At 32.4% G+C, this 72089-nt stretch overlaps 4 protein-coding genes across 6 annotated transcripts; 1 reads left to right on the top strand and 3 right to left on the bottom strand.

Moving 5' to 3' along the window:
• Positions 1–12715: 12715 nt before the first annotated feature.
• On the bottom strand, positions 12716–16830 carry LOC133817014 (probable disease resistance protein At5g63020). Of its 3 annotated transcripts, none has more exons than XM_062249394.1 (3): positions 13867–16830; positions 13716–13775; positions 12716–13618 (listed from the first exon to the last, which is right to left on the bottom strand). In XM_062249394.1, exon 1 carries the CDS (start codon positions 16645–16647, stop codon positions 13912–13914), a length of 2736 nt encoding a protein of 911 aa, XP_062105378.1. In that variant the 5' UTR covers positions 16648–16830; the 3' UTR covers positions 12716–13618; positions 13716–13775; positions 13867–13911. The 3 variants fall into 3 exon arrangements, with proteins under 3 accessions (XP_062105378.1, XP_062105377.1, XP_062105376.1); XM_062249393.1 differs by having other exon boundaries at positions 13909–16830; XM_062249392.1 differs by having other exon boundaries at positions 13716–16830.
• A 5340-nt stretch (positions 16831–22170) lies between these two features.
• Positions 22171–25791, bottom strand: LOC133817015 (disease resistance protein RPS5-like). The gene is made up of 2 exons (XM_062249395.1): positions 22789–25791; positions 22171–22654 (listed from the first exon to the last, which is right to left on the bottom strand). Exon 1 carries the CDS (start codon positions 25514–25516, stop codon positions 22796–22798), a length of 2721 nt encoding a protein of 906 aa, XP_062105379.1. The 5' UTR covers positions 25517–25791; the 3' UTR covers positions 22171–22654; positions 22789–22795.
• Positions 25792–48646: 22855 nt separating this feature from the next.
• On the top strand, positions 48647–51312 carry LOC133817013 (IAA-amino acid hydrolase ILR1-like 4). Its single transcript, XM_062249391.1, has 5 exons — positions 48647–49080; positions 49734–49859; positions 49968–50282; positions 50460–50582; positions 50741–51312. Exons 1-5 carry the CDS (start codon positions 48736–48738, stop codon positions 51146–51148), a joined length of 1317 nt encoding a protein of 438 aa, XP_062105375.1. The 5' UTR covers positions 48647–48735; the 3' UTR covers positions 51149–51312.
• A 4061-nt stretch (positions 51313–55373) lies between these two features.
• LOC133817016 (disease resistance protein RPS5-like) lies at positions 55374–57478 on the bottom strand. The gene has a single exon (XM_062249396.1). It carries the CDS (start codon positions 57204–57206, stop codon positions 55437–55439), a length of 1770 nt encoding a protein of 589 aa, XP_062105380.1. The 5' UTR covers positions 57207–57478; the 3' UTR covers positions 55374–55436.
• Between the last annotated feature and the right edge of the window lie 14611 nt (positions 57479–72089).

Genomic DNA, 72089 nt, shown 5'->3' with positions numbered 1-72089 from the left:
GTTTCCTTTATCTACTGTTTTACCAAATTCACCAAGTTGTCAAGAGAACAATTTGGTGGAATCAATATTCCAGTCATTGTGTACCTTTCATACTCGTTTTTTTCATTCCACTTGCCTCAAAATTGAACCAAATAAGTAGTATTTTCCATACCTGTAATATTTTGTAAATTTTTAAGTAGTTAATTGGGTGTAACTGGTGAAGGAGTCTGCAATTACATACGTCACTGAAAAACTTAATTGGAAAAAATGACAATTTTTCAAGGTAACTGGTTACTTTGTTGTTACTGAATGTTTTGACAATTAGAATTCAGACCAATATCAAATGTTTTTTTATCGCAAAGACAAAGTTGAATCTAAAATAAGCATAGTTCTTGTTTTTTGTATATTTTTGGTCAATCAATGTAACCATATTAGTAGGTTTAATTATTTTTTTCAAATTTCAAGTTAATTATTATTTTTTTTTTTTAAAATAGACATCATGAACTTCATGATTATCATTATAATCTGTAAAATAGCTATGTGAAAAATATGAAATCAATGGTTTTATATTATGTAGAAGAATTAGGAATTTAATAGATTTTAAGTTGAAGAAAATGAGATTAAAATAGTATTTGACAGAGCAAGATTTTACAATGTTTTCTTGGATGCTTTGGACGATGGAGAATGACGTTGCCGGAGATGGACGTCGCTGGAGAAGCAGATCCAACTTTAGAAAGGCGATTGTTTCAGGTGGCTGGAGGTTCGGGTTTGTGGCTGGAGTTGATTTTGATTGGATCTTGAGGATCTCTTCAAGGAGTTGCCGGAGGTGAATTGTGTTGCCAGAGATGGGTGTTCTTGCTGAAAAAAAAAAATTATGTTGGGAATGTTTTTGATCGAGTCAAAATTTCAGCATTGTAGTATTTGCAACTTTAATTACAATACTACCATCCTTAATGGCTAGTTTGTTTGTTTATTTATTTTTTTAATATGGGAGAACTTTTCCCATATTCTGATATTTTTTAGTTAAATTTTTCCATATAAAGTAAGTAAAGTTTAATTAACATATTTTTGCACATTGATAGCTAAAAAGCCATATTTATGAAAAATCCCCATATATATATATGTGTGTATCATTATGTGATTATGTAACTTATATTATAATATGACTTGATATGTATGTTTAGGTGTATTAAATATGCATGTGGACACAGTTCTGATTAAAATGGCAATTTTCGTAATTTGGCATGTTACGGGTATATTTGATATATGTGTGAGATTACATCATTATGTGGATATATTTGGATTATTCGGCACGAGACGATCCTAGTGAGCAAACTAGTGGTTTAGTCATAACGGGGTCAAATACCGAGCTCGGGTTGAGCCTATGGGTAATTTGGTACATTATCGGGATCGGGTAATGGATAAATTATTTGGTAATTATTTGAAGATATTGGAAGTAATGAGAATTATAAGGCGTTGATTGTGATTAACGGGGTATGTGGCAAATGACAAAATTGCCCTTGAATGGTTTTGAGTGAGTGATTTGGCATAAGGGCAATTAGGTTTTTTGGTGCCAAAAGTAGTGACTTAGTCACTCTTTCCCTTGGATGAAGGAAACCTCAAAACAAGGTTTATCAAACAAAGCAGCTTTCTCTTTCTCTCTCTTGATTATTCTCTTCCTTTCTCTCTAAGATTGGTGTTTGATTTTTGAGAAAGAACTAAATGAATTCAAGGCTTGGGAATTGAAAGCTTGAGGTCTAGGACTGATTTTCCGCAGATAGGGATTAGATTCATAGCTAAGGTAAGTTATAAACTCTCTTTTCGTTTGAATTATGTTTTGGTTTTTGGTTGTTCTTGAGCTTCAAAGCTCAAGTATGGATTTTTGTGTTCTGATGGGTTATAGATCAAGTTAAGGGAGGGTTTTGATGATGTTGGTGTATTGATGATGTTTTGAGGTTAAATTGTACGTTTGGATGGTGTTTAGATGAGGTTTTGGTGACTTAAACTCGAGGGAAAACCAGAGAAATTCTGGGCTGTGGGGATGGCGCCCTAGCGTTGTCCTTGGCGCCCCAGCGCTAGGAAGAGGAAGTCAAATGGTGGCTCTCTGACTTGGGTAGCACCCCAGCGCTATCCTTGGCGCCCCAACGCTATACCTATTTCAGCAAAGCCCATTTTTAGGGCTTGGGAGGACTTTGGGGGCTTAGGGGATGGTTCCACCACCCCGTTGGGTGGGATTGGAAGTCCTAAGAGCTCGAGAGTGATTCAAGAGTTTTTTTTTTTAAGGATTGAATCTTATGAGATTATTATTTATGGTTATGACTAGGTTACCACCAGGGATCGGGACATGATCGTGCTCAATGGTCGTTCATATTTAACTTGTGCTCGGACCAAAGGTAAGAAAATGCTCCCAGTATGTGATACGTGTGATTATGGCTTGGCCCGAATTATTGAATAGGAATATGAATAGGGCATGAACGTCTTAGAATGTTCATGATTATGATTATGCTTGTGATTCCCGCTCCAAGGCTGGTTATATAGAGGATAGGGCAACGGGCCTCGGGGTGACTGATTAGTCCCATATCCTAGGGCTGGGCCCCAGTCTTGACTTATGAGTCCAGAACGACATTATCACGTTGAGTGTTGGTTGAAAAGCATTGACTTATGAGTCCAGGACGACATTAGCACGCTGAGTGCTGGTTGAAAAGCATTGACTTATGAGTCAAGGACGGCCATAGCGTCGAGCGCTGGTCGAAAAGCATTGACTTATAAGTCAATGGCGCGCTGAGAGCTGGTCGATATGGTTTTGCCTAATCAAGAGCGTGACATACGCTTGACCGACCTATTGGCCGTGGAATACTAGGGCGTCAGGTACGCTGGGCCAGCTCCAAGGCTGGTTATACAAAGGATAGGGCAAAGGGCCTCGGGTTGACTCATTAGTCCCATATCCTAGGGCGCTGAGCCCCAATATGATTTATTAATCATGTATTAGGGCCCTGTGCCACAGTATGATTTATTAATCATGTATTTTGGGCATTAGGCCCTGGTATGCTTTATTGATCATGTATCTTGGGCTACTGGCCCCATATGATGTTGTAGTCATTTATATGAATGGTATGCATACATGAGTAGGGTTATTACTACTATACATGCTTATTATGATTTAGTAACATGTTATTAACTACTTATGAACATGTTTAAGTTTTATTGCTGAGCCTCGGCTCACGGGTGCTATATGGTTGAGGTAAGGGGAAAAGAAAGCTGGACCATCCTTGAGTTTGAGAACTTAGGTGACGATATGTACATATGCGGCTGCTCAACCACCACTGCAGAGGTTTTAATGAGGAACTAGAGTCAAACCCTATTTTGCCGCGTAGGTCGGTTGATTGTAACTTTTTCCATTGTAAATAACATTTTTAAATGTATTTTGGGATCCTATGTATAAAGTAAACGTTTTAGTAAAGAATTTTTACCTTTGACCAAATTTTCTAACCCTAAACCTTTAGTCACGTTTAGTTATACACAGTTATGGCCAAATGTCTCGTTTAGTGAGTTTAACACTATTTAAAATACACAGTGTAATGGTTCCTGAGTAGTAGGGCGTTACACTTGTGTTTACAATAATACTCACTTGGTACCTTGTATTTTGAAGTCGTACATATTTGATATCTTGTATTTTAAAATCGTACATATTTGGTTCCCTAAACTCAAATTTAATTAATAAAATTTTACCAATTTAATCAAACTACTCTCAATTATATGAGTTCTAAATTCATATTTAATTACTTAATTAAATATAACTCGTGGCAGTTTAGTCATATTGACAAAAAAATATTTATCAAATCTAAGTTAAGAGTACCAAGTGCGATTTTAAAATACAAATTATCATATGAGCATTATTGGAAAAAGAGACTACTAAAGCGATATTTTGCAAAAATACAAAATACAAAATACAAAGGTGTTGTTTGGTAATACTTAAAAAAAAAGTTTTTATTTAATTAATTAAAAATTTGAAAATTAAATATAAAATGTGTTTGGTAACTTTATTTTTATTTATTATTTTTTAAAATTTTAATTAAAATTTATTAAATTTTGAAAATAGAATTTTTTCACTTTCAAAATTTTTTTAAAAAATTTTCAATTTTTTTTTCTTTTTCTTCTCTTCTTCAAATTAACACCTTATATTGTTAAACAAAAAATAAAAATAAAAATTATCAAACGTGTTTATTATTTTTTATTTTTAAAAATAAAAAACAAAAATAATTACCAAATATATTTTTATTTTTTAAAAATAAAGAAACAAAAATAAAATTATATTTCTATTTTTGACAAATTTTTTACCCATCGGGTCCAAAATGGGTGAATTCCCAAATTTATATAACTCTTTCTATTTTGTACACGTTTTAACTATGATTTACTATATTAGGAGATTGCAAGAAAGTCAAGTTGGAGAGATTTGGTTAGATTTTTGTGATGTTTAGGAGGCTGAGGCATAGTAAAGTAGCCGACCAAGGTTACTTGTACAAGTAGTTTAGAATCTTTTTATCTTTGTTTGTAATTATGATGAGATAGAGAATAAATGAGAAGTCTGATCATTATCTGGATCTGGGGTTTGTAGACTCATGCACGACAATCTCCCCAAGTAGGTAACTAGTTAGATAGACTTAATTAGTTGTAGTAAATTAATGGAGCAAAAAAAAAGAAATATTGGAAACCTCAGCCATATATATTATATAGCGTAGATTGCTGACTTTTTATTTCTTTTGTGTACGTACTTGGCTTTGCTGCCTATATAGTCTTTGACCATTACTCCTTTTCCCACTCGATCAATCTCATGAATTTTAAAAATATCACATGAACAAATAAACTCTTCTTAATTGTTTATCTCTTTTCTGTTGTTTGAGTTTTGTTGTTGATTATTGCCTTGTGAGTAATCATATGTGCACGTAAAATCAGAAATAATGAGTTGTACAACAAATGAACAACTTTTAAAGTTGTTCATTAGAGACCCATCTTTTATTACATTTCCAGAAGATTAATAGATTATCATATTTTTATTTATTTTGTCTTAATTAATATTTTTGGGGTAATCGAATGGCATAAAAGCCTATTAACAAATTGGGTAGTGCACCCCTTCTCTCGTTTTTTAGCCGGTAAATATTTTCAGCGAATTTTTTTTTATAGTTGTGTATATTGTAACTATTTATAGCATTTTGTAAATTTTTAAAAAATTCGAAATAATTTATAGTGCCGAAATAATTTTCAGATAAGCTACTTTCCACGCGCATAAAAAAAACAGTCACGCGTTCAACAAACTATTTTAACCTTATTTTTGGCAGTGTAATATTCATAATTTCCTAAAAATTTGCAGAATATTCTAAATAACTACAATTTACACGACCATAAAAAAATTTGTGCCGAAAATACTTCCCAAGCCAAAAACTAAAGAAGGCTGCACCAGTGTGTCCCTTTTTTGTAGGGTGCATTCAAGATTTTCCATAACAAATTTACCACAAGATTTAATTATAAAGTCTCGAAACACTGGAAATAGAGCATGCATGACTGCAGAAGCAAGGCAAACTATATCTATAATTAAAACTTGTTTCATTTTACTAATGGTTTAGTCCTTTAATTTTGAATTATTTGTGTTTTCATTTTTGTTGATCAAATAATTAATTATGAGAATGTTTGTAACCTAATAGTATAATACCTAAAAGATTTACAATCAAATTCAAATATAACTATATTTGCATGCCATGGCGTAGACTAATAAAAAAATAGGAAAGTTTATACATAGCATTGTAAATTTAAAAAAAATTAAAAATATGAAATTTTACAAAAATTATAAAAATACGGATAACAATTTGTAACAATTTTGTAATCGTCTGTTGCAATTTTCTATTTAGTCTCACTACTACAAAGACACAATTTTAGGACTCCCCTAAATGCGAGTCCTAAAAACAACTCCTGGATTTTTTACCTAAAAACTATGTATGTCCTAAAAGTTTGAATTTTGTTTTAACAAACATCTCCTGGACTTTTTAGGACTCGCTATGTGTGTCCTAAAAGTTAAATTTTTTTTTTTAACAAACACCTCCTGGACTTTTTAGGACACTCATTGCGAGTCCCTTAAGAATTTTTTAGAACACGCAGTGCAAGCCTTAAAAACTTATGTGTGTCCTAAAAGTTTGAATTTTAAAAAAAATCACAAATTCCCTTCAATCCCTCAAATCACTCAATAGTATAAAAAAACACAAAAATAACTCAAATCACACACTCTCTCTCCTCGGTTCTCTCTCTCTCCGAAGCTCCCTCTTTCTCTCTCTCTAACTCGTCTCTGCCATGGCCAAACGGCCGCCTTGCCGTCACCGACGAATGCCACGCGCCGCCCCCTGAAACCTCTAACCCTCGGAGCTCAACCCCTCACGCGCCACCTAAGACCCTCAAAGTGCTCGTCGAAGTTTATGCGATTTTGAGTTTTCCCAAACTTTCCGACCACTTTCCTGCCACCACCACCACCATATTCCTTGCATCTTGGGCTTCAAAACCCACTAAAAAATTAGACCCAATGGCCACTGTAGAGTGGTGGCACCACCACTTACTCTGGCCATTCTTTTAGGGCTCGCAATGTGAGTTCTAAAAAATCTCAGTTTTTAAGCCTCTCATATAGAGGACTTGCGCCCCGCGAGTCCTTAAAACATTTTTAGGGCTCACTAAAGTCTTTTTTGTAGTGGTGTATGTAAATATTGTTTACAAAATATATGTATTGTTACAAATTTATAAACTTTATTTAAAAAAAAATTCCGTATTTACAATTATGCTTCCTATATTTTAGTAATGTTTTTTTACATATTCTGTATTTTTAGTCTTTTTTTTTTAAATCTTAGGTGAATGAGTGAATTTCCCATGTGACTTGAATTCTATTATACCTATGGTGATAGCTCTACACAATAATGAGTGAAGAACAAAGGGCAATTTTTACTTATATACAACAAAAGTAAAAAAAATATTGTAATAACATCACTTAAACTATTTTAAAAAATATATACAATCTGTATCATTTTAATAAATAAAATTATGAAAATACAATCCCTTAACTTCAGCCACTTTCCTTATATGTTTTAGTTTCAAAATTTGTAACTTCCCATAAATAAAATACATACACATAAACGTAATATTTCATCTAAATGAACATATCTATCAATTAATATATAATATACAAATAAAATCAAACAATTAATATATGATTTACCCAAATATGGGAAATAAATAATCATAAAATATTAGCCGGCACCATTTTCAATTTTTTTGAATATATATCTTCAACAAATCTGCATTTGTTCACAATGTGATGAGCAACATTAAGAAAAAATGTTGGTTGAAAGAAAAATAAATATGTGTATAATTTGATATAGGAATTATGGGTATTGATCTAAAGTACACTTCTTAGAAGAATGATGCAATATCCACTTTTGAAGCTGCCATTTTGAGACACAATTTTTTTCGGCAAGGTAAGCTTTTCACATGATTTATATCTCACTTTTGTTTTAAATTATATATAAATATGTTTGATTTAACATTGTAATGTGCCTAACATATGTTTAAGTACTTTTATATTAGTGATGGACCCAAAACGGGTATGTTTTAAATATTTATACTCGCAAGCGCACGAATCGTATATGGAATATAATGTTCGTGTAAGCACGATATCGAACCCAAATAAGTTGTCTAAAATCGAAAAGAAAACTATTTTAAACCAAAATTAATAAATTCTAACCTAGTTCCAAAGATTGATGAGAATTTGTAACAATAAAAATAGAATAAAAGATAATAATAAAGAAATTAAAGACAATATATATAATATAAATTAATAATAGAAATGAAGATGGTAAAATAAGATTATTAAGGATTAGAATCCACAAAATATAAGTTCAATAATATTTATAAGTACATTGATTCCCAAGTTTTAGTGATAGTTAAAATAAATCAAACTATCATTTTCTAAATAGATTTATAATTTTAAGCACAAATTATTTCTAAAAAGATAGGATTTTTCGTCACTTTTCAAAATTATAATTTCAAAGCATTTAGTGTAAATCAATCTAATGAAATAACAAATAAATCAATGAACATTATTTATAAGGCAAAACATAATATTTTTGTTCTAAGCATGGATGTGTACAATTTAATGACACATCTTACACAAAGAATATTATGGTTTTGCACTAATAAAGAACAAAGTGTAAATATGTGCTAACAATCCAAAATACATGATATTTAAGATGAAAGAAGATATTTGAAGAAGAAAATTCCATGAACTTTGTTACATAAAATGGGAAATCAACATACAAAATAAATACTATCTAGTTACAAATTGTTTCATCATCACCTTAATAATCTTAAAAAGATTAGAAACACATAACTAGAATAGCAAATACAAACTAAAAATTACAAACATAAATAGGAAAATTTGGAGGATGAACCCCCAAATTTTTCCTCTAAAAATACATAGAAAATAATCAAAAAGAAGAAGAAGATGAAGAGAATAGAGAGGTTTTGAAATGTGTAGAGTTTTTGGTATGGTAACCTCTCTCCCAAAGTGGACACCCCAAATCCCTTATTTATAGCCAAAATGAGTAAATTAAAATAATCAATTTAAATTAATTAAATTGATTAAATTAATTAACTTAATAATAATATGGAAAATATGGGTAAATTATAAGGTGTAATAATGATGTTTTTGGGTAAAATGTGTAGAAAGTGGGGTAAAAAGTGGTATTTTGAGACAAATGGACAATTTGGTTTGTTGGGCTCAAAAATGGGAAAAAGAGGTTGCTTTGTGGCAGGGAAGCAGGCTGGGAGTTCGGCTGGGCGTGTGGTGCCATGCGGGCCAAAGGTGGCTAGCTGCTGCAATTTGGCAGAGGAGAAGGCAGGCCCACGGTTGGGCTTGCAGGTGTCTTCGGCCCAAATGGGCTGGTGGAAGCATTCGACTGGAGATAGCTTGAGGCAGCTGGTGGTGGTCTTGTGGAGTGCTAGGCTGCTGACAGCTGGCGATCTTGTGAGGCAGGGGACTAGGTGTTGAAGCAGGGTGGCTGCACGGGAAAGAAGTGCAGGAGGCGTTGGGCCCAAATGAGTTGAGGCAGCATTTGGCTGGGCCAAGGAGGCTTGGGCACTTGGAAAAATGCCACTTCCCTTGCTTTTCCTTACTTTTTTCAGCTTTCTATTCTTTTTTCTAAGCACAAAAATACACCAAATTCCCTAACAAAATAAACATAAAATAAATCATAATAAAATATTTTCATTATAAAATAAATCAACTTAATTCTTTGAAAATATTAATTATAACTTAATTTATATTTAACATTTAAGCTTAATAATACCACATTTTTTTTATCTCAAATTAAACAACAATAATTCAAATAATTAACTATAACATTTTACAACAAAATAACTATAAAAACACACAAAATTATATAAAGTCAAAATAAGACTAATAAATTCAAAATTACTTAAAAACTTAATAAATTATTTAAAAACTCAAGAATTAGGCAACAATTAGCACATAAAAAGTGGTGAAATAACTCTATTTTGTAGAGTTATCAATTAGAATCGACTATGTTTAAAACTGAAAAATTTGAATAATAATGGGTACAATCAACATATTTAGATATAATTATCAATTTAATTCGTTCTAAAAAATAAACTGATATATTTATTTTGTAAGATGTTCACATGAACAAATAATTATGTTATGTTGCATTGTTAGGAATAATTAGATGAACTTAAATAACGATATAAACAAAACACAAAAGAAAATAAATTATGATGTATAAAGAAAATAAACAATGCTATTATAAATCTAAACATAAAATTATAAAACATAAAAGGACTCTTTGAACAAATAATTAACAAAAACATTTACTTTTATAAAATTATAACCTAATAGTGTTATGTTTTTTTTTTTTTTATTTAGAGATATTTAAAAAAAAAAAGAATATGTGAAATTAAAACACATCTGTGTAAATTAAAACATTTTGTTTATTTTCAATGTCATGAGGAAAACAAATAAAAACGGTTAGTAAATCAAGGGTTATTATCTAACATATAGGTTACTGTTTATTTTTTGAAAACATGATACATAAATATGACAACAATGTATATAAATCTTATAAAGAAAAAAAATAAACAATTCTTTTGTAAATCTTAACACAAAATTATTTTATATAAAAGAAATCTTTGAACAAAAAAAAAATTATACAACTATAAACTGCTATTGTTATGTATTCTATTTTATTTATTTATTTAAATAAAGAAAACAAAGAAAAACAAAAACTAGTTGTTCAAAAACTAAAAAAAAACAAACCTAATAAAAAATTTGAAGAAAAGTTTATGGTGTTTAATTTAAAAAATAAATAAAAGCTATAAAAAAAACAAACCTTTATCAATGGGGATTCAGGGATTTGGTCGAAATCAGACATCGAGTCTTGAACAAGCTCCGCCTCATCAACAATTTTCATCTTCTTGTTAGTTCTATGTTTAACAGAGGGGGACGATCTAGTTTTCTTCTTCTTATGAGAAGCATGCATCTTCACACTTGGCGGTGAATCTCTTTCATTGTCGGACTCGACGTTTTTAGACTCATCATCCATCTGTTCTTCCTTCTCTGGCGACTCAATGGAGAGAGTATCACCGGCGCTCCTCGTTGAGACCATCAGATTGGATGATGAAAAATAAAAATGGGTTTGGGTGTATGGGTTTACGGTTGGGAATGAAAAGAGGAGGAGGTTTGGGGTTTTGATTTTGAAATGAGAAAAGAGCTTTGTTTGGGAAAATGTAAATGGCAGTTGTTTTATGTGATGTGTTCATAAAACTTTTTGAATAAAAACAAAAAGAGAAAAAAAATTTAAAAGGTAAGTTCTAAATGGATAACCTAATATCATGCAAATCAATGAATTAGATAATATTAGAATAAGAATTAATAGAGACAATTATTGTAATTAAATTGAGAAATGGGTTAAGATTTGTATATATAAATGAAAATATGTTGATTGGTATTAATATAGTAATTAAAAAAATATATTGTAATGAATTGTGTAAAAATTCCAAGAACAAATATCATAATTGATTGGATTTATGAGTCTTATTTTTTATGGGCCTCAGCCCATATGACTTGTTAAAGAGCATTTTATGGGCTTCACTTTTTTGGATTTAGTTTTTTGTTCCAACTTGTTTTGTGTTGTAGATTTCCAACATATATAAAGCAGTATTATGCCTTAGAAATTTTTCTACTTCCAGTTGTTGAGTAACACTCCATCCTAATTCTCACTACTCACTTATCTTTATCAACACAATTGTATTTTCTTATAGAGATGGATAAGATATTTACAGAGTAAATTTACATATCTCATTATTCTTTGGAACAGTTACACTCACCTCTCAACTTACCTGCAAAGAACAACCTCTCGTAGTCCTAAGCACAATGAGATACCTTCTATGGAAAAAAAAATAAAGAAAAAAAAAGTTTATATTTTTTTGCACAGTGTATTTTGTTTCATTATTTGTATGAATCCTGTGTTTTGATAAAAAGTACTGATATGTGCACCCAAAATATATACCAAAACATTACACATAGTGATATGACAATTTAGTATAGCCAATCACATTTATTAAAACTGAGACCCACTATTTTAAAAAGCAATGACATGTCACTGTGTGTAATGTTTGAGTGCATATTTTGGGTGCACATATCATTACTCTTTGATTACTTTTTGGACCTTATGTTTTGTAAAATGGTTCAAGTAGAACCCTAAAGTCAATTTTGATCAAAGTTTTATCAACTTAAATCATAAATAATTCACAAAACTAACAATTCAGAACAAAAATAAAATTATTCTGCTTAAAAGTTGTGTTGTTATATTCAATTTTTTATTCATCAAAATTAAGTTTAAGAGTCTATTTGAACAATTTTACAAAATATAGGGTCCAAAAATAATTTTTTTAAAACACAAAGTCCAAATAAGTAATCGGAAAAAATACAAGATCAAAAAATGTATATTAAAAAAAATAAAGACAAAAATATATTAATGGAATCCATTTGAGTATTATGTTAAATAGAAGATATCCTACTCAATTTCCTAATCAATAATTGCTTCAAATTGCATCTTCTAGTCATTAATTTCTTAGCTCTCCATGTATTGTACATAATTAATAATTTAGATACACAAAATTTGCATGTGGCATATATAATTTATAAGGACACATTTTTTTTTAGGTGAAATTGTATTATATATAATTATGATTAATTAGAATAAATATCACATTGATAAGTATAATTTTATGTGTGTAGCACAATTTTAGATTGGAATGATATTACATATTAGTCCAATTTTTTGTCACAATGATCAATATAATTGTTTTATTTGTTTTTTGTTAATCAACAACCATTTGGTTTTTTTTTTTAAAAAAAAAACATTGAGCATAGCAAGTAAAATCATCCATTTGATCTTATTCTTAAAGCTAACTCTTAACAGAAAAAATGTCTTAACTAGTCTAAAGATATGTCAATTGTCAACTATTTCTAAGTATTATCAGTTTTATATTTGGCCTCAATTTTTTTCTCCCCAGACTATTTACTTTGGAACAATTCCATTTTAAAAGATAGAAAATAAAAAATATATAAATAAATAAAAATTAATAAAACATCCTACAAAATATCTTAGATCCAATTTATAAGATCAAATAAGTAACCTTGTCGGTTAAGTGTTATCATCAAGGCTTGTTGAACTGAAAAGAAGCTTAACATGATATAAGTGCATCAAAACTGACAAATAAGAAAGCCAGTAGTAAGGTAGAAGAATGAAGTTGGGCTATTGTTTCATATACAATCATTAAATTAAGATGATAAAATATTATTTTGGTTCTTATGTTTTTTTCTGTCTCCGTCCCATTTAATATTCGGGTTAGAAAATGACCACCATTCCCCTTTTAGGCAAGGAATTAGAGGTGGGAACGTGCGGGGCTCCATTCCCGTAAGAATAATTTATCAATAAAATAGAAACATTAATTTAATATGCAGATTTAAACAAAAAAACAAAACAAAAAGTGGAACAATGGGGAGTAGTTGAATTCATTTAGAGAGATACATAATATATTACTACCGAATTTTGATCAAATGACAATGGCAACATATAATAACTGCTTTATTATTTTGTATTTTTTGTAGCACTCCTAACTGCTTTATTGTTTGCATTGGGACAATTCCATTTCAAAAGATAGAAAATAAAAATATATATTAATAAATAAAACCAACTACAAAATCTGTTAGATGCAATTTGTAAAATCAAACAAGAAACCTTGTAAGTGAAGGGATATCAAGACTTGTTGAACTGAAAAGGAGCTAACATGATCATGATAATGATACAAGTGCATGAGTCCTCACAAATAGAAAAACAAGAAATAAGGAAGAAGAATGAAGCTGGTTATTGTTTCACATACAATTGTAAATTAAAATTAATGGAGACAATGAAGAACATGGATAACAGGAATAGCTGAGATTCAAATTCAAATAACCAAAATGACAAAGAGAATAAGGTTGAGCCAGCACATACAACCCAGCTTTGACAACGTAGGCAATTCAAGGAACCTGGTCAAGATTACAACTTGTCAAATTTAAACAATGATATTTCACAACAGATTTCAAAGTACAGATTAGACCAAATACAAATGATGAGTGGGTATACCTTTATTATGTGGAGATGCCTTAAACGACAAAACGTTCAATTGGCTGAATAGATTGAAATCTTGAGCAGCAAAATCACAGATTAAATCAGAAAATGCAGTCTTAATAATAAAAAATAATATATTATATATATATGGAAGGAAGATTATTACTCAAAATGTAAGTTGGCAATATCTCATCTGTAGTTCACCAACCTATTACATTTGCATCATTACATTTGCATCAAAACAGGGGAGAAAGGCATCTCGAGTGGTCTCATCCTCCCATTCTAACTCATTCCACCAAGATTCATATCCTATAATCTTCAAATCGGGTCGCATTTTAGTCACAGTAGAACCCACTGGAAGCTTCTTCAGCTCTTCACAATTACGTACATAGAATTCCTTTAGACAAGGAAAGGGCAGAGGTTTTGGGTAGATATTCTTTAATTTCCGTAAGTATACCAATGTTAGAGATTCAAGTTTAAGAAAAGGTTGTAAACATTTCACCTCCTCTGGAGCATCTCCTAGTTTCTCCAATCTTATTATTTCTTCCACTGCAGAGCAGATGCAGACAGTAAGACGCTGCAGATTTGGAGCAAAAGCTAGCCCAGTCAATTCCTTCAAATTATGACAGTAATAAACACGGACTTCACAAAGGCTTAGGAACAAGTCGTTAGTTGAGCATTGAGGAGGACTTGGTACATGGGAAGAACATTCCTCTCTTCTTTTCCATTCCCAATTTAACTCTTCTAACCTTGAACATTTTCTGAGAACAAGTTTCTCTAACCGTTCCATCCTCGAAAGAGTGGATAGATTAAGAAACTGCAAGGTGCTTTCAAAATGGAGTAATAGACTTTGAGTGGAGTTCAGTAGCATTTGGGAGGTCAACAATCTATCAAGGGCAGTGACATATTTTATGGAGACACCCAATGTCATTATGTGTTTCAAACTCTCTAATTCTTGTACTAGTAATTCATTACCCCCACATTCAACTCTATCCTCCACCATCTCTTCAGAACTTGTTCCACACCAAAACATGTGTAACACTTGTAGCCATGAAAAACTTGATATCACTCCTTCTGGAATTACATTAAGATCATCTAAAGAATCTAAGTTCAAGTATTTCATCATTTTCAAGTTCTTCAACTCTCCTGGCAACTCTTTTATGCTTGTAGATGCTAGATTGAGGTATTGCAATGAGACTAATTTTGATATCTCCTTTGGCAAACGAGTCAATGATTCATTTTCTGACAAATCCAAAACTGTTAATTTAGGTATAAACTTAAAAAAACTGCCCCTAACTTGACGCAATTTGTTTTCCTGAAGAAATAAAGTTGAGAGGTTAGGACATGACGGACTTCCTGAGAGACTCTCAATGCGGTTTTTCATCAAAGAGATCCTTTCAACCTCAGTCCATCTTTCAATCATTGGTTCTTTCAACTCAACATTTGTTTTCACCAAAAAAGTGTGATCTGCCTTTTCACACCCACAAGCTATCCATAAAGCCATGTCCCGGATCACATCATGCATCTTTACACGTGTTTCATTGACCTCTTCTAATAAGCACGCATAAAGAAGAGAGCCAATGATGGTATATCCTTGGCCTTGCAAACTCTCAAAATCAGAACATTCATCTAGAAGCCCCTCACACATCCATTTATATATCAAATCATCTCTAACGATTCCCCAATCTTCTGGAAACAATGCACAATACAGAAAACAAGATCTAACTTTCTCACTAGATAAATTGTCGTAACTGAACTTTAAAAGAGGAAATACCTTATCTCCCATGCCAGAAAAACTCGAGGCTGAGTTCTTTAAGATCTGAATTGCATAATTCCACTCTTGAGGTGTTCTCTTGCAAGCCATGGCTCGACCTATAGTTGTTAGTGCCAGAGGTAAACCACCACACTCTTTCGCAACTTGTTTGGCTAAATGAAGAATATCTGGGTGGACACTGAGGGCCTCTTTGCCAACTTTTTCCTGAAATAACTTCCATGATTCTTCCCATGACAAGCACTTCACTTCAACTTGTTTATCAACTGACATGCTACTACAAACTTCCATAGAACGAGTTGTGAATACGAGCTTGGAACCATTTTGTCTGTTAGGCGAAGGAATCCCAACTTCAACAAGATCAATTCTCTCCCATATGTCATCCAACAACAAAATAAATTTCTTCTTCTTCAAGACATTGAAAATGTCTTTAGATTTTTGTTGACATGTTTTTTTCTTCCATGTATCTTCCCCGCAAGAAAGCCTAATTTCTTCTCTAATACTATTTTGTATCTTCTCAATAGTATGATCTTTAGATACCACTACCCATATAACATGATACTCATTTTGAGAATTGAGGAAATTGTTGTTGATCTTTCTCAAAAGGGTGGTTTTGCCCACTCCTCCCATTCCATACAACCCCATAATTCTCACATCTTCTTCGTTGAGTTTTGTCCACACAAGATCAAAAATTGGTTCCATTCCCACTGTCGGCTCATCTGGCACTTCAACCACAAGAGCTATTGGTCCCCTTTCAGCCACCACCTCAAATACCCCTTCGCCTTTCAGATCAGTCACTTCAGCGAGCTTCCTCAACACCCTTTTCCCATATTTATAGCTGGACTTATAGTTCTTTGAGCAGCAACCCCAAAGGCATAGTCTGTTTCTTTCTTCAGATTCTGTTTGCAGCAGTTCTTGAACTTCATTGTCCAATGCTTCAGCCCTTGAAATCCACCTCTGGACTGTTTCCAGGCACGTCAACTGGTCCTCCTCCTCAGCAATCCTGACTCTTCTCACTAAGCCAATCTTCACATCTGTTAACTCCTCTGAAGCTTTCTTTAGAGCCTTAAGATTTTCTTTAAGATTATGCACGTAAGTGGCTTGTGCAACAGTGGATTGATAGCAATTGGAAAATATGGCATCAAACGGAAGAGAAATTGAGATGCAATTACCCATTGCTCGTTGGAAGATTGGATGAGTTTTGAAACTGAGAAAGAAAGTGATATGATTATGGAGAATAAGGAAGCAAAATGTAGAGAGTGTAAGATAATTTTTGTGTGAAGAGCTGAGAAGGAGGTTTGATGGGATGGTCGACCGTTTACGTAATAAAGTTTTCTCAAAAGAAAAAAAAAATTCAAAATATCAAAAAAAAAAGTTACATAATAATAAAGTGGTGGAAAGATAAGATTTTATATGGTAGGAAAGAAAGTCACAGAGGATCCTATTGGTTTTAGGAACTATTTATATTTTTTAATTTTTAGAAAAGTGTTATTGTTATTTTCTCATAAAATCAAATTAAAATATTAATTTAATATGAAAATTTCAAAAGAAAACAAATGAGTGGGCTTTAAGTCGCTTCGTGCCTCTCGTACTAGCGTTTTCACATGATAAATGAAAATTCAATATATTGCTACGAATGATACATAGTTATCCAAATTTCCCCTTCACTTTAATTACTAAGGGAAAATTCTTGTTGGAATCTATTTAATTAATTTAAATTTGAAATATAAAACATTAATTTAAATCCAGAATATAAATTAATAATCTAAAATTTTTTTTTTACCTAAATTAATAAAACTTAAACTAAAATATATCATAAATGAAAAACAAAAATAAAATTAAAACAAAATTTTGGTTTTAAGCTTATATTCTATTTTTAAACTAGTAAAACTATTTAGTTATTAGAATAAAACTTATTAGTTCAAAGCTTCTATTAATAAATAAAAATGTAAAAAAGAAAGTATTTTGGTCTTATTTGATTTTTTTTTTACCAAAATTAAACTTATGGTACTTTTTTTTTTCCATTTTGCAAAATAAATTTTTTTTTATTGAATTTTTGAAAATTCAAGGTTCATTGTTGTATTTTAACTAAAACTGAGGAGACGAAAATGAAATAAATCCTAAAAAGCAAAAAAAAAAACAAAAATAAGGCCAAATTTAATACTACTTTATTGCTCGACTTCAGATCTTTGATTTTTATTACTATATCTACAAAAAAAAATTATAGATTAGACAAAGGCCTCTTGTTTTCATCCTTAAGCTTATAGGAAAGAAGATAATTAATCTAGATGAAAATTAATTATCTATACCTGCATGTAATGCAATGACTTTTTTTTTTTTATATAAAAAAAATAATTATTATTTCCAATATTTATGTAAAAGCAAATTTAATAATGATGACGAAGAATTGAATCCAGTGACTTCGTTTTAACAGCTTCTATTGCAGATAAAGATTGCTCATTATTAGAGAACCACACTTTTGATTGCATTTTTAGAAGATTATCCTCTTTTATTATTTTGAAGGTAATAAGACGGCATAAAAAGCTAATATTAAATTCTTAATCAACACAATTATCCTTCTTTGTTTTTTTCTGTCACCACTCACTTATATTAAATTCTCAATCAACACAAAATTGTATTTTGTCTTATAGAGATGGATAAGAAAATTACAAATTTAAAGCAAGTTGCATATCTCCTTACTCAGAAGTACTTACCTGCAAAGACAAATCTCTCCTAGTCCCAAGTACATTGAGAAACCGTCTACAGAAAAAAATAAAAAAGGTGAAAATATATTAATGGAATCCATTTGAGTAATTATTTGTAATCAATTAATTGATTCAAATTTCCCAACAATTTTTTTTTTTGAAATGGAAGTTCTTCACTAAACACAAAAGAGATTACATAAAATAGGTATGTCTGCTAATAAATTAGGGGTTTATGCTTTTTTTTAGACTCTGTATTTTGACTCATTACCTGTTTTGACCATGTGTTTTGACAAATTATTTTTTGAACCATATATTTTATAAAATAGTTCAAATAGACTCCTAAATTTGATTTTGATAAAAAAATTTAAAACTAAAATCACAAATAATTTATCAAACTAACAACTCAAAATAAAAATACAGTCATTCTGTCTAAAAACTGTGTTGTTATATTCAATTTTTTGTTCATCAAAATCAAGTTTAATGACATATTTGAATTATTTTACAAAATACAGGTTTCAAAAAATAATTTGTCAAAATATAGAATCCAAATAAATAATAAAGCAAAAAACAGAATAAATTAATAATGTTGGCCACACAATTAGAGAGAAGTATCCCCATTCCAAATGGAAGAGGCTTTGTTAGATAAAGTCATATGTGCTAATCAATGAGCTACACCTTTAGAACTCCTAGGAGAGAAGAAAAAGCACAAAATTCGATCAAGAGATAAGAGGATATATAATATAAATATATATATATTTATATGGGCCTCTTATCAAAATGACTTTTTTTTTTTTTTTAAAATTAATTTACACTTTAGTTTAATTTTAATAATTCTTTATAAAATTGTCTCTCATAATTTAGACAGTTAGTCGAAAAATTCAAACTACCAGTTGAAAAATTTAGACAACGAATTGAATTTTAGACGAAACTCATTTTGTAAAAAATTATCAAAAGTAGGCCAAAGTACAAAATCACTTAAAAAAAAAAGTCATTTTCACCAATTTCTGTGTATATATATTTATATCAATTTTATGATTTTCGATCATGATGACTTTGTAGTGTAATATCAATTTTTGTGTATGAGATAATATTAATAATAATTTGAAAATATATGATGCTAATAAGTACTCTAAATTAATATAATAAAATTTGAAATCTTTATATAAAATAAGAGCTTCTATTAGGGAAATTTGGGTATTTATGCATAGTGTAAGTTCATATATAAATTTTTTTCATAATTTACCAATATTCTAAAATAATGCTACTATTTGCTTGGTTTCTGAAAATACCATTTTCAATTTTTTAACATTCATCTCTCGTCTCTCTCGGATCACCCTTTGATTCTTTGAAGAGTCATGACAGCCACAACAAAATCATCATCACCACCAAATTTATTTGAAAAAACGTCCGCAATTTTGGCATTCTTTTCCCTTTTTTTCTTCTATATTTCTTCTTCTCTCTTAAAGTATTCATGGAGACTAAAATAAAATGTCTTCATGATATAAAACTTAAATCCACTAAAAGTCTTCTTTTCTGTCAAACTTAACAGTTTTTATTTTTGTTTTTTAACCTTTTCTTATTATTATTTTTTGGTTATCGGATGACATTAGTCCGATTTTTTTGCACACTTAAAGTTGTTTAAACCACTTTGATTGAGTAATAGGAGATCCCAGCATCTAAGGGAAGGTTCTAGACATCCTAGGTTTATCATTGATTATTTTATTCATCTAAAATATTTAAATCCTTAATAAACATACATATGATAAATGCATATTCTTAATTATTCTATCTAAACCTTAGAGATTTTTTCATAAATATGGCTTTTTAGCCATTAATATGCAAAATTATGGTAATTAAACTTTTTTTCGTTTGTATAGATAAATTTAATTTTAAAAAATCAGATTATGGAAAAAAAAATGGCATAATAATGATTTTTTTACAAAATATGGGGATAAAATCCCATAAAAGGGAATACAAGTTTTAAAAAGCCATAAAATAATACTTTGAAAAAAAAGCCATATTTTTTAAAACTTTATTAAAAAACTCATATAAAATGTAATTTTCACTATAATAAATAATATTTCTAGGACCAGTTTCAATAATTAAACCTTAAGATAAAATTAATATTTCTAAACTATAGGCTAAACTTATAAAATCCATAACTATCTCTATAAGTTTCTAAAAAATTCCCGGCTTGAACCAAATTCTACGAAAACTAAAATACGACAACATAAGATACTATTATCTAACTAAGTAAAATTCTGAGGTGCTACAATTTATCTATAATTAATACTTGAGAAAGCATTTTAGATCATTAATTCTAAAAGTTCATTAACTTATGGCATATTAATAGATAATTACGACAGTGTTAGTACCTAGTACTTTATAGATTTATAATCAAATTCAAATATAACTATATTTGCACGCCATAAAGTAGACCCATAAAAAATATGGTACCTTAACTCAATTATACCTATGATAACAACTCTATATATGCAAAAAGAGAATAACAAAGATCCTAATTAGTTGGATTTAGAGGTCTCATTTTTTATGAAGCCCGTAAGAGACTTTTTCCTATCATCTCTACTCGTAGGGTCACATATGAAATCAATAATTATAGAACCTTTACTAAAAATAATTTATTTTGATATATATATATATATAAATGATATTTTTCTACGATTAATAATTATAGAACCTTTACTAAAAAATAATTATAAAACCAGGGCAAGTGGTTTGTGTCATTTTGCATTATTTTGGTTGCGTTTGGTAAAATTTTTATTTTTATTAACGAGGAAGACGAGAGATAGATAAATGACAAAGTGTTTTAAATTTTTTTTGAAAATAATAAAATTTTGTTTTTAAAATTTACTTAATTTTATTTTTAAATTAAAAAAAATAAAAAACAAAAGTCACTTACCGAACATATTTCTTTATTATATTTTTAGATTTTTAATTAAAAAAAAACTAATTTTTTAAAGTGTTAACCAGCATACCTTTGTGAGCCTTGTTCACCCGTTTGGTAAAATTTTTGTTTTTGAATTTTTTAAACACAAAAATGGAAATATTATTTTATTTTTGTTTTTTGTTTTTAAAAACAAAAGATAATAAATGCGTTTGATAATTTTGTTTTTGTTTTTGTTTAATAATATGAGGTGTTGATTTGAAGAAGATAAAAAAAAATGAAAAATTGAAAACTATTTAAAAAAAAATTTGAAAGTGAAAAAATTTTATTTTTAAAATTTAATAAATTTTAAAAAAATAATAAATAAAAATAAAGTTACCAAACATATTTTATGTTTAATTATTAAATTTTTAATTAAATAAATAAAAATCTATTTATTTAAGTGTTACCAAACAACACCTTTGATGTTGAATGCAGTGTGTTTGGGTCTTGTGTTGGAGATTTACAGTTGATTCAAATTATGCCTAAGTAATTCTTCTACTTCCAGTCGTAGAGTAACACTTTTTATCCTAGTTCTCACTACTCACTTATTAATCAACACAAAATTAATTATATTTTGTCTTATAGAGATACATAAGATACTTTTTATAGATAGAAAAAAAATGAAGAAAAAAAAACGAAGGTGAAAATGTATTAATGGAATCCATTTGAGTATTATGTTAAATAGAAGATACCCTATTCAATTTCGTAATCAATTAATTGATTCAAATTGCATATTCTAGTCATTATTTTCTCAGCTCACCATTACATAAGTAACAATTGAGATACACAAAATTTACATGTTGCATATATAATTTGCAATCACACATATTTGTTTTAGGTGAAACTGTATTATATAAATAATAGATTAGAAAGAAAAGCATCACATTGGTAAGTATAATTTTAAATATGTTTAAATTTTCTACAAATAAACTGAAAGATTGGAATGACATTAGTCCAATTTTTTGTCACAATGATCACTATAATTGTTTTATCTGTTTTTTTGTTAATCACAACCACTTGAAATTTTAAAAAAGAAAACATTGAGGATAGCAAGTAAAATCATTCATTTTATCTTATTTTTAAAGATAACACAATCATGTAAACAGAAAAGTCCTCACAAATAGAAAAACAAGAAATAAGGAAACTGGTTATTGTTTCACATACCGTTGATAAATTAAAATTAATGGAGACAATGAAGAACATGGATAACAGAAATAGCTGAAATTAATTCAAATTCAAATGGCCAAAATGACAAAGGGAATAAGGTTGGGCCAGCACATACAACCCAGCTTTGACAACATGGACGAAGGCGGTCAAGATTACAACATGTCAAATTTAAACATTGATAATTCACAAGAGATTTCAAAATACAGATTAGACCAAATACAAATGATGAGTGAGTATACCTTTATTATGTGGAGATGCCTCAAACTACAAAACGTTCAATTGGCTGAATAAATTGAACGTTATGTTTCAATACAAATTTAAGTTATGTTTCCCAGCCAGCCCAAAAACAATTGAAGCATAAGAACTGCGACGTTGCAATACAAATTATGTACAACATTAAATCAGAAAATGCAGACTTAATAATAAAAAATAATATTATATATTATATATATATGGAAGGAAGATTATTACTCAAAATGTAAGTTGGCAATATCTCACCTGTAGTTCACCGAATAAAACAAGGGAGAAAGGCATCTCGAGTGGTCTCATCCTCCCATTCTAACTTATTCCGCCAAGATTTCCTTCCCCTAATCTTCAAATCGGGTCGCATTTTAGTCACAGTAGAACCCACTGGAAGTTTCTTCAGCTCTTCACAACGATCTACTTCAATGTCCTTTAGACAAGGAAAGCACAGAGGTTTTGGGTAGATATTCTTTAATTTCGGTAACCTCAACAATGTTAGATGTTCAAGTTTAAGAAAAGGCTGTAAACATTTCACCTCCTCTGGAGCATCTCCTAGTTTCTCCAATCTTATTATTTCTTCCAATGCAGGGCATTTATTGACTTTAAGAAGCTGCAGGTTTGGAGCAAAAGCTAGCCCAGTCAATTCCTTCAAATTAGGACAAGAATGAACACGGACTTCACGAAGGCTTAGGAACAAGTCGTTAGTTGAGCATTGAGGAGGACTTGGTACATGGGAAGAACATTCCTCTCTTCTTTTCCATTCCCAATCTATCTTTAACTCTTCTAACCTTGAACATTTTAAAAGGAAAAGTTTCTCTAACCGTTCCATCCTCAAAAGAGTAGATAGATTAAGAAACTGCCAGGTGCTTTCAAAATGGAGAAATAGACGTTGAGTGGAGTTCAGTAGCATATGGGAGGTCAACAATCTATCAAGGGCAGTGACATATTTTATGGAGACACCCAATGTCATTATGTGTTTCAAATTCTCTAATTCTTGTACTAGTAATTCACTACCACATTCAACTCTATCCTCCACCATCTCTCCAGACCTTGTTCCACACCAAAACATTTGTAACACTTGAAGACGAGAAAAGCTTGATATCACTCCTTCCGGAATTACATTAAGATTACGTAAATAATCTAAGTTCAAGTATTTCAACATTTTCAAGTTCTTCAACTCTCTTGGGAACTCTTTTATGCTTGTAGATGCTAGATTGAGGTATTGCAATGAGACTAATTTTGATATCTCCATTGGCAAACAAGTCAATGATCCATTATCTGACAAATCCAAAACTGTTAATTTAGGTATGAACTCAAAAAAGCTGCCACTAACTTGAAGCAATTGGTTTCTTTGAAGAAATAATGTTGAGAGGTTAGGACATGACACACTTTCTGAGAGACTCTTAATGCGGTTTTTCATCAAAGAGACTCTTTCAACCTTATTCCATCTTTCAATCATTGGTTCTTTCAACTCAACATTCGTTTTCACAAAAAAAGTGTGATCTGCCTTTTCACACCCACAAGCTATCCATAAAGCCATGTCCCGGATCACATCATGCATCTTTACACGTGTTTCACCGACCTCTTCTAATAAGCATGCATAAAGAAGAGAGCCAATGATGGTATATCCTTGGCCTTGCAAACTCTCAAAATCAGAACACTCATCAAGAAACCCCTCACACATCCATTTATATATCAAATCGTCTCTATTGATTTCCCAATCTTCTGGAAACAATGAGCAATACAGAAAACAAGATCTAACTTTCTCACTAGATAAATTGTCGTAACTGAACTTTAAAAGAGGAAATACCTCATCTCCCAATCCTGTAAAACTTGAGGCTGCGTTCTTTAAGATCTGAATTGCATATCTCCACTCTTGAGGTGTTCTCTTGCAAGCCATGGCACGACCTATAGTTGTTAGTGCAAGAGGTAAACCGCCACACTCTTTCGCAACTTGTTTGGCTAAATGAAGAATATCTGGGTGGACACTAAGGGCCTCGTTGCCAACTTTTTCCTCAAATAACTTCCATGATTCTTCCCATGGCAAGCACTTCACTTCAACTTGCTTATCAACTTCCATGCGACTACAAACATCCTTGGAACGAGTGGTGAATACAACCTTGGAACCATTTTGTGTGTTACGCAAAGGAACCCCAACGTCAACAAGATTAATTCTCTCCCATATGTCATCCAACAACAAAATAAATTTCCTTCTGTTCAAGACATTGCAAATGTCTTGAGATTTTTGTTGACTTGTTTTGTTCTTCCACGTGTCTTCCCCAAAAGAAGGCCTAATTTTTTCTCCAATACTATTTTGTATCTTTTCAATAGTATGATCTTTAGATACCACTACCCATATAACATGATACTCATTTTGAGAATTGAGGAAATTGTTGTTGATCTTTCTCAAAAGGGTGGTTTTGCCCACTCCTCCCATTCCATACAACCCCATAATTCTCACATCTTCTTCGTTGAGTTTTGTCCACACACGATCAAAAATTGGTTCCATTCCCACCGTCGGCTCATCTAGAACTTCAACCACAAGAGCTATTGGTCCCCTTTCAGCCACCACCTCAAATATTCCTTTGCCTTTCAGATCAGTCACTTCAGCGAGCTTCCTCAACACCCTTTTCCCATATTTATAGCTGGACTTGTAGTTCTTTGAGCAGCAACCCCAAAGGCATAGTCTGTTTCTTTCTTCAGATTCTGTTTGCAGCAGTTCTTGAACTTCATTTTCCAATGCTCCAACCCTTGAAATCCACCTCTGGACTGTTTCCAGGCACGCCAACTGGTCCTCCTCCTCAGCAATCTTGACTCTTCTCACTAAGCCATTCTTCACATCAGTTAACTCCTCTGAAGCTTTCTCTAGAGCCTTAAGATTTTCTTTAAGATTATGCACGTAAGTGGCTTGTGCAACAGTGAATTGATAGCAATTGGAAAATATGGCATCAAATTGAAGAGAAATTGAGATGCAATTACCCATTGCTCGTTGGAAGATTGGATGAGTTTTGAAACTGAGAAAGAAAGTGATATGATTATGGAGAGAATAAGGAAGCAAAATGTAGAGGGTGTAAGATAATTTTGGTGTGAAGAGCTGATCAGAAGGAGGTTTGATGCGATGGTCGACTGTTTACGTAATAAAATTTTCTCAAAAGAAAAAAAAATTCAAAATATAAAAAAAAAAGTTACATAATAATAACGTGGTCGAAAGATAAGAGTATATATATGCTAGGAAAGAAAGTCGCAAAAGATCTTATTATTCCCGTGCCTCTTGTACTAGTGTTTTCATAGAAAAGAATAGAATGAAAATTCACCATTGATATGCCTTAATCAACTTTATATATTGGTAAACAGCCATATACGAATAATACATAGTTATCCAAATTTCCTTTTCACTTTAATCACTATGGGAAAATTCGCAGCGCCTGCCTCGGGAATAATTTTTGGTGTATTTTTTTATATATTGTAATTGTCTAAAGTTTCTGGTAAATTTTGAGAAAATCTAAATAATTTATAGTACTGAAAATGTTTAAACAAATTAGTTATCCACGCGCTTTAAAAAATTAATCCGCTTGCAACAATTTGTTTGAATCTTGTTTTCGCCACTGTAAATTATTTGAATTTTTTTTAAAAATTAGCAGAAAACTCTAAATAACTAGAATATACACAATCATAAAATACACATTAAAATCACTACTTTGTATTTCTAATACACATGCATGTACTCCCATCAATTATTGTTGGATCAAGTTATTCTTTCCAATTATATTTTATGAACACACTCATAATGGTGGTGTTTGGTAACACTTAAAAAAATAATTTTTTATTTAATTAATTAAAAATTTGACAATTAAATAAAAAATATGTTTGGTAACTCTATTTTTATTTATTATTTTTTAAAATTTTAATTAAAATTAATTAAATTTTGAAAATAAAATTTTTTCACTTTCAAAATTTTTTTAAACAGTTTTTTATTTTTCCTTTCTTTTTTTCTTCTCTTCTTCAAAACAACTTCTCATATTGTTAAACAAAAAATCAAAATCAAAATTATCAAAAACGTTTATTATTTTTTGTTTTTAAAAACAAAAAACAAAAATAATTACCAAACATATTTTTATTTTTTAAAAATAAAGAAATAAAAATAAAATAACATTTCCATTTTTGTGTTTAAAAAATTCAAAAACAAAAATTTTACCAAACAAGCCCAATGTGTTTACATTCTAAATATTTTTAAATAGTGATCTAAATCACTCCATCTCCTTAAACAAAAAAAGCACATAAACCAATATATATTAGTTAATTTCTTATCTCTTTTGGATTCATATAATCAATTATTCTCAAGTGAATAGTCATTCTTTCTCAAGCTCAGGGCACTCACAACAATATCTATGAGAAAGAGATTATGTTTGAATAATATACAAAAAATGTACCAATACTTATAACCAGGAAAAATAAAATTTTGTTACGTAATTTTTAAATTTTTAATTTTGTTTGTGTTATGTAATTTTATTATAACTTTAAATGGGGTGGGTTCAAGGGTGGGGACAAATGGGAAAGCATAAAATAAGTGAGAACAATTCTATAGAAAAAGGAAAGCAAAGGACATTTTGAAATGATCCCACATAAAAAGAGGGGTTTATTCTAATTTGGTCTCTTCAATTTTAACTAAATACAATAATGGACTCCAAGTTTCTAGAAATTAAAAAAGGATCCTTGGTTTTACAAAATGGTAAAAAAAAAGTCATCTGAATTCAATTTTAGTCCATTTTTTCCAAATAAGACCAAAATATCATTTTTATGATTTCTTGCATTTTAACTTATTAATAGAGCATTAATTTAAATTTTAAATATAAAAAATTAATTTAAATCTAGAATATAAATTAATAATCTAATTTTTTTTTAATTTAATTTAAGAATATAAAAAAATTGAAATAATTTTACATAAATTAATAAAAGTTAAACTAAAATATATCATAAATGAAAAACAAAAATAAAATTAAAACAAAATTTTGGTTTTAAGCTTATATTCTATTTTTAAATTAGTAAAATTATTTAGATATTAAAATAAAACTTATTAGTTCAAAACTTCTATTAATAAATTAAAATGAAAAAAAGGAACTATTTTGGTCTTATTTGATCATTTTACCCAAATTAAACTTATGGTACTTTTTTTTCCATTTTGCAAAACAAAAAATCTTTTATTGAATTTTTGGAAACTCAAGGTTCGTTGTTGTATTTTAACTAAAGCTGAGGAGACCAAAATGGAATAAATCGTAAAAAGGAAAAAAAAAAAAGGCAAAATTTAATACTACTTTATTGCTTGACTTCGGATCTTTGATTTTTATTACTATATCTACAAACTTTTTTTTTAGAGATTAGTTAAAGGCCTCTTGTTTTCATCCTAAAATCTTAATGAAAACTGATTAACAAAATTTCTAAATGTTTATCGAATTTTTTAGAAACTAGAAATATAATGAGAAATAAGAGCTAGAAAGAAATGATCAAAGATAAACAAACAGAATATTTATATGGTTGGGGCATTAATGAGCTGTAATCCACAAGTCTCTTGTATTAGATTTTAGAGAGCTTTTGACAATGGAGATTTCTGCAAGTTTGAGCAGAGTAATTGCTTACAAGAGAAAATTTGGGATCCCCGCTACAGTACACAACTGGTCTTCAGGCCCAATAGGGATGTAATGATGGTTTGCTTGCTAATGGAGACATAATACACTAAATGTTGATTAATAAAACATAGTAATCAGGGCCCATTAGGCCGACTTGGGCATGGCCAAGCCTTACAGCTGCCAATAGTACGTAAGTTCAGACTGGTCCGCGTGAGCTTCTAAGGGGATCTTGGGGAGAAGATCTATCCGAGTAGTGGCAGTACTGTTTCCTAGGAGCATCGTACATTCCGTGTGTAACCTCTTCTGCAGGTTAGTTGAGGAGACCAACTTCCGTGTTTCTTGGAGACATGCCAGCGTCAGGGAAGATCAAACTTCCATATCCGGACGTCTGGTCTGAGTTCCTTTTCTAATGTCCTAATTCATTTACCGGAGTCCTGGTTCGCTCATCAAGATGGGTTCATTCTTGACAAGGTCTATTTCCAGATTAGTGAACCTGCCACCTCTATTGGCATCCCGAAGGATATGGGTTGGTTAGAATTGGGAAGATGAGTTGGGCTTGCGTCTTGGTCCCAGTTCACTTGTTATGGTCGCGCCCATCGAACGTTGCTGGGCTTTCTGACGATTGAGCTATTAGGACTTCTTCTTCCCTGTTCATCGGATTCAGGATGGGCCCGAATCTCTTTAAGGGAGCCCATGGACCCATTGCGTCATGCCTAGTGTCCCAGGGGGAAAAACATGGGTAACACTAATAAATGAAAATTATTTTGAAATTTGATCAACCAATCACATGTTTTATAAAACAATTAACACACGATGCAATCAATCATATTTTAATAAACATGTTTTCACATATTAAATTAAGATTTTTAATTCATAATCACACTTTTCAAAAATACAATTTTATACTCGCGAACCAATCATGTCCTAAATAAGTTTAACTCATTTGCCATTTTTTTTCTTTGGGTGGAGGGCAAGTAATTTGTTTTTTTTATTAATCTTATTTGTTTTACTGATTAATTTTAAAATCTATTAAATTATATACATATATAATGCTAGTAATTAAAAATAATAAAACTAGTTTAAATGGTTTTAAATTTATAAATATTCAATTTTACAAATAAAAAAAATTAATCAAACATATTTTTTGTTGTTCTAAATCAAACTCATATCTCAAACATTATAAATGAAAGAAATACATAAAGATTTTAATAAAAGAAAATTATAAGTAAAAAGATTAAAAAAATTCGGCTTACCCATTCAGACAATTGTCTCTATTATAGGCCCTATGTCGCTGCAAAAGGTGATTAGGAAAGTTTTAAATGAATAAAAAAATTATAAAAAATAATTATTTTCGAAATCAAGTTTTTATTATTTTGGTTTTAATTTTAAATTTTAAGTTTTAATTTGAGAATTGAAGTGATGCATTCAAAAATAATTTAATTTAATCTAAACTAATACTTATATTATTTAAGTCAAACGCTATGATCAACGCCACCCCGAAGTAGTAGCTTATGAGAACCTTAGCTAATTATAGAGTATTTTGAACCTAATTAACTATTGAATTTCCACTTGTGGTGCTCTAAGATCAACAATCACATTTATAAATAGTTTTCTTGTTGGCTTTTGTGGTCAAAAGGCTCCGATCAGTATTGATTGACACCAATCATGTAATGCCCTAAACTCTAGGGACCGTTACGGTGTGCATTTTAAACAGTGCTAAACTCGCTAATCGAGTCATTTGACCATAATCGTGTAACTAAGTATGATTAGCGGTTTAGGGTTAAAATTTTTGGTTAAGATATAACGTTTCATTACAACATTTACCATATACATTGGGATCCCAAAAATATAATTTAAAGATTAATTACAACAAAATATTTACAACCGACCGATCTAAGCGGCAAAATAAGGTTTAACCCTAGTTCCTCTTTAAACCCTCAATCGTGGCGGTCGAGCAGCCGCATATGTACACATCGTCACCTAAGCTCTCCAACTCAAGGATGGTCCATCTTTCTCTTGTCTTTACCTGCACCACACAGCAACTGTGACCCCAAGCCAAGCAAGAAAACTCAATATGATCATGAACAAGTAATAACGTGTTACGCAGTCATAATAGGCATGCCTAGTAGTAATAACCCTACTCATGCATGCAAGCAGGTAAAAATACATGTTTGTGAAGTCCTGCACTCTGAGTAGAAGAGTAGTAAGTCTCTCGCTCTGAGGTAGATGACTATTAAGTCTCTATGTGGTAGATCACTAATAAGTCATTCCTTGATTAGTTGACTAATAAGTCACTCTCTAAATAGATGACTGATAAGTCCATCTTGGTCAGATGACTGATAAGTCTATCACGGTCAGGTGACTGATAAGTCCATCCCGGTTAGATGACTGATAAGTATTGGGGTTTTATGCCCTAATTAAAATTAAAATTCTTTGTAATCTCATTATCAATAAAAGAATAGAAATCATTTTTTTGACTTGATCAATCACTTTGCTCACATGTTTTATTTTCATGATTATTTGTTTAATATAAACTTCTATTAAATCCCGAGCATATAACTAATCTTATTTATAGTGACGTAATCACAGTGGAATATAAATATAATTATATGTTCAAAATAAGTTAGTCCTAAGATTAGTCAGTGCACATGATTTACATTGACTTGCCAATCTATGATATGATCTACTTACACATTATAGTGTTATATTCTTTCGAGAACATTAGCAAAGTAGATAAGATCGGATGTATTTGTTACACCGGACAGGACCGATATTGACAATTGATAAGATAAGTAAACATACCGTTATTATCTATTCTAGTCATATCATATAGTTGACCATAGGTCAATTCAATCTCAATTCTGAGTGGTTAGTATTCTAACTGATTGTATTATTCGAGTTCTTTGACTTGTTCGTTACCAGCTTACCCTACGGACTAGTCCATACTTACATCTTGGGAACTCGGTAGTATAATTGAGTGGGAGTGTTAATCATAGATATGAACATCTATAGCTTTTGATGAAGACGTGAAATGATGGTTTCCTTTTAGTTTGGTTCAATGTGTTAAATGATAGAGATCTCATTTCAGTAATTAAATTAGTTTACTGAAATATCATTTACAAGGAACTATCTCATTGTAGACCGTCTATAGAGGATTGAGTGAAAATTATGGTTATAACAATGGATAATTAATAGCGTATCTATATTTGTTATAGAGCGTTCTATGAATTCAAGAGTACAATTCCGAGTCTATAGTGGAGTCACGAGGAATTAATAAGTTAGTAAATTTATTTGTTATATTTATGATAACTTATTGGAGCTTGATTTCATAGGCCCATGGTCCCCATTGTATCTTGGATTAAATCATCTAGAAAGTCTCAATTAATTGATTTAATTATCAATTAGAATTATCAAAGTTGATCAGGTCAATTTTGGATAGTTTCACAGAGTTATGTAATTTTGAGAAAAAAAGAGAAATTATGGCAGATTTATTAATTAAGATAAATTAGTATCTAAATTAATAAATAAGTTTAAATCAAGGTTCAAATTATAAATAATTAATTTGATAAATGATTTAAATAATTATTTAATTAATTAAATTAATAGAAAATAATACATGTCTTGATTTTAAGTCCAATGGGTTTATAATCAAATGAAAAATTTCACGGGCCTAGAGCCCATGATAATTTTGACCTAGGGCTTTAAAATGACTATTATTTTATTGATTTTTTAATTAAATTAAATGGTATAATTGAGTCTATAAAATGAGTGCTTAGAGAGAAGTCATAAGTTGAGATTTCTGAGATGATAGATAAGTTTAATCACTGGTTTTCTGATAGTTTTAGATTTTCTCTAAACACAAGTCATTTTCTAAGCCTCTTTGATTATTTTCTCTCCTTCTTCTTTGTATCTATCTCATGTGTTGAGAATTGCCCACACTAGTCTAGGTGATTCTAAGGATACATTGGAAGGTTGTAAAGAAAATAGAAGATCGGTTCAGTTTCTTGATAATACTTTGCGACAGAGAGGATACATGAGTTAGAGAAACTGAAGGAAGGACTGTTTCATTCCGCTGCATATACTGTAAGTATTCTATTCTTTGTTTCTCTTTGAATTCAATTTTAGAAACATGTTTTAGGTTATCTCGTATTAATTTGTTTAATATTAGATATACATGAAAATAAATAAAGATCTTGTATAAGTTTTACCAACAATAAGTTTATCACAGTCAGGTGACTGATAAGTCCATCTCGGTCAGATGACTGATAAGTCCATCTCGGCCAGATGACTAATAATTCCATCTCGGCCAGATGACTAATAAGTCTATCTCGATTAGATGACTAATAAGTCTATCTCGGTCAGATGGCTGATAAGTCCATCTCGGTCAGATGACTGATAAGTTCATCTCGGTCTGATGACTGATAAGTTCATCTCGGTCAGATTATTAATAAGTCCATCTCGATTAGATGACTAATAAGTCTATCTCGGTCAGATGACTAATAAGTCCATCTAGATTAGATGACAATTAAGTCTATCTCGAAGGTCCTATACCCTCCTAGCCATATGACATGTAGGTCACCTTAGCCTTTCTGGTTTTGGCTCTAAGTAACTAGCCTTTAGACTAGACAAGAGCTTTTAGTTTTCATCGAAATTGAGGTCGGTCTGGCATTAATGCTCATGATGAGTCATTCAATGTACATGTAGATGTCGATTAGATCTAATCTTTCATCGGCTTTGCGTTCATCATGCTTATGTCGCTCCTGACTCTTAGGTCAATAACATACGACCAGTGGTCAAAACTACTGTCGAACTTGACTAGTAAGTCACAGCTTCAAAGCTAGTTCTGACACCATTGCCGATTCTGACTAGTAAGTCAGTGCCATTCACAAGTAAGCAAGATTTTCCAAGCATTTGATATGCAATCCATATCCACATTTAAACACTCAACATGCCTCAATAATAACCATGCATGTCACATATGGGGTGCAGTTTTCTTACCTTTGGTCCAAGCATAGATTACCAATAAACGAGCCACAAGCACGATCCTGATTCCAAGCCCCTAGTGAAAACCTAGTCACAACCATAATATAAAACCTCATCAAAATGAGTAATAAAAGGTTTCTAGACCAAGACCTAGCCTCCGAAACATCAAATCCTAATAAACCGGGTAGTAGGAACGATCCTGAGGCCTAAGGTTTGAGTATCCATGATCATAACATCACTTCGGCCACAAATGACCTCAAGTGTCGCGATCCCCCTTCCAAGCGCCGCGGCCGTCAGGCCCATCAGCACCACCACCCACTTGCAATAAGCTCGGGTCGCGGCACCCAAGAACAGGGTCGCGGCCCCACCTCGAAACCCAGCCAAAATCTCGATTTCTCCTTTTAAAAACCTTCCAAAAACCTACCCAAACATCTCCAAATCTAAAAATCAAAGTTCCCAAACATCCCCATGATCCAAAACCAACAAAACCCAAGCTTCAATTCAATCAAAAACTCATCAAAACACAAAGTCCAATTCAAGCTTAAAAACTTTAAAAACTTAGAACTTAAAACTTGAATTACCTCCGATTGAGTTGTTTCCCAACTAAATCCTCCGGCTAATAAGCTTCTAATCTTTCCTAGGATCGCTATGCCTCAATCCTCACTTGATGCATATTTAATACATGCATATAATTATTTAATACACCGAAATATGCATATAATTATTTAATAACATAATAAATCAATTATGGCCTTCCCGACCTCCTAATCAATGTCCTAAACCTTATTAGGGATTTTGGGGCATTACAAATCACATCTCAATTTAGTATTTAATGGCAACCTTAGCTAATTGCAGAGTATTTGGATCTAATCAATGGTGGAACTACCACCCACAATGTTCTAGGATGCACCGTGTTGAAGTGGTTGAAAGGCTCCAATCAGTGTTGATCGTCACCGATCTCACCAAAAGTAGTAGTTTATAACATCCTTAACTAATTATAGGGTATTTCAGACCTAATCAACATTCAAATTTCGCTTATGAAAATATGTCATCACCCATGGTTCAATATGCATTTAACATACAAGCTAACAAGTATTATCATATTGATGTTGATTATATTTTAATACACGCAAGTGCACGTATCATACAAGTAGTACTCACACAGGTGAGGTCGAACCCAAGGGAATTGTAGCTAAGTACTAACAAAATTGGATCTATATTTCTATTTGGCAACAATAAAATTTGGTGTTTAAATAATAATGCAGAAAACAAAATAAGCAAAATCAACAAATAAGAAATTAAGGGTTTAACAATGGATGTGAAGATAGGGATATGATTTCAATTGCTTCGATTACCCAATTGTTAACGCTAGTTGACTATTCTTCTTCTTTCACTGAAATGACAGATTATAAAATTACCTAAACTCTTTTCAGATCATTTAGGTTCTAAATTGCATTGTCAACTATTGCATTTCTGAGATAGCACAACAATCAATTCGCTTTAAGTAATAATCTATAAATCACATAAGCTATGCGAATACTTTCGTTTCGCATCAAAACCTACGTTCATTCTCTTAGAGCATTCCTAATATTCACTTTTCAGATTTCACATTAGGATCATGAATCATGCTCGAGGTGATCAATCTCAAACATACATTAAGCATAAAGATGAACAAATTTCATAGACAAGTGAGAAGAAATAATCAAATAGCATTAACCATGGGATGATTTCAGTCAATATCCATCAAATCCCTAATAAGAGTTTAGTTCATCATCTCAAAATTCAAATCCATAATCAAACTAAACAATAACATAGGAAAAATCAAAGAAAAAGAGGATGAAACTAGATGGGGAGTTGTCGGCGATCGCCCACGCTTGCTCCAAAACCCGTCTTCTCTTGTCTTTCCCTCTTTTTTTTCTGTCACTCCGTCCAAAATCGCGATCCCCAATTTCAGAATGAAGACCTCATTCTATATTCTACCAATAATGACGAAATTGCCCTTAAAATTATGAAGTGTACGGACGATAGCGCCGCGGCGCCAATTCCTGCGCCGCGGCGCCAATTCCTGCGCCGCGGCCCTATTAGGCAAAGGCAAAATCTCGAGTTTCTGGAAAGGGGCTCGCCGCGGCTCTAATACGCACGAGCGCCGCGGCGCCAATTCCTGCGCCGCGGCCCTACTCGGCGAAGGCTAAATCTTGAGTTTCTGGAAAGGGGCTCGCCGCGGCTCTAATACGCAAGAGCGCCGCGGCGCCAATTCCTGCGCCGCGGCCCTAATTGAAATTTCAGCACAATCCACTCCAAATGCTTGATTTCTACACAATCCACTCCAAATGCCCAAAACATAAGCTTAACCTGAAATCAAGCAAAAACAAGCATAATTCCGCTCCAAAAACACAAGAACCATTAAAAAGACACTGATAAAGACACTTAAAAAGATAGGCTAAAATTAGCCTAACAATTGACAAGTAGTATGTTTGTATAAAAATATATATCAATCACAAAAAAACTATAAATAATTAATGCTAACCATTCATCCATCTAATTAATCTTATTTTTCAAATACATTAGCAAAAATAATTAATGGCAAACACTAAACCACTAACTAATTTGATAGTCAAATACATTGACAAAAATAATTAATGCTAAACATCCTACCATCAATTTAAAAAAAAATTATAATTAGTGTTATTATCAAATACATTACCAAATTTAATTAATGTTAAATATTCTACCATTTTTAAAAATCAATAAACACCTAATTAATCTTATTGTCAATAATATATCATCAAAATTTAATTATTATTCTACCATTTTTAAAAATTGATAAACATCTAATGAATTTTATCTACAAAGATTTTTTTAAATCTAATGGCTGGGTTCTATTACTAGTATTAGAGGGGTTTTGAATTCTATTCCCACTTGTATTTATGATTGTTGACCCTGATTTTGGCCAACTGACACGGAGTCAAATATGCTTGATTTGGACAAACACGTTGAAAAGAATATGATGACGAAACAATAAAGAACACAAGAGTTTATAGTGGTTCGGCCCCAGAATCTGGTAATAACCTACGTCCACTTGAATTGTTATTGATATAGGATTCAAAGGAGTGATCAAAGAACTAGGGTTCAATGAGTTTCACAAACCTCTGAAGAACAAGACAATATATCAAATAGAATAACTCTAATCTCAAGTGATCAGAAAGCAAAAAAAGATCCTTTCCCTTGAGCTATCTTTCTCTATGTATAGGCTCAAGGAGGATTTACATTAATTTGTTACAGATATTATTTCCTAAATAATCGGATACTCAGGAAATCATGGGAGATAATTTCGGATTCTATCGTAACTGCATGAGATTCTCTCCATGTATAGCATGCGTACTACCAGGCTGGTCGTATATAAAGATCGAACGCTGTGACAATAAATGTCTTCCTGGTCGATAGTCGAGCACTAATTCTGCCAGATGTCAGCCACGTGTATTAAACGTTTGCCACGTCATCCACGCCTGTTTTTTGGATAACAATGATGTTATCTCTTCTGAGACTATTTGATAATACTAATCCCTTCAGGAACCTTTTCAATTTTTTTAAATCTAATTAATATTATTATCAAACACATTGGCAAAAATAATTAATGCTAAACATTTTATCATGTGCTTTTTTCTTTAAAAAAATTCTAATTTGTCTTATAGTCAAACACATTGGCAAACTTAATTAATGCTAATCATTTTGTCATTTATTAATTTTCCGGTTAAAAAACATCTAATTAATTTTATTGTCAAATATGTAAACAAAAATAATTGATGTCAAACATTCTACCATCTACAATAATTGATGCTAAACATTCTATCATCAACAATTTTTTTTTTATTTTATAAAAAGAACACTTAAAATACACAATTCATATGGCTCTACACTAAAGTATATTCTTAAACCAAATAATGTTAATTCAATCATATCAAAATTAAAAAATAAGACTGACAAAAAAAACTTGTCCAAAAAAAAAATTAATACCAAACAATCATAATATATATATCAATTTTTATTACGTTCTATTTGTTTTGCATTATGTAATTTAAATTACATAACCCTAGACATATGTTTACGTAACTACTACGATAAATATGTCATCATATTTTACCACCACATCAAAGACTTTTAGTCAACCGATTCTCATAACTGATTAGAGTATGTTACCAAAGTATTGTTTTATCTCTCTTAATATGACACATAGCCTGAAGCTAGGACCACCTCTGAAGGACTAAGTCCTCCGAGTGATGCTAGAATTTGCCTACTCAAAACTAGGAAAAAGAAAATTTTGTTATGTTTTTTTTATAATTTTGTTTGTGCTATGTAATTTTATTGTAACTTTAAATGGGGTGGGTTCAAGGGGAGACCCTACCCCACTTAAAATGAAATCTTTCTTTACATGTTTACTTAGGGACAAATGGGAAAGCATAAAATTAGTGAGAACAATTATATAGAAGATTTTGAAATGATCCCACGTAAAAAAGAGAGGTTATTCTAATTTGGTCTCTTCAATTTTAACTAAATACAACCTATTGACTCCAAGTTTCCAGAAATTAAAAAGAGGATCCTTGGTTTTACAAAATGGTAAAAAAAAAGTCCTCTGAATTCAATTTTAGTCCATTTTTTTTCCAAATAAGACCAAAATATCATTTTTATGATTTCTTGCATTTTAACTTATTAATAGAGCATTACTTTAAATTTGAAATATAAAACATTAATTAAAATCTAGAATATAAATTAATAATCTAAAAATTTTTAAATTTGATTTAAGAATATAAAAAAAATGAAATAAGTTTACATAAATTAATAAAAGTTAAACTAAAATATATCATAAATGAAAAACAAAAATAAAATTAAAACAAAATTTTGGTTTTAAGCTTATATTCTATTTTTAAATTAGTAAAATTATTTAGATATTAAAATAAAACTTATTAACTCGAAACTTCTATTAATAAATTAAAATGCAAAAACAAAGGTATTTTGATCTTATTTGATTTTTTTTTGCCAAAATCGAACTCGTGGGACTTTTTTTTTTATACCATTTTGCAAAACAAAAAGTTTTTTATTGAATTTTTGGAAACTTGGGAGTCGTTGTTGTATTTTAACTAAAACTGAGGAGAGCATAATGGAATAAATCCTAAAAGGAAAAAAAAAAAGGCAAAGGAAACATGGCCAAATTTAATTCTACTTTATTGCTTGACTTGGTACCTTTGATTTTTATTACTATATCTACAAACTTTTTTTTAGAGCATAATGGAATAGTTAAGGCCTCTTGTTTTCATCCTTAAGGTTATAGGAAAGAAGATAATTAATCTAGATGAAAATTAATTATCTATACATGCATGTAATGCAATGACTGTTTTTTTTATAAAAAAAATAATTATTTCCAATATTTATGTGAAAGCAAATTTGATAATGATGACAAATAATAGAATCCAATAACCTAGTTTTAATAGCTTTTATTGCACATAAAAATTGCTTGTTAGAGAACAACCTTTGATTGCATTTTCAGAAGAATATCCTCTTTTATTATTTTGAAGGTAATTAGATGGCATAAAAAGCTAATAACTTGATTAAGTAAAGATAATAAAACATGCATGATTAGAGAAGCAAGACACACACTATATCTATAATTCAAACTTGAGTAAGTATTTTAGATGGGTAATTCTAAAAGTTTACTTTACTAATGGTTTGGTCCTTTAATTTTGAATTAAATAACAATTTGTGTTTTCATTTTTGTTAATTAATTATGACAATGTTTGTACCTAATACCCTATAGATTTACCATCAAAATCAAATATAACTATAATTGCATGAACCAATAAAAAAAATATGCAATTATACAAATGATGATAACTATACATAATGAGTGAAGAGCAAAGATCCTAATTAGTTGGATCGATTTAGAGATTTCATTTTTTATGAGGTTGATAAGAGATTTTTCTTATTATTTCTTTCTACTTGCAAAGTGGCTCCTGCAATTTGGAAATCAATAATTATAGAACTTTTACTAAAAGTAATTTATTTATTTATTTATTTTAATATATGAGTAACCGATATTTTTTCTAAAACCTTTACTAAAAATAATTATAGAACTTGTGCAAGTGCTTTGTGTCATTTTACTATAAGTATTTACTGCAGTACTTTGTGATCTTTGTTCCAACTTGTTTTGTTGGGTCTTGTGTTGGAGATTTCCAACGTATAAAAAGCAGTATTTTTCCTTAAAAAGTCTTCTACTTCCTCCAGTTGTTGAGTAACACTTTACTAATTTAAAGCAAGTTGCATATTTCCTTACTCTAAAGCAGTACCAACTTACCTGCAAAGACCAATCTCTCCTAGTCCCAAGTACATTGAGATCGTCTACAGAAAAGAAAAAAAAAGAAGGTGAAAACATATTAATGGAATCCATTTGAGTAATTATTTGTAATCAATTAATTGATTCAAATTTCCCAACAATTTTTTTTTTTTAAATGGAAGTTCTTCACTAAACACAAAAGAGATTACATAAAATAGGTATTGTAACGCCCTGGCTACCCCAGAACAATTACGGAGAACGGTGAACCGGAAATTTGACTCGCTACCCGAGTCCTTTGGCTAAAAACGTGATCTAAGTGTTATTATCAGGTTAAGGTGGAAAACCAGTAAAAGGAAAGGGTACATTTCATTAAGTAAATAAACTGCTCATGAGCCTTTCAAAATGTTTACAAGTAGTTCGTAATACAAAAGAGTCGCTACAGTTCCAAATTTACAATCCCCGCCGGCCTAAGCGGCAAAAATAGGGTAAACCCCTAGTCCCTCTGAGAACTCCTTGACCGTGGCGGTCAATCGGCCCTGTATGTACATCACACCGCCCAAGCTCTCCACTCAAGGCTGGCCAAGCTTTTCCTTTCCTTTACCTGCACCACATAGCACCCATGAGCCAAGGCCCAGCAAGAAAACACAATAAGACACGGTATAATATCAACAACGATCATAATAATCATCCAGGACTATCAGTCCAACAAATAGGTGACAATAGCCAAAAGTCACAGTAATGAGCATCACTCCCTCTAGCCATGTAACGATAGGGTCACCAGGGCTCAATCGATAAGTGTTTCATTCATAAGTTTGTTCAGGACAGGTGCATGGTGATTGGTCACTAACATAACCTTCCTCACGACTCTAGAGTCGAAACTATGGACAACGTCCCTTAGCCACGTGACAAACGGTCACCGGGGTCATATACCTTGGCTATAGTCATCTGGTCGTAGACCAGGCAAGCGCTTGTAAGTTTCTTCGACCTTAGGTCGGTCTCGCATTAATGCCATAGAGCCACCCAATGCGTGATCATCGACTTTAGAGTCGGTCCCTGACTAGTCAGTGTCTTAAACAGGTGATTAGCAATCATTAGCATTTGATATGCAATCCACGTTCACATATAACAAACAACATGCCTCAATATCAAACCATGCATGTCATATACCTGTACAGGGTGCAACTGTGTCCATACACTGTTTTCTTACCTCAAGTTCGAGCGAGAAGTATGATAAAGACGACCCCTGAGAACGATTGGTCTTTTAGTTCCTTAGCGGTTACCTAATCACAACCAATTATAACCTCCATTAATGAGAATCCACAATAATAGGGTCTTAACCCAAGCACCACCCTCGGGACCTCGAAACATGCCCACACGGTGAGTAGAATCGATCCCGGGCCTTAAGGATTGAAACCCCAAGTCAAAAACCCTTAAAAACACTCAAAACGGGGTTTGGAAGGAACAGGGTAGCCCTACAGCGCCATACTCAGAAACTCCCAAGTGCCAGAAACCCTCCTGAGGAGCGCTATAGCGCCCTAGGGTGGGCGCTGTAGCGCTACCTCCAGCCCAAAACTTCCCTGAACTGACCTTCTTCATCTCCTTCGATTCTAACTCGATTCCCAAGCTTCCAAAGCCTATTCTTGATGCCAAATGAACCCAAAAACCATCCCAACACATCCCAAACATCACAAGCATGGGAACCCTAGCCAAAACTCCCAACAAAACCCATGAATTCACCCTAGAAAACTCAGCTGCAAAACAAAACTAAAACAGAGCAAACCAGAGAAACTATGGTTAGAAACTTACCCAAAGCTTGGCTTACGAAGCTCTTCAATGATGGAACACACTCCCAAACTCCCAAGGCTTGCTTCCTAAGCTTGAATCCTCAAAATTGGTTCAGAAACCACAAAGAACAGAGAGAAAAAGAAGGTACGGGAGAACTCTCAAAGATACTCTGTTTTTCCATCACCTTTTTCAGCTAAATAAGGTTATATCTATCCTAGGGGTGAAATGACCATTTTACCCCTAGGTCATTTAATGGTTTCTAAAGACTCCCAATGGCATTTTTGGTACTTTCCTCCTAACTCGTTAATCATAATTAACGCTCTCCAATTCCCGTTATTCTCGAAAATCATAAACACCAATAATTCACATCCCGTTACCCTTTATTTCCCGGTAACGCTCTAATCATCAAAATCACCCCGAGACTCAACCCAAGTCCCGACACTTAATCCCGTTGTGACTAAACCGCTAATCAATAATCTACGATCGTCTCATGTCGAACAGCTCGAACAAACCCACATCATAATGTGGTCTCAACATATATCACCGACATGCATACAATTAACATTATACTATAATATAATTCTCATAAATATGCATAAACACATTTAATAGCGTAATTAAGCAATTATGGCCCTCCCGGCCTACAAATCCAGCCGCTAAACCACAATAGGGAATCCGGGGCATTACAGGTATGTCTGCTAATAAATTAAGTGTTTATGTTTTTTTAGATCTTGTGTTTTGACTCATTATTTGTTTGGACTCTGTGTTTAGACAAATTACATTTTGGACCCTGTATTTTCTAAAGTAGTTCAAATAGACTCCTAAATCTGATTTTGATAAAAGTTTTTTAAACTAAAATCACAAATAATTTATCAAACTAACAACTCAAAACAAAAATACAGCCATTCTGTCTAAGAACTGTGTTGTTATATTCAATTTTTTGTTCATCAAAATCAGGTTTAAGGACATATTTGAACTATTTTACAAAACACAGAGTTCAAAAAATAATTTGTCAAAACATAGAGTCAAAACAGATAATGAAGCAAAACACAAAGTTAAAAAAAAATTAATAATGTTGGCCACACAATAAAGGGAGTATCCCCGTTCCAAATGGAAGAGACTTTGTTTGATAAAGTCATATGTGCTAATCTATGAGCTACACCGTTAGAACTCATAGGAGAGAATAAAAGCACAAAAATTCGATCAAGAGATAAGAGGATATGTATAATATATATATGAGGCTCTTGTCAAACTGATATGTATAATATATATATGAGGCTCTTGTCAAACTGACTTTTTTTTTTTAAGTTATTTTATATTTTAGTCTAATTTTAATAATTATCATAATTTAGACAGCTAGTTGAAAAATTCAAACTACTAGTCGAAAAATTTAGACAACGTGTTGAATTTTAGACGGGACCCATTTTGTAAAAATTATCAAAAGTAGGTCAAAATACAAAATCACTTAAAAAAAATCATTTTCACCAATTTCTGTGTATATATATTAATATCAATTTTATGATTTTTGATCACGATGACTTTGTAGTGTAGTATCAATTTTTGTGTGTGAGATAATATTAATAATAATTTGAAAATATATGATACTAATAAGTACTCTAAATTAATATAATAAAATTTGAAATCTTTATATAAAATAAGAGCATCTATAAGGGAAATTTGGGTATTCATGCATAGTGTAAGTTTATATATAAAAAACTATATCATAATTTACTAATACTCTAAAATAATGTTACTATTTGCTTGGTTTCCGAAAATACCCTTTTCATTTTTTTTAACATTCATCTCTCGTCTCTCGGATCACCCTTTGATTCTTTGAAGAGTCATGGCAGCCATCACAAAACCATCATCACCACCAAATTTATTTGAAAAAACGTCATCAACTTTGGCATTCTCCTCCCTTTTTTTCTTCTATCTTTTTTCTTCTCTCTTAAAGTATCCATGGAGACTAAAATAAAATGTCTTCATGATATCAAACTTAAATCCACTAAAAGTCTTCTTTTCTGTCAAACTTCACAGTTTTCATTTTTGTTTTTTAACCTTTTCTTATTGTTATTTTTTGGGTAATCGAATGACATTAGTCCGATTTTTTTGCACACTTAAAGTTGTTTAAACCACTTTGATTGAGTAATAGGAGATCCCAGCATCTGAGGGAAGGTTCTAGACTTCCTAGGTTTATCCTTGATTATTTTATTCATCTAAAATCTTTAAATCCTTAATAAACATACATGTGATAAATGTCACATTCTTAATTATTCTATCTAAACCTTAGGTTATAATAAATAATATTTCTAGGACCAATTTCAATAATTAAACCTCAAGATAAAATTAATATTTCTAAACTATAGACTAAACTTATAAAATCCATAACTTTCTCTATGAGTTTCCAAAAAAATTCCGGCTTGAACCAAAATTTACGAAAACTAAAATACTACAGCATAAGATAATCCTATCTAACTAAGTAAAATTCTGAGGCACTACAATCTATCTATAATTAATACTTGACAAAGCTTTTTAGATCATTAATTCTAAAAGTTCATTAACTTATGGCATATTAATAGATAATTACAACAGTGTTAGTAACTAGTACTTTATAGATTTATATTCAAATTCAAATATAACTATATTTGCATGCCATAAAGTAGATCGATAAAAAATATGGTACCTTAACTCAATTATACCTATGATGACAGCTCTACATATGCAAAAAGAGAAGAACAAAGATCCTAATTGGTTGGAGTTAGAGGTGTCATTTTTTATGAAGCCCGTAAGAGACTTTTTCCTATCATCTCTACTCGTATGGTCACATATGAAATCAATAATTATAGAACCTTTACTAAAAATAATTTATTTTGATATATATATATATAAATGATATTTTTCTACGATCAATAATTATAGAACCTTTACTAAAAAATAATTATAAAACCAGTGCAAGTGGTTTGTGTCATTTTGCATTATTTTGGTTGGTATTGGTAAAATTTTTGCTTTTATTGACGAGGAAGACGAGAGATTGAGAAATGAAAAAGTGTTTTAAATTTTTTTTGAAATAAAAAGCAAAAGTCACTTACTGAACATATTTCCTTATTATATTTTTAGATTTTTAATTAAAAAAAACTTCTTTTTAAAGTGTTAACGAACGTACATTTGTGAGTTTTGTTCTAACTTATTTTGTTGTTGAATGCAGTGTATTTAGGTCTTGTGTTGGAGATTTCCAACATATGTAAAGCAGTATTATGCCTTAGAAATTCTTCTACTTCCAGTTGTAGAGTAACACTTTTTATCCTAGTTCTCACTACTCACTTATTAATCAACACAAAATTAATTATATTTTGTCTTATATAGATACATAAGATACCTTTTATAGATAGAAAAAAAATGAAGAAAATAATAACGAAGGTGAAAATGTATTAAACATTGATATTTCACAAGAGATTTCAAAGTACAGATTAGACCAAATACAAATGATAATGATGAGTGGGTACCTTTATTATGTGGAGATGCCTTAAACTACAAAATGTTCAATTGGGTGAATAAATTGAAATCTTGAGCAGCAAAATCACAGATTTAAGTTATGTTTCCTAGCCAGCCCAACAACAATTGAAGCAAAAGAACCGCCACGTTGCAATACAAATTATGTACAACATTAAATCAGAAAATGCAGACTTAATAATAAAAAATAATATATCTATTATATATAAAAAGTGTGTAGATAACATAAATTCTTAGTTTTAAAGATTTTTTATTTTTTTAATGTTAACTTTAACGGAATATTTTTATATCTAACAGAATATACTTATATTTAACGGTAGTTTATAACATCTCTTAAACTTAAATAAAATAAAATAAATAATTAAAAAAATTAAGATAAAATATTTTTTAGATATTTTACAATAATAATTATTTTTAAATAATAAATAATTAAACAAATTAAAATATGATATTTTTGAGATATTTTACAATGATAATTATTTAAAAATAATAAATGATTAAACAAATTAAAATATAATATTTTTTAGATATTCTACAACGATAATTATTTAAAAATAATAAAATCATACATTTTATAACTTAAATTAAATTTAATTAAACTTAAACTCACTTATTATAATAATATCATATTAAATATATAATATAATCTATTGTGAATTAGTAACAAATTGTTTTTTTTTTAAAAACTAGCCAGAAACTTAAATTTAAAATACACGTATAATATTTAATATTACATTAAACATATAATATATAATCTCTTGTTGTCACTCCCAAATTCAAAAACTAGAACAAACATAAACTTAAAAAAAATTATTTAATTAAAATAAAATATTTATTTTAAAATTTATATGACATTAATATAAATTTAATAAAAATAATTAATAAATTCTATAAATAAAACTAAGCAAACGTGCATATTGCACGTTGCTTGTATCTAGTATATTTTAATTTCTCAACTGTACAACACTCATTCTCATATATATGCTATGTATCATATTATTTCGATTTGATCAGTGATCAATGACTTAATTGTCTCAGATATAATAGATAATAGGGTTTATACCTTTTTGGATCTTGTGTTTTTTTTCCATTACCTGTTTGGACCTTGTGTTTTGACAAATTACTTTTTAGACCTTATGTTTTGTAAAATAGTTAAAATAAAACCCTAAACTCAATTTTGATAAAGAAAAAATTGAATATAACAACACAGTTTTTAAGCAGAATGATTTTATTTTTGTTCTGAATTGTTAGTTTGGTAAATTATTTGTGATTTTAGTTGAGAAAACATTGACTAAAATTAGGTTTAGGGTTCTATTTTAACCATTTTACAAAATATAGAGTCCAAAAAGTAATTTGTCAAAACACAATATCCAAACAAGTAATTGGAAAAAACACAAGTGGCTTTGCATTTAAATATTGATTACCTTTTCATGTTGCCCAAAGGCCCAATTTGTCACAAAATTGTTGCAATCGTTACAAGTCTTTCATACGGTAGATGGGCCGGTCAGTTAGCTAGCTAATCTATAGTGAACTCATGAAATGTACATATTTATAATTTATATATGTATATATCTTAAGTGTACAAGGTGAAGGATAATATTTGATTGAATTATATTGTTTGCAATGTTTGATTATATATAATTAGAGAATATATTGGAAAAATTAATCCAATAAGATAATACACTTGCATGGGCATAACTAAATCCTTTTAATATATCACATGGGATAATGTAAATCACGTACGTTAATAAACTTAAGATAATAATTTATCCTATATATATACCCAATTATATAATTTTGCATGCATATATTATTTAATATTTATACATAAATATCTATTGTTAAATGGGTGTAAAAAAATGAATAATTTTATATACAAACTAGCAAGTGATATACAAAAATATCTTATCTTCTTTCATGTCGATAAGCATCGTTATAATATTAGTACATGATTTGCATTGCATATATTATATAATATAAATGCGTTGTGTTCCCATTAAGTATTACGAAGCAGTATACTTGCTTAGTTGCTTAATTATACACGTACTTATTAAGCATATTGAAAGTATTAGTTATGTATTACTTTAATAATAAATAAAGGAATGAGATTAAACAAATTTATCACAGCAGAAAAGAGAAATAGCTTTAAGAAGCTTGCCTCATTCAGAGTCATTATCCCATAAAAACTGACAATTATACAAGTGTTTAAAATTTGATATTGACATATTTATATATTGCTTGTGATTGTGAATGTGAATGTGAATGTTCCTTTTCCATGCATGAAGAGGCTCATTGTTGTTGAATAGTGGAGGAAGTTGACTGATGAAAAGGAGCCAATTGATTGCGACAATGAAATTAAATTAATATGGACGTAAATATCATATCCACATCAGCGTAGGACTTTTTAATTAATACTTGTTATTATATATATTCATATAGATCGACATGGTTAGTTTCTCTAAGAGTAGTGTGAGAGAAACTATAGAAAATTGTATATAACAGAGTTTATTGTTTTGTGTTTTTATGTGCTTTAGCCTTTAGTATATTGACACGTGCATAGCTTATTTTTTATTTTTATTTTTTGAGGAAAAACGTGCAATATATATAGTTTATTATAGGGAATTTTGTCATTTTTCGTGTATATATATACATATATATATTTATGTGCTGTTCTTTCTAGGTAATTGAGGCAATACAATATAGTGAAAATTATATTTTATATGAGAATTTTTATACATTGTGTAAAATATGGTTTTTTTTTAAGTAAAGTTAATCTATGGCTTTTTTTGTTTTAATTTTACTTTTATGGGTTTAGTTTCCCATATTTTTTTGTATAAAAGTTTGTTTATGTCATATTTTCACTCTTAATCAAGTTTTATGAATTTGGAAGGGTATGTTTGTAATTTGATTATTTTTTTATATTAATTTTATATAACTATTTTTATATTAAAATTTTCCATGGTTGTTTTGCAAATTTTTTTTTGTAATATGATTTGTGTTTATTATTTTTTTATTTATTGTAAACCTTTTTTTCCTTTTTTTTAGGCTGTAACTTTTTTTTTAAAACATGAGTAAGGTAACCAATTACTTAATTAATTTTTCAAAGTTATGTAGAATAAATCCTATAGCTAGCTTAAATAATATTTATCTAGAGGGGTAACCAGTTACTTGTTTGTTTTTTCACATTTATGTAAAAAAATAACATATATCAAGAGGGGGTAACTAGTGTATACTAGATGTGTTGAAAAAGGGTGTTATTAATAAATAAATCTATGGTTTCAAATTAAAAAAATATATATGTGAAGAAAAAAAATATGTGCGGATTGTAGTTTGAATATTTAAAAAACTATGCTCTCCCTGCTTGATTAATTATATATAATAGAGGTATTTAGGATCCAAATCAATTCAATTACCTCAAACCAATCAAAACAAATCAAATTATAAAAAGATTGGATTGGATTTGAAAAGTTAGATATTAATTGAATTGAATTAGTTGTTGAATGACAATATGAAAATTCTAATTAGGACCTTATCCAATTCAATCTTAATTAAAAAATACATATTATATTAAGTATAATATACCAAACCATGAATAAGGTGAAATCTACTTTATATGAAGAAAAAGAAGAAGAAAAACCACGTACCTTCATGCATAATTTCTATTGGCCACATAACATGCATGCCATGCCTAACATATGTAGCAACACATTTTTACCAAACCAATTCCTGCAAAATGAATGTTCGCACGTGGTTAAATGAATATCGTGTGGCTGATCGATCAGTTTGTTCTGGACCACAGTTTTTTTTCTTTCTAAAAAATAAACAATTAATTTCACAACCCAACCAATCTGTTCCCCGGTTATATATATATATATATATATATATATATCACCTTAGTTGTTTCTCGTCACCAATCATTCCCAACCCAATCTAGCTCAATTACTCTGACCCGTTTACTATAGCAAAAATTATATTATGGCTTTTCCCAAGTGGGTCTTTTTGATTTACTTTTTCTTTCTCATGGTTGTATCAACACTCGTATTGTCGTTAGACTCCAATGCACTCGGCTCAAAGTTCCTCGATTATGCCAAGAAAGCAGAGGTGTTTGATTGGATGGTCCAAATCAGGAGGAAACTGCATGAACATCCAGAACTGGCCTACGATGAAGTGGAGACTAGTAAGCTGATAAGAAAGGAATTGGATAATTTAGGCATTCCATATACATACCCTGTCGCAAAAACCGGTGTCATCGGCAAGGTTGGAACTGGTGGACCACCTTTTGTCGCACTTAGAGCTGATATGGACGCTCTACCAATCCAGGTAGGCATTCCATATACATATTACTCTAATTAATTTAGTAAATTGATTAAAGAAAACAAGAAACATACGCACACAATCACAGAATATTAGAGTTTTGGGCTCCGATTAATGATTAGTAGAGTTATCTTCTTGTTTCCTTTTTCGTCCTTGATGGAGTTTACAAAGTGATAAAGTCTTTGAAAGGAAATACTCTGTTTTACACCAAGCTATATCAGACCTCTCCCTGTAACTTTTCTATGTGCCATACCCCTCGACAAGACTATCACGAGATTCCATTTCTATCAAAAGTGTTGGCCTGTATCACATCCCTTCCTCTCTCTCTCTCTACTTTTCTATGTCATAGACTCCCCATCAAGGCTATCCCAAAACCCTTTTCATATTCAAGAGTTTTGGATTACAAAATGACCCCTCAAACCAATTAGAAGCATGTACAAGAAAAGAAAGACTCCACAGTAACTAATTGAAACCAATTTTTAAAAGACAGTTACGGCCATTAATTGCATAATAATAACGACTTGTACAAAAGAAAAGAAAAATTGAGATTTGAGAGACATATCTAGGCCTAGCAATATAATCATTTTCATCAGTGTTGTTCTTCTTTTACTAGTACAGTGTTTGGTTTAGTTTCACACGCATATATCATACGTATGCAGGAAGAGGTGGAGTGGGAGCATAAGAGCAAAATCCCCGGAAAAATGCATGCTTGCGGACATGATGCCCATGTTGCTATGCTTCTTGGTGCCGCCAAGATGCTCAAAACTCAAGAGAAGGAGTTGCAGGTTGATTTTTTGTCTAATCATTGATCTTTCTAATACCCATTTTTTCAATTTTTTTTTTTTTTTTTCTGTTTATGGCGTACTTTATAGTATGATGGCAAACTATATTAGGGGACAATTGTTCTGGTATTCCAACCGGCTGAGGAAGGAGGCGCTGGGGCTGTAAAGGTTTTAGACAGTGGAGTTCTAGACAATGTGAAGGCTATTTTCGGGCTGCATGTAGCGAATGGCGTACCCGTGGGCGTTACAGCCTCAAGAGCTGGTAGCTTTATGGCTGGGAGTGGCAATTTTGAGGCTGTAATAAAGGGACAAGGGGGCCATGGCGCCCTTCCCCATTTATCCAAAGATCCAGTTGTTGCTGCTGCTAATGTCATTATTAGCTTACAACAACTTATCTCTCGCGAAGCTGATCCAGCTGATTCCCAGGTACATTTCTTAGTTCACATTATTATTATTATTACGAGTATAGAAAACAGAAACAAAAAGATTGATAAAATTTTATGTATACATAATCGAACAATAATTGTATTGTATGTATACACACTCTCTAACAAACACATTAACAACAATGTAACTAACAAATTAAAATTTGAAATTTTGCAGGTTGTAACGGTTGCAACACTTGAAGGGAGCAATGCATTCAATGTGATTCCAGAGACCGCTAAATTTGGTGGAACTTTTCGTGGATTTTCGACCATCAGACATCTCAAGGAACGTATCCAAGAGGTAATTATTAAGACCATCTATTCTTTTAATTTTTTTTAATATAATAAGCAGCTTGTTATTTGCGTTACTTTAGAGATGTATTATTATTCTATTATATATATATCATATATATATAAAGAAAAAACTTACTTTAGTTTTATGTTTCATGTTGAACACAGGTTATCGTATCGCAGGCTGTCGTGTCGAGGTGCACTGCCGCAGTCGATTTCTTTGAAGATGAGAAGCCTTTATACCCTGCAGTCATAAACGACGACGCTTTATATGCTCTCTACAAAGGGGTGGCAGCTGAAATGCTTGGCTCCGAAAGAGTTTTAGAGCCCCCAGCACTAACAGTGTCAGAGGATTTTGCATTCTACCAAGAGAAACTACCAGGGCTCTTTTTCTTCATTGGAATTCAGAATCAGACTGTTGGAAATGTAGCACTGCACTCGCCCAAATTCGAAATCGCCGAAGATGCATTTCCTTATGGTGCAGCCCTTCATGCTACGTTAGCTACTACTTATCTCAATCATGTCCTTATTGGTTCTCAATCTCAACCCAATTTTTATAATCGTGATGAGCTCTGATCTAGCTAATCGGTCGATTATCATTTGCATCACCACATGTATCAGCCAGAAAAAAATAAAGCCTTCTTGGCTCTAGGAAAATTACGATTCATTTTGTGTATGTAAAGTCCAGAATTATATATAATTGCTATAGTCACTTATCGTGCCCAACAACACCGGTGTTTGGTTCAGACACTTGGGTGGCATTTGGTTGGAGGTAATGAAAACAATGGAATAGGAATAGGAATAGTAATAGAATGGAATAAAAAAGGTAATGCGATTACGTTGTTTGGTTAGAATAATTGAATTAATGATTGAATACCTATTCTTATGTTTGGTTGACTATGAAATGGAATGGAATAAATTTATTTTGGACAAAAATATCAAAAGTGCTAAAAATATAATTAATAAACTAAAATAAACATACTAAATATATATATATATATAGATTTACCAATAATGGCGTTATTTTTTTTTTCATATTCTTTTTTTACAAAATAATATTTAATAATCCTGCTTTTTTCAAGCATAATAATTCCACTTTTGAACACTACAAAATATTAAAATTATCAATAAAAATTTATTTTTGTGAAATATTTTTTTAATGTTAAATGCAATTTACTTTAATTATCACTAAACACTATTTTATATATTTTTAAAATAAAACAATATAATAACATAAAAATGTTAAACTAAACATTATAACATATTTATATTCTAATAATCAAAATATTTTTTGATTACTGAGATCAAACTTTGTCCATACACATGAAATATCACTAGAAATAGTATAAGTATTCATGTCCAATTACTCAGATCTATGCTCAAAGACAATCTAGTTTGCAAAATTATGAACATAAAACATTACATCATATCCAAAAAATTATAATTTGTATACTACTGAATGTCAAAGGCAATATAAATTGTCCTGCAAATTGTAGTAGAGCAAAGTGGACTAAACATGATCTTAGAGAGAGCCATCAAGAAGAAGTGTCACCCATTCATCCTTCTCATTATCTGGGACACTAAAAAAGTAAGAAACCAGAGCATTATCTTGCATAATCATGCGAGCTACCTTATGACGTTGAGCTGTGGTAAGTGTAGTGGTCATTTCTAACTCTTTCCCAAGTTGCATATGCTTTTCATTCATGTCTTCACCAATAGCTTTACTCAAACGAATAGAAGCTTTTTCAATTTCTCTTGCGATAATACAAGCTGATTGTGTGAGTGCATCTGAAAGTTCTTCATGATTTACAGTTTTCCTTTTCTTCTTTGAAGACCCATCTGATTGAGTGTGAGATTGAACACATCTTGTTGCATCTGAAACAGACATAGATGGCACTTCATCCACATTGTTAGCATAGTTGAAATCATCTTCTCCAAGAGTAGTGTTTTCTTCTTCAGTTTGAAGTTCTTCAACAACATCTGCTGTAGTCTCCGCATTTTTTCCAGTTGCACGATCCTTGCCAAAAACCATACATAAGTCATCATACCAAGGGAATGACTTGATCTTGAGGGGGGCTGCTTCTTTGTGGCTCTGCATTTATACAAAATAAAAAAATCAGATACAAATAAATAAGCAAACCATCCTTGTTATGGATCCATCAACACCATAAGCAAACAATCCTTCTTATGGATCCATTAACATCATAAGCAAAATGGCAGACCAAATACTATTATTTGAGTACCTGCAAATATGCTTCCCACACTGACTTTTCTGCAGTAACAGTTTTTCTGTCGTTGTCCCACCCAAATCTGCTACAAAATGGTTCAGTCAACATTTCATGAACCACTTGAAAATGAGTCTTCAAAGTCTTCATTCTAGACTCAATGTGTGGCTTAGCTAGTATATCACATGCATGCATCCGCTCCTTTAATTTCATCTCAAGAGCTCTAAGATGACCTGGCCTGAAATTTCCTTCAGCTTTAAACTTCCCTTCATTATTCAGTTCCATAAGTGCTTCAATAAAGTGTTTGTCTTCATCTTCGCTCCAAAATCTTTTATTTTGTCCTGGACCTCTTCCTTTTGAAGTCTCCATGCTGAAATAAGGTATCAAAATACTGTAAAACTAAAAACTAAAGCTGAAATATTGTAGTTGAATGAAAAAGAAACAAACAGTCAGCAATAAAGAAATAAAAGTGAATGGATATACACACCAATAACAAAACATAAATTTAAAGATAAATTTTCCATTTCAAAGCAAGTGATATAAGTTTTTCAGGTGGTCAATTACACAAACAGTCAAATGAATTGGCATAGCCAAGTGAAACCAAATTTAGAAACCTAGACAATCATTGTGCATTTAATCTAAGAAATAAAAAAAAAATTAGCTTGCTCTCCTATGTTCTCTCCATTCGTTATACATCTCAAGTGCTAAATGATTTCTAAATGTTGTCCACCCTTCAAAAGCTTCAATACTTCTTATGGATCCATCAGCATCCATGCTATCTTTTTCGTCTCCACTATCACTCTCATTCTCTGGATGCATATCAGTATTATCAGTAGGCATTTCTCTCCTAATAAAATTGTGAAGCAAACAACATGCTAAAATGACTCGGTTTTGAGTCTTTATTTGATAGAATGATGGACTCCTAAGAATTGCCCATCGATTCTTAATTGCACCAAATCATCTCTCAATGACATTCCTAGCAGATGAGTACTTCATATTAAAAAACTCTTGTGGATTTCTGGGAGGAATCCCATCTTCCCATTGGTTGAGGTGATAGCGTTGGCCTTTATATGGAGCAAGAAATCCCTTACAATTAGTATATCCACCATCTACAAGGTAATAATGACCTAAAATAAAATAAAGATAAGGATTAAGTTGTCTCCTAAATGACTTACTTATCCAAAAAAAAATGTATAATCTAAAACACAAAGCATACCATTTGGAACACACAAACCATTTGTTCTACGTATGGAATCACGTAAAACTCTACCATCTGCTGCAGAGCCTTCCCATCCAGGTAACACATATATGAATTGCATGTCTTGGGAGCATACACCTAAGACATTTGTAGCTATTTCACCTTTTCGAGTGTGATATTTTGGTTTATCAGCCATAGGTACTCCACTCTAATATGAGTTCCATCTAGTGCCCCTAAGCAATTCTACCACATAATAAACAAACTTTTTTTATTAGTATTTCAAATAAATAAAAATTTGTAGTGATTTTTAATTCAAGTAATATATAATATACCTTGACCCATTTCCACCTTTTATCTGTTGAGTTTTCCACAACCGGTTCAGGTCTTTTGAATAACGTTCCATGTAGTCGAATGATTGAATGTAACACATTGTGAAAAAACTTGCTAATAGTCTCACCAGATCTCATAAATCGAAATCTAATGACTTTATTTTTCTCATGATGAGCAATTACATGTAAAAACATGGCCACTTGCTCATCTACTTGCAAGTAATTATATGCTTTTAACCCACCCCTAGTATTATATATATATATGGAAGGAAGATTATTACTCAAAAGGTAAGTTGGCAATATCTCACTTGTAGTTCACCATTATTTTTCATCAAAACAGGGAAGAAAGGGCAGAGGTTTTGGGTAGATATTCTTTAATTTCGGTAAGTCTTCCAATCTTAGATATTCAAGTTTAAGAAAAGGCTGTAAACATTTCACCTCCTCTGGAGCATCTCCTAGTTTCTCCATTCTTATTATTTCTTCCAATGTAGGGCAATCCCAGACAGTAAGATGCTGCAGGTTTGGAGCAAAAGCTAGCCCAGTCAATTCCTTCAAATTAGGACAACAATCAACATCGACTTCACGAAGGCTTGGGAACAAGTCGTTAGTTAGGCATTGAGGAGGACTTGGTACATGGGAAGAACATTCCTCTCTTCTTTTCCATTCCCAATCTATCTTTAACTCTTCTAACCTTGAACATTTATAAAGATGAAGATTCTCTAACCGTTCCATCCTCAAAAGAGTGGATAGATTAAGAAACTCCCAGGTGCTTTCAAAATGGAGAAATAGACTTTGAGTGGAGTTCAGTAGCATTTGGGAGGCCAACAATCTATCAAGGGCAGTGACATATTTTATGGAGACATCCAACTTCATTATGTGTTTCAAACTCTCTAATTCTTGTACTAGTAATTCACTACCCCCACATTCAACTCTATCCTCCATCTCCTCAGACTTTGTTCCACACTGAAACATGTTTAACACTTGTAGCCGTGAAAAGCTTGATATAACTCCTTCTGGAATTACATTAAGATTACGTAAATAATATAAGTTCAAGTATTTCAACATATTCAAGTTCTTCAACTCTCTTGGCAACTGTTTTATGTTTGTAGATGCTAGTTGAGGTATTGCAATGAGACTAATTTTGATATCTCCGTTGGCAAAAGAGTCAATAGATTACATGACAAATCCAAAACTGTTAATTTAGGTATGAACTCAAAAAAGCTGCCACTAACTCGCTGCAAATTGTTTTGCTGAAGAAATAAAGTTGAGAGGTTAGGACATGTCGGACTTCCTGAGAAACTCTTAATGCAGTTTTTCATCAAAGAGATCCTTTCAACCTCATTCCAACTTTCAATCATTTGTTCTTTCAACTCAACATTTGTTTTCACAAAAAAAGTGTGATCTGCCTTTTCACACCCACAAGCTATCCATAAAGCCATGTCCCGGATCACATCATGCATCTTTACACGTGTTTCATCGACCTCTTCTAATAAGCATGCATAAAGAAGAGAGCCAATGATGGTATATCCTTGGCCTTGCAAACTCTCAAAATCAGAACATTCATCTAGAAACCCCTCACACATCCATTTATATATCAAATCGTCTCTATTGATTGGCCAATCTTCTGGAAACAATGAGCAATACAGAAAACAAGACCTAACTTTCTCACTAGATAAATTATCATAACTGAACTTTAAAAGAGGAAATACCTCATCTCCCATGCCTGAAAAACTTGAGGCTGAGTTCTTTAAGATCTGAATTGCATATCTCCACTCTTGAGGTGTTCTCTTGCAAGCCATTGCTCGACCTATAGTTGTTAGTGCAAGAGGTAAACCATCACACTCTTCCGCAACTTGTTTAGATAAATAAAGAATATCTGGGTGGACACTGAGGGCCTCGTTGCCAACTTTTTCCTCAAATAACTTCCATGACTCTTCTCGTGACAAGCACTTCACTTCAACTTGTTTATCAACTGACATGCGACTACAAACATCCTTGGAACGAGTTGTGAATACGAGCTTGGAACCATTTTGCCTGTTAGGCAAAGGAATCCCAACTTTAACAAGATCAATTCTCTCCCATATGTCATCCAACAACAAAATAAATTTCTTTTTGTTCAAGACATTGAAAATGTCTTGAGATTTTTGTTGGAATGTTTTGTTCTTCCATGTATCTCCCCCAAAAGAAAGCGTAATTTTTTCTCCAATACTATTTTGTATATTCTCAATAGTATGATCTTTAGATACCACTACCCATATAACATGATAATCATTTTGAGAATTGAGGAACTTGTTGTTGATCTTTTTCAAAAGGGTGGTTTTTCCCACTCCTCCCATTCCATACAACCCCATAATTCTCACATCTTCTTCGTTGAGTTTTGTCCACATAAGATCAAAAATTAGTTCCATTCCTACCGTCGGCTCATCCGGTACTTCAACAACAGGAGCTATTGGTCCCCTTTCAGCCACCACCTCAAATACCCCTTCGCCTTTCAGCTCAGTCACTTCAGCGAGCTTCCTCGACACCCTTTTCCCATATTTATAGCTGGACTTATAGTTCTTTGAGCAGCAACCCCAAGGGCATAGTCTGTTTCTTTCTTCAGATTCTGTTTGCAGCAGTTCTTGAACTTCATTTTCCAATGCTCCAGCCCTTGAAATCCACCTCTGGACTGTTTCCAGGCACGTCAACTGGTCCTCCTCCTCAGCAATCTTGACTCTTCTCACTAAGCCATTCTTCACATCTGTTAACTCCTCTGAAGCTTTCTCTAGAGCCTTAAGATTCTCTTTAAGATTATGCACGTAAGTGGCTTGTGCAACAGTGGATTGATAGCAATTGGAAAATATGGCATCAAATTGAAGAGAAACTGAGATGCAATTACCCATTGCTCGTTGGAAGATTGGATGAGTTTTGAAACTGAGAAAGAAAGTAATATGAATATGGAGAATAAGGAAGTAAAATGTAGAGAGTGTAAGATAATTTTGGTGTGAAGAGCTGAGAAGGAGGTTTGATGGGATGGTCTACTGTTTACGTAATAAAGTTTTCTCAAAAGAAAAAAAAATTCAAAATATCAAAAAAAGTTACATAATAATAAAGTGGTCGAATAATAAGAGTATATATATGCTAGGAAAGAAAGTCACAACGGATCCTATGTGGTATGTACAACACATAATCATATTGGTTTAGGAACTATTTATATTTTTAAATTTTTAGAAAAAAATATTAATTTAATATGAAAGTTTCAAAAGAAAACTTTATATATTGCTAAACAACTGGATACACATAGTTATCCAAATTTCCTTTTCACTTTAATCAATATGGAAAATTCGCATAATGTGGGATCTATTTAATTATAACAGATGATTTTTCTATAATGCAACTCACAAAAAGAGTGGTAACGATGTAATTTTTTTTATTGCTTTTAGCTTGTGAATAGCTTTCGGCGTATTTTTTTTTTATGAACGTGTATATTGTAGTTGTTTAGAATAAATTTTGACAAAATCCAAATAATTTATATTTCTAATACACATGCATGTATTCCCATCATTTATTGTTGGACCAAGTTATTCTTTCCAATTATATTTTATGAACACTCATAATGTGTTTACTTTCTAAATATTTTTAAATAGTGATCTAAATCACTCCATCTCCTTAAACAAAAAAAGCACATATCATTTGCAAGGATTATTGCCCTCTCAATTACTAATTTTCTGACAAAGTGAAATGGGCGTTAGTTGTAGTTTTAATATGTTTATCATTTAGAGAAAATTTATAATTCTCAAATTGGCCGTGTTGTTTGGTGTGATCGCCGGTGACCAGTCTTTGTCTATTTTTTAGAGATTTGAGGTTTTGGCTATTGAGGTGGCTTTTATTCGTCATGGATCGAGATGAATGGGCGGCTTTGAATGATTCTTTGGATTGCGATGACAGCGACAATGAGATCATCGAGGGTGATCTTGAGGCGGCTTTCGTCGACGTTGGACAAGATAATTGTAACGCCCCAAACCCCAGGGACCGTTACGGTGTGCCTTGTAAACAATGCTAAACTCGCTAACCGAGTCATTTGGCCAAAAACGTGAACTAAGTATGATTAGCGGTTTAGGGATTAAACATTTTTGGTTAAGATGAAACATTTCACTAGAACGTTTAATATATACATTGGGATCCCGAAAATATAGTTTCAGAGTCTATTACAGAAAATATTTACAACAGGCCGTTCTAAGCGGCAAAACAGGGTTCAACCCTAGTTCCACTTTAAACCTCGGCCGTGGTGGACGAGCAGCTGCATATGTACACGTCATCACCTAAGCTCTCCAACTCAAGGATGGTCAAGCTTCCTCTTGCCTTTACCTGCACCACGTAGCACCCATGAGCCGAAGCCCAGCAAGAAAACACAATATAACATGATATAATATCAACAGATAACATGATGTAATATCATCAGGTAACATGATATAATATCAACAGATAACAAGATGTAATATCATCAGGTAACATGATATAATATCAACAGTAATTGTAACAGCCATTCAGGACCAACGGTCCAAAACAGGTAGGTGGCAATAGCCAAAAGTCACAGAAGTGGGTACAGCACAATTGATAAGTGGTTCCTTCATAAGCTTGATCAGGATAGGTGCATGGTGATAGTCACCAACATAACCATCCTCCCGACTCTAGAGTCGTAACTAAGGACAGCGTCCCCCAGCCATGTGACAAACAGTCACCGGGGTCATATACCTTGGCTGAAATCATCTGGTCTTAGACCAGGTAAGCGCTTATAGTTCTCATTGACCTTCCGGTTGGTCCAGCACTGATACCCTATATGGGTCATCCAATGCCAACCTCGATTAGATCTAATCTCCATTTGGCCCGGCGTTCTCAACGCACTGCCACTTCTGACTCTTGGGTCGGTGAATCACGACCAGTGCTCAGCCCGTGGTGAACTTAACTAATAAGTCACAGCCTCACAGACGGATCTGACACCATTGCCGATTCTGACTAATAAGCCAGCGCCATACACAGGTAAGCCATGCCACCAAACATATATCACATGTCCAATATCTACAAACAAGGCATTCAACATGCTTACTTAACAGGTACTAGTACAATTAGGTCCATGCACAACACAGAGGCTCAAGCTCTGAACAACATCATACCCAGTATACAAAGCATGTCCTAATCACATGTTTCTCGTGCATCACATGCATCATACTTAACAATCCAACATGCACCAATAACTGCCATGCATGTCACGTTCAACAATTAACCAACATGCATCAAGAATAGCCATGCATGTCATACTTAATAATCAACCCACATGCATCAAGAATAGTCATGCATGTCACATATACACAGGGTGCAGTTTTCTTACCTCAAAGTCGAGCTAGAATGATAACAAGAACGACCCTTGAGAACGATCAACTTTTAATCCTTTAGCGGTCACCTAGTCATAACCAAATATAGGATACCATCAATAAAAATGATCAACACAAGTTCCCAAACCAATATCTAGCCTCCGGGACATCAATCCCCACTTAACCAAGTAGTAGGATCAACCCCGAGGCCTGTGGTAAGCATCCCTAAACTAAAAACACAATTTTGGTCAAATCTGCCCTGATGGGCTGTGGCTCACCAGAGCCATGCCGCGGCTCATCTCCCTGACAGAGGCATTTTTGCCTCAGAAGCCACCTTAGGCCGCGGCACACAAAAGCCAGGCCGCGGCTCATTACCCAGATCAGCCAAAAATCAGCAACGCACCCGCTCGACCCCCCCTGCGTTTTCCCTTAGAACCAAGCCTTCAAACTAGCTCCAAACCTTCTCCAAACACTCAATTAAACCTCTAAACATCACCCATAACTCCCCCTCATCAAAACCCAAGCTAAACATCAATTAAAACCTCTTCAAATCCATACTTCCATCAAGAAACCAAAAGCTGAAAACTTAAAACGAAAACAGGGTATAACCAGAAACTCAATGGATAAAACTCACCTCAAACCTGGAATTAAATCCTCTCCAATAGCTGAACCAAGCCTAAATCCTCAGCCCCTTGATCTCCTAGCTTGATTCCATCCTTTGAGCTCAAAACTCCAAAGAAGGAAAGAGGAAAATGGATGTACGGGAAGGAGAAAGTTCTTACTCTGTTTTTGTTCTGTTTCCACATCCTTCTAAAACTCCTTAAGGCTGGTATAAATCCTTAAGGGAAAAAGACCATAATGCCCCTAGGCCAAATAAATCCCTCTAAAAGCTTCCGAGGGTAAAACCGTCCTTTCCTGCCTATCTCGTTAATTATAATTAATGCTCTCCAATTCCCGCTATTCTCAATATTCCCAAATGCCAATAAATCATATCCCATTACCCTTTAATTCCCGGTAATGTTCTAATCATTAAATTCGCCCCGAGACTCACCCCGAGCCCCGAACTTAAACCCGTTATGACTAGACCGAACACTTACATCTCATGATCGTCTCATGCCGAATAGCTCGAACCAACCCACCTTATAATGTGGCTATATTAATTAATCACAACCATGCACCCAAAATACACAATTACGCCCACAGTGGCCAAATTACCAAAATACCCTCACAATAATAAATCCTCCCATATGCATGCATTCACCATCATATAATAATATAATTCACGTAAACATGCATATAATCATTAAATACCATAATAAATCAATTATGGCCCTCCCGGCCTCCTAATCAAGGTCCTAAACCTTATTAGGAAGTTTGGGGCATTACAATAGTGTTGCTCGAACCTTGGTGGGTAAGCTGCTCTCCACCAAAGTTGTCTCAGGAGAGCACATGACGCAATGTATTGAGGTTTTTTGGAAAATTAACGGGTCGGTGACTGTCAAGGCCGTGGGAAATAATGTATTTCTGTTTAGATTTTTGGATCTCAAAGATAAGTGGAAGGTCTTTGGCGGTGGACCTTGGTTGTTGGAACATAAACTCTTGGCCTTGGAAGTCCCTACGGGAGCAGGTGATTATCTCTCTTTGGCCTTTGATAGAGTCAAATTTTGGGTTCAAATTAATCTTGCCCCTATTTCTTGCATGAATGTGGATATAGGAAGGGAACTAGGGGGACTTCTTGGCCCGGTCACGGATGTTGACGAGATTTCGTCTACGGATTGTTTGGGAAAATTCTTACGTGTTCGGGTCGGTATCGATATCACGAAGCCACTTCCTAAACTTATGAAAGTTAGTTTGATCAAGGGTGAGGAAAAGTCTAAATTTCCTCTAAAGTATGAGCGTCTCCCCGATATTTGTTTTTGTTGTGGTATTATCGGACACCCTTCGCGGGAATGTGTTCATTGCCGGCTTCGGTTCCGCGTGGCCATAAGTGGAAGTACGGCGATTTTATTCGTGCGAACCCAGTCCAGCGACTGCATGCTTCATCTAAGCAGTCTCGTTTGGATGCTAGGAAGTTACCTCGTGCGTTTGGAAAGGAGAAAGGCAGCCCATCTGGTTTGATAAAAGGTTCTATGAATCGGAGGGCGGCGAGCGGTGGTGTTGCTTCGATCAGGCCTGAAGTTAAGTCAAGCCCGATTTGGAAAGTTGCTGGTGTGAATCCGGGTGCCGGCCTTTCTCTTTCTTCCTCGTCTTTTGGGGCCGTGGGTGCTCAAAAGAGTAACAATTCGGCTGTGGTCAATGACATTCCTAATTTGGTGGCTAATATTGATTCTCAAATAAATGAGAAGTTGCATATTTCTTGTGATGGGAAAAACGAAAACTCCCCAATTATTGCCGAAAAAGTTTCCATTCCTAATTTGAGTCAACCCTTGACTTTAGGTATTAATTTACCTATCCTTGGGGAGTTAAGCACACCTTGTGCATCAAAAAAGATTGGGGAAGCTTCTATGCCCATTTCGGGTAACAATGGTGCTAAAAATGGCATTTTTGGGAATGCTTGGTCTGGTGATATTGGGTCAGCTTTTGTTGGGCCGAATCTTCACTCTAAGAATATAGAGGCTTCTGCTCACGTGCCTCTTTTTACCAGCCACGTGAAGGTGCATGGGACTGATACTGTTTCTCTTCCAGCCATGCATGTTTCGTCATTGCAAGATTTGTCATCTTCTTCTCTCGACGACGGCTTCAAGGCCAAGTGTGGCCTGCGGCCTCCTGTGCTGGGAGTCAAACGCCGCCTTCTACCAGACTCTAAGGTTCACGAGGTTGATCCTAAAGGGAAACAAAGGACAAATGGGAAGGCGAAGGAGTGTAGAGACACAAGTCACGCCTCGAAGGGGAAGGGATGGAAAAAAATTCTGGGCAATGTCGGGTTCGCTCCGTTAAGTTCTTCTTTCAAAATGGCAAAACGGAGGGCTCGTGGTGGTGCTGGGTTGGTGCGGGATGCTGTTGACTCGGGTTTGGTTCCTCTGGCCGAAGTGACGGAGGGTGTTCATGGTGTTGGTTCGGAGGTTGTTGAGTCGAAAACTTGCGTTGGTTCTCTTGGGTCACCCGTCAAGATGAACAATGATGGCGGGGTGACTCCTTTTGACTTGACGGTGCCTGTGAAGCAGGGCTGCCTATCATTATGAATGTGTTGGCGTGGAACGTCCAAGGCGTGGGCAATGATAGGACGTTCTGAGCACTCCACGCCAATGTTCGGGAAGTCAATCTGAACATTGTTCCGCTAAAGATTTCGGCTACTTTGAATAGTCAGCTCACCTGTCCTTTTGTTGGGGAAGATGTGAGGAAAGCTCTCTTCCAAATGGATCCTTCTAAAAGCCCAGGTAGTGATGGTATGACAGCTAGTTTTTATCAAAAGAACTGGGAAACTGTTGGCTCGGATGTGATTGCGGCTGCTCTCTCCTTTTTGAATGGTAATTCTACTCTAAAAGGTATTAATAAGACTCTCATTTGTCTTATTCCCAAGGTTGACTCTCCTGGTAAGCCTGCTGATTTTCGTCCTATTAACCTTTGTAATGTCATTTATAAGATCATCACTAAAACAATGACTAATAGGATGCGTGAGGTCTTGTCTAGTGTGATTTCGGAAGAACAAAGTGCTTTTCTATCTGGTCGTCTGATTATTGATAATGCTCTTATTGGATTTGAGTGCATCAATGCTTTGAAAAAAAAAAGAGAGAAAAGTTGGTGCTCCTGAGTATTGTTCCATTAAGTTGGATATGTCCAAAGCATATGATCGAGTGGAGTGGTCTTTCCTTGGAAAGATTATGGAGAAATTGGGATTTCATGTTGATTGGATCAGGAAGGTTCTTGATTGCATCTCTTCGGTGGAGTACTCTGTTCTTGTGAATGGTGGTGTGTTTGGTTCTTTTCGGCCTGAGAGGGGTCTCAGACAAGGTGACCCAATGTCTTCGTACCTTTTTCTATTGTGTGCAGAAGGTTTGACTTCTTTGGTTAAACAAGATTGTGTTGATAACTTACTCCATGGTTTTCCTTGTGGTATTTCGGGGCCGAAGATATCTCACTTGATGTTTGCGGACGATTCTCTTTTCTTTCTGCAAGCGTCGGTTTTGGAGTGTGAGAGATTCAAGCTACTTTTGTCTTGGTATGGTTCGGCTTCTGGACAGAGAGTCAGTTTTGAAAAATCGGCTGTTTGTTTTAGTCCGAACATTGAAACCATTGACAAGAATAATATGAAAGTGGCGCTGGGGGTAGTAGGTGTGGATTGTCATGAAAAATATCTGGGTCTTCCTTGCTTCGCTGGTCATACCAAATCGGGGATGTTTAATTCTGTGCGTGATCGTATTTGGAAAAAACTTAATGGTTGGAAGGCGAAATCTTTCTCTATGGCGGGTCGTGAGGTTCTCATTAAAGTTGTTATTCAGTCTATTCCTACTTATACGATGTCACTTTTCAAACTTCCCAAGTCTTTCGTGAATAGTATCCATGGTATGTGTGCCAGATTCTGGTGGGGTGGTGATGACACCAAACAAAAGATGCACTGGTGTACTTGGGAGCGACTTTGCTGGCATAAAGAAGATGGTGGTATGGGTTTTCGGGATTTACACCTTTTTAACCAAGCTATGCTAGCTAAACAAGCGTGGCGGCTTTATGATGACCCGAGTTCCCTTACAGCTAAGGTTCTGAAAGGCTTGTATCACAGGAAAAAGCCCTTTGGTTCTATGGTTAAATCTAAGAATGGTTCTTTTGTCTGGAAAAACATTTTATGGGGAAAGGAGTTGTTTGATGCTGGATATATTTGGAGAGTTGGAAACGGAAAGGATATCAGAGTGTATGAAGATGGGTGGGTTCCAATGCCGTCAAACTTTTTGGTTCTGTCTCCTAACCTTTTAGGTGAAGGAAGTATGGTTTCTCAACTCAGATCTGACTCGGGGGATTGGGATTTGGAGCTCATTCGTGGTCTTTTTGCCCCTAATGAGGCTGCGGCAATCCTATCTATTCCTTGGCCATCTACTCCGACTCGGGATAGACTAATCTGGGGTTATGAAACTTCTACTCTTATTTTGTCAAAAGTGGTTACTGGCTTGCTATTCGAAACCTGGGCGCAGGTCGTGCATCTTCCTCAGTCGGGTTTTCGGGGTGGTGGAAAAAAATTTGGTCTCTCAATCTTCCTCCGAAGGTTAAGATGTTCGCTTGGCAGATCTCTTCTAATTGGATTCCTACCAAATGCAACCTCACTAAGCACGGTTTATTGACAGACGAGGTTTGTCCTATTTGTGATTCTCAATTAGAAACTACTCATCATGCCTTATGGGGTTGCTCTTCTCTTGCTGACTGTCGTAATCTTAGTGATATCTCTTTGGGAGATCCCCTTGCTGTTTGTCCCGATTTCTATGATTTTATTCATCAGTTTCTGGACCCTTTGCCAATTGCTTCCTTAGAGCTGATTTTGGTAATTATGTGGAGAATTTGGTTTAGGAGAAACAAAAAGGTGCATTATGATAAAATGATTGACTCAGACATTGTTGTTTCTTGGGGTCGTGACTTCCTTGCTAACTATCAGAGAGTAGATACGCCTCTTGATAATTCTCACACGTTGGGGAACTCGTCATCCACGCTCATGGGCTCTTCTAGGTCGGCATGGGTGCCGCCTACTAGGGGGATTGTTAAGATCAATGTCGATGCTGCTCTTGATGCTCCTAATGGAAGATGTGGGTTGGGTATGGTGGCTCGTGACTCCACCGGTGATGTTATAGTTTCTGCTGTTTGGCACATTATGGGTACTTTCACTCTTGAAATAGCGGAAGCTCTAGCTTTAAAACATGCTGCCAACCAATGCCGCTTATTGGGTTTCCAAAATGTGTGGTTTGAATCTGATTGTTTGAATGTGGTTTTGAAGTTTAATAACCAGGTTCCTTTGGCTTCTTCTCTGGGGTTAGTCTTAGCAGATTTTAGACTTAGTTTTTCAGCTTTTCACCCTGCTAGTCTTTCTTTCTGTGCTAGATCCTTTAATACTGTTGCCCATTCCTTAGCTAAATATGCCTTGTCGGAAGTTATTAGTAAGGTTTGGTGGCCTGGTTACCCTTCTTGTATCCATGATCTCATTTTATATGAGAAGAATTAATTCAATCAATCTCCCCCTCACCTTTTCTTCAAGCTCTTTGCTTGGCTGGTGAGTCTTGGGGTTTTTCTCAAAAAAAAAACAAAAAAAGCACATAAACCAATATATTAAATAGTCATTACAACAATATCTATGAGAAAGAGATTATGTTTGAATAATATATAAAAATGTACCATACTTATAACTAGGAAAAACAAAATTTTGTTACGTAATTTTTTAATTTTTAATTTTGTTACATAATTTTTTTATTTTTTTTGTGCTATGTAATTTTATTATAACTTTAAATGAGGTGGGTTCAATGGTAGGGACAAATGGGAAAGCATAAAATAAGTGAGAACAATTCTATAGAAAAAGAAAAGCAAAGGACATTTTGAATTGCTCCCACATAAAAAGAGGGGTTTATTCTAATTTGGTCTCTTTAATTTTAACTAAATACAACAATTGACTTCAAGTTTCCAGAAATTTAAAAAAGGATCCTTGGTTTTACAAAATGGTAAAAAAAAGTCCTCTGAATTCAATTTTAGTCCATTTTTTCCAAATAAGACCAAAATATCATTTTTATGATTTCTTGCATTTTAACTTATTAATAGAGCATTAATTTAAATTTGAAATATAAAACATTAATTTAAATCCAGAATATAAATTAATAATCTAAAAAAAATTAATTTAATTTATGAATATAAAAAAATTGAAATAGTTTTACATAAATTAATAAAAGTTAAACTAAAATATATCATAAATGAAAAACAAAAATAAAATTAAAACAAAATTTTGGTTTTAAGCTTATATTCTATTTTTAAATTAGTAAAATTATTTAGATATTAAAATAAAACTTACAAGTTCAAAACTTCTATTAATAAATTAAAATGTAAAAAAGAAAGTATTTTGGTCTTATTTGATTTTTTTACCAAAATTAAACTCATGGTACTTTTTTTTCCATTTTGCAAAACAAAAAATCTTTTATTGAATTTTTGGAAACTCGGGTTCGTTGTTGTATTTTAACTAAAACTGAGGAGACCAAAATAGAATAAATTCTAGAAAGCATAAAAAAAAGGCGAAATTTAATACTACTTTATTGCTTGACTTCGGACCTTTGATTTTTATTGCTATATCTACAAACTTTTTTTTTCAGAGATTAGTTAAAGGCCTCTTGTTTTCAGCCTTTAATCTTAATGAAAACTGATTAACAAAATTTCTAAATATTTATCGAATTTTTCAGAAACTATAAACATAATGAGAAATAAGAGCTAGAAAGAAATGATCAAAGATAAACAAACATAATTTTTACGTAGTTGGGGCGTTAATGAGCCTTAATCCACAAGTCTCTTGTATTAGATTATAGAGTGCTTTTGATAATGGAGATTTCTGCAAGTTTGAGCAGAGTAATTGCTTACAAGAGAAAATCTGGGATCCCCGCTACAGTGCACAACTGGTCTTATTTATAGGAAATCAGGTGCAATGAGCTTGGGCCAGACTAATTCGGGCCCAATAGGGATGTAATCATGGTTTGCTTGCTAATGGAGACATAATACACATAATGTTGCTTAATAAAACATAGTAATCAGGGCCCATTGGGCCGGCTTGGGCATGGCCAAGCCTTACAGTTGCCAATTGTACGTAAGTTCAGACTGGTCCGCGTGACCTTTTAAGGGGATCTTGGGGAGAAGATCCATCAGAGTAGGGGTAGTACTGTTTCCTAGGAGCAGCGTACATTCCGTGCGTAACCTCTTCTGCAGGTTAGTTGAAGAGTGTCACAGCCGCATTTTATACAATAAAATCACATAATAATTTAAACATTGAAAAAAAAAAAATGTTGCCATTTTTATTATAAACAATGCAATAGGGTACCCAGTCAAAAGGAAAATGTACTTTAGAATTTTTAATGCATAAAGTAATACAAAACGAAGCAACATTTATTAATATCTTATTTAAAATAATAAATGCTAAAAAAAACGCGCGTGCCCCTTTTGACCACCATCAGCTATATGATCCTCATTGATACACACATTGCTGCTTGGAATCAACTTGTACTCTAACATTCTACCTGGCTTTATCTACATATATAAAACATAAGGAGTGAGCTTCTAAGCCCAGTAAGGAAATGCAAACAAATACATAGGCATAACAATCATATAACACATAGCAGAGAGTTTCTAAACAAGTTTTATATCACATTCATATTCCTGTTTAATATAGCCATACAAAATCATACATAACCTTACTAATATCATAGCTTAATCCAAACATGATTCTAGAAATACCAAGGATATCCTTTCATACATAATAACGAAACAGACAGTTTATGAGGGTAGAGATAACCGTAATAGGCAAACTAGAGCCACATTACCTCACGTAAAAAAATCCCTCCTGTCCCTGTAACGTTAGCCATACATATTCCATACAAACATATCACACATGCATATTCTAACATAAATAACTACCTAATTTCCTTACCTCAAAGAAATCAAAAACTGGCGCAAGTGATTGCAAAGATCAACCCTCGTCTTAATGTGACCAAAATACCCACAATTATTCCTTGCTACTAATCTCTTGAACTCTAATGCAAAAATAGCACCATCAGTAACTCTCTTGAAATATTTTTATAAATCACCGAAAATAACAAAATTATACCTTGAATATTCTACTAGGCCAAATCTGAAGCACCATGTCACTTACATTCTCTTCATTTCTTATCACCTTGAAAGCTCATTTTATTTTGAAAGCTCTATATATAAACCAAGGATGTATCAACCTTAAAAAAGTATCTATTTGAAATTCCCTAAAATATCTACCAATCTTATCATCATTGTTTCTCTCGGTCAACAAAGAGAATCACCAATCAACTCTAACTATTTGACTATATAAATTTTAAATAAACTTAAGTCTAAATACTTACCACCATTTAAGGAATACACGTATATCAATCCTTTAACCCAAATATCTCCTCAAACATATTACTCTAAAAATCCTATAACATATATATAAATACTATCCCCATTATTTTCTTATTAAAATATTCACCTAATAAGTCTCTTGCTTTATCTCTTAAATACTAACTATCTGACTACAACCTGATTCTCTACTTCCTTGTTAACCAAAACTTAAAAAAAAAAACTAACATTCAAATCTTAGCCCACAAAAGTTGACCGAAACAACCATGCACTATCATACTCATCATCTTCATATAATCTAATACATAAAATAAAACAAGTTAATCTATTAAAAAAAAATAAACACCACACACACGTGTGGCCACAATATTACACTATAAGCAATTATCACTATTATTAACAATCTATACACCCACCAAGAAAATAATAAATAAAAATAAATAAACTATAGACTAAGATAAATACTAATTTATCCAATAAACTAACTTTATACAACTCTATGCAATTATTTTTCTAACATTACTCAAAATAATACCACAATTAAAAGTATTGTTACCAAAATTCCTGAACAGAACATAATCAAACAACAGACAAAAAAAATCAGTTAGCTAGGCTACTTGGGTTCTACAAAATAAAATAAAAACTTGGTTATTACAAAGAGACCAACTTCCGTGTTTCTTGGGGACATGCCAGCGTCAGGGAAGATCAAACTTGCCTATCCGGACGTCTGGTCTGAGTTCCTTTTCTAATGTCCCAATTCATTTACCAGAGTCCTGGTTCGCTCACCAGGACGGGTTCATTCTTGACAAGGTCTATTCCCAGATTAGTGAACCTGCAACCTCTATTGGCATCCCGAAGGATATGGGTTGGTTAGAACTGGGAAGATGAGTTGGGCTTACGTCTTGGTCCCAGTTCACTTGTTATGGTCGCGCCCATCGAACGTTGTTGGGCTTTCTGACGATTAAGCTATTAGGACTTCTTCTTCCCTGTTCATCGGATTTAGGATGGGCCCGAATCTCTTTAAGGGAGCCCATGGACCCATTGCGTCATGCCTAGTGTCCCGGGGGGAAAAACATGGGTAACACTAATAAATGAAAATTATTTTGAAATTTGATCAACCAATCACATGTTTTATAAAACAATTAACACACAATGCAATCAATCATATTTTCATAAACATGTTTTCACATATTAAATTAAGATTTTTAAATCATAATCACACTTTTCAAAAATACAATTTTATACTCGCGAACCAATCATGTCCTAAATAAGTTTAACTCATTTGCCATTTATTTTCTTTGGGTGGAGGGCAAGTAATTTGTTTTTTTTATTAATCTTATTTGTTTTACTGATTAATTTTAAAATCTATAAAATTATATACATATACAATGGTAGTAATTAAAACTAATAAAACTACTTTAAATGGTTTTAAATTTATAAATATTCAATTTTACAAATAAAAAAAATTAATCAAACATATTTTTTGTTGTTCTAAATCAAACTCATATCTCAAACATTATAAATGAAAGCAATACATAAATATTTTATTAAAAGAAAATTATAAGTAAAAAGATAAAAAAAAATTCGGCTTACCCATTAGGACTATTGTCTCTATTATAAGTCCTATGTCGTTGCAAAAGGTGATTAAGAAAGTTTTAAATGAATTAAAAAAATTATAAAAAATAATTATTTTCGAAATCAAATTTTTATTATTTAGGTTTTAATTTTAAATTTTAAGTTTTAATTTGAGAATTGAAGTGATGCATTCAAAAACAATTAATTTAATCTAAACTAATACTTATATTATTTAAGTCAAAAGCTATGATCAACGTCACCCGAAGTAGTAGCTTATGACAACCTTAGCTAATTATAGAGTATTTTGAACTTAATTAACTATCGAATTTCCATTTGTGATGCTCTAAGATCAACAAACACATTTATAAATAGTTTTCTTGTTGGATTTTGTGGTCAAAAGGCTCCGATCAGTATTGATTGACGCCAATCACATATCAATTTAGTATTTAATGGCAACCTTAGCTAATTGCGGAGTATTTGGATCTAATCAATGGTGGAACTGCCACCCATAATGTTCTAGGATGCACCATGTTGAAGTGGTTGAAAGGCTCCAATCAGTGTTGATCGTTACCGATCTCACCAAAAGTAGTAGTTTATAGCATCCTTAACTAATTATAGAGTATTTCAAACCTAATCTACAGTCAAATTTCGCTTATGAAAATATGTCATCACCCATGACTTCAATATGCATTTAACATACAAGCTAACAAGTACTATCATATCGACAAGTAGTATGTTTGTATAAAAATATATATCAATCACAAGAAAACTATAAATAATTAATGCTAAACATTCATCCACCTGATTAATCTTATTTTTCGAATACATTAGCAAAAGTAATTAATGGCAAACACTACACCACTAACTAATTTGATAGTCAAATACATTGACAAAAATAATTAATGCTAAACATTCTATCATTAATTTTTTTTATAAATATATAATTAGTGTTATTATCAAATATATTACCAAATTTAATTAATGTTAAATATTCTACCATTTTTTTAAATTAATAAACACCTAATTAATCTTATTTACAATAATATATCATCAAAATTTAATTATTATTCTACCATTTTTAAAAATTTATAAACATCTAATTAATTTTATCTACAAAGATTTTTTTTAAATCTAATGGTTGGGTTTCATTATCCGTATTAGAGGGATTTTGAATTCTATTCCCACTTGTATTTATGATGTTATCTCTTCTGAGATTTGATAATACTAATCCCTTAAAAAAAATCTAATTTGTCTTATAGTCAAACACATTGGCAAACTTAATTAATGTTAATTATTTTGTCATTTATTAATTTTTCGGTTAAAAAAACATCTAATCAATTTTATTGTCAAATATATAAACAAAAATAATTGATGTCAAACATTCTACCATCTACAATAATTGATGCTAAAACATTCTATCATCTACAATTTTTTTATTTTATAAAAAGAACACTTAAAATACACAATTCATATGGCTCTACACTAAAGTATATTCTTAAACCTAATAATGTTAATTCAATCATCTCAAAATTAAAAAATAGGACTGACAAAAAAAACTTGTCCAAAAAAAAAATTAATACCAAACAATCATAATATATATATTAATTTTTATTACGTTCTATTTGTTTTGCATTATGCAAACACAAGATTTAAATTACATAACCCTAGACATATATTTACGTAACTACTACGATAAATATGTCAAACTTCATAATAGATTTACCATACAACTCTCAACAAAATATATTTTTGGATATAAAATGACACATATGCCCTCATATTTTACCACCACATCAAAGACTTTTAGTCAAC

Source organism: Humulus lupulus, chromosome 2 (assembly GCF_963169125.1).
Source record: "Humulus lupulus chromosome 2, drHumLupu1.1, whole genome shotgun sequence".
Classification (NCBI taxonomy): Eukaryota; Viridiplantae; Streptophyta; class Magnoliopsida; order Rosales; family Cannabaceae; genus Humulus; species Humulus lupulus.
The sequence above is the reverse complement of the archived record's forward strand: the minus strand, read 5'-3'. Positions and strand labels throughout refer to the sequence as shown.

Coding starts and splice junctions, on each gene's coding strand:
- LOC133817014 (XM_062249392.1), bottom strand. CDS start 16,647: ATGGGTAATTGCATCTCAATTTCTCTTCCGTTTGATGCCATATTTTCC.
- LOC133817015 (XM_062249395.1), bottom strand. CDS start 25,516: ATGGGTAATTGCATCTCAATTTCTCTTCAATTTGATGCCATATTTTCC.
- LOC133817013 (XM_062249391.1), top strand. CDS start 48,736: ATGGCTTTTCCCAAGTGGGTCTTTTTGATTTACTTTTTCTTTCTCATG. Junction 50,283..50,459: donor CTGATCCAGCTGATTCCCAG/GTACATTTCTTA, acceptor GAAATTTTGCAG/GTTGTAACGGTTGCAACACT. Junction 50,583..50,740: donor TCAAGGAACGTATCCAAGAG/GTAATTATTAAG, acceptor TGTTGAACACAG/GTTATCGTATCGCAGGCTGT.
- LOC133817016 (XM_062249396.1), bottom strand. CDS start 57,206: ATGGGTAATTGCATCTCAGTTTCTCTTCAATTTGATGCCATATTTTCC.